This window comes from Trachemys scripta, chromosome 21, assembly GCF_013100865.1.
Source record: "Trachemys scripta elegans isolate TJP31775 chromosome 21, CAS_Tse_1.0, whole genome shotgun sequence".
Taxonomy (NCBI): Eukaryota; Metazoa; Chordata; order Testudines; family Emydidae; genus Trachemys; species Trachemys scripta.
In genome coordinates, this window is record NC_048318.1 from 6,707,683 (window position 1) to 6,778,934 (window position 71,252).

Here is a 71,252-nt window from a genome sequence, read left to right on the forward strand (position 1 = left end):
GATAGCTGACATCTGACAGGGTCACGCAGAGAGTCAATGAATAGAACCCAGGCGTCCTGACTGACTCCTTTTCTTTAAGGATAGTTGACGAGAAGGATGGCCTCTCACTGCCCTAGGATACATCCATATAATGTGCATAGAAACAAACGTGACTAGGGTTTGGTAGAAGGGAATTTGGGGATAACAGGATATAAATTATGACCCCCAGCAAGCTTGACTATGGCAGTAACATCTACACAAGGCACGGCGGGACACATCTTTCCAATAGGATGCAGCTCATTTCTTATCCATGCTTTTGACCTATGAGGACACATTTATATCTTAGATTTTAGGCAGCCCTGGCCTGGTTTTCATTAGTGGTTTTGTCTGCAAACAGTAGCTCGTAGTTTCTTGTAGCTGATACAAGTCTCTCCGGACTTGTTAAAGTGAGTTCAAAGGAGTGCTTTGGGATAACAGAACCAAACCTGGTTTTCACCTCCGGCTTCAGGCATTGTCCTTTCACCGATCTGAGGAGCAGATGAAAAAAAACCCCACTGACTTCTCTGGAGTATTTGTTTCTTGTTGTAACCCTTTCAGATCCACTTTACAAACCACCAACGGAGGATAGGAGTTTATGGTTCAATGCCAGTCTTACTGAAGTCAGTGGCAAAGCTCCCTTTGATTTCAATGGGACCTTGATTTCAATGAGAGGGGCTGAGCATATAAAAGCATCTAATTAATAATCAATGTGAGTTTAAAGCCCCTTTGATCAAATTGTTTGCAAACTCTTTCCCCTCCCCGTCTCCAAACACCTGAATCTATCACTGCACTGAGCCAGGAGACTAAGCAACAGAAACCTCAGGGAAGCCACCACTATTCAAAACGCAGAACCCCAATTCTAAGACGCTGACTTCTGTGGCAGTTTTGTTTCCAGGATCGGGCCCATTGCACACGCTCCCATGATTCCTTAGCAATCAAAAGCCTCCAGTATCTACTGATCACTTTCACCTGTCACCTGTGATACATTGTCTTGGGTCACCTGCCTGATTTGGAAGTTTACTTCATTTTTGCAGCACTGACCCTGGTTAATTTGCACTCACTCCTCTGCCTTCCCTGTGCTGTCTAGTGACAACATCTTAGATAAAGTACATACAGTCCTACCACTCCAAAAACAACCGCTAGATGTCAGTGCTGTTTTATCCTCTCTTGCTAGTGTAGATAATGAACTCCCAAGCAAGGGGAATAGTCAGTGTCTTATAGAATGTGTTCTCACCTCACACAGACTGTTATAAAGAGGATTGGAGGGGGGTAGTGTTTAGTCAACTGAATTCAGGATCTATCTATCCATTCATCCAGTGTTAGACATAGATCAGCTGCTTGCAATCCAGGTTAAATTACCTTCACACAGTGAATATCACTGTGTGATATGACTAACTCTTGGAAGAGTGTTCTCTACTGAATTCGCAGCTGGCCCCCAATATTCCACCCGTGTGACTGTGTCAGTTTCGATGAAAGAACTAGCAACAATCGGCCCCAGGAGACAACTTTTCCCATATGGGAGAACAATTTGAACAGACCTTACACTGCAAATATTGGCTCAAGATGCAGCAAGGCATCCGGACTCATAGGATGTTGAATCTGAGGTTTTCATTCAGGCCTGTAGCTGACAGTGAAGTGTGCAAATGAAAAAAAAAAAAAAGACAGTGAATTATTGGTGTACACAGGGCCTGACTCTGAGTTCACATGCATGGTGTGAACCCAGAGGAACTCAACTGAAACTATCAGTGTAAATTCAGAGTAACTGAGAACAGAATTTGGCCCAGCCTATGTAAATACTGCATCTCCTGAGGTTGAAATAATACATTTGATTAGTTTTCCTTTTAAACAAAACCCAGTGGGTAGGAACACATCTCTTTAGGAAAAGATCCATGGACAGGATTTGTTTCTTGCCAGATTATATTCTAGTATATACTCAGTGAAAACATCTTGGTCATAAAGACGTGAAACTACAGTTCAGACATGTTGACAGCTTAGCATTTTCTTTAGCTAACTTGTGAAAAAGAATTGTGGCCCTGATTAGCACCTGTACTGCTCAAGGTCAGGCCCTAATAAGTGGGCGAGTGTATCAAACACCAATATATATATCATTGTATGATATCAAGATACAATAAGTGTATTAAATACTCAATCATGTAAATTTGGCCACCAGAGGTCACCCTTGATTTGTAGGTGCTGTTAATTTAGACTATAAATACATAAACCCCTGCAATATTATGCAAAGAATCATTCAGATTTCTCCTCACTATAATGAGTTACTCCATTTATATATGTCAGTTCAGGGCCTTGAAATTTTTGTTTCAGTTAGTTTTTAGAAATACATTTATATTGAATTACAGAACTAAGGATGATATTATCTGCCTCCAGAGGGCAGTCTTGACTGACTGTGGTTTCAAATGATTTTCCACACTGACGGTCCAGTCAGTCGTACCCTTATACACAGGTATATGTGTGCGCTTTAAGAAGAACAGGTTTAAAACTTTCCAAAAACCCCTAAACAATAGTCCCATCATTCCAACTCTATTAGTCACTTACAAGGAAACATGCTAAGAAAATGTATGAGGACGATCTTGCGGTTTAGGCACTGCCTGATGCCTCAGGAAACATGGGTTCAGGTCTCACCTCTGCGACCTTTGGCAAGTCAGTTTAATTGCTCCGTGCCTCAGTTTCCCCTATGTGAAATGGGGATAATGTTTCCTTTCTGCCTCTTGTTGTCTGGCTTGCCTATTTAGACATAATGAAATGAGGTTATTTGTATTATGGCCGTGCCTAAGGACCCCAGCTGAGATCAGGGCCCCATTGTGCTAGGCGCTGTATAGAATAAGAGATAGAACGTAAACTCTTCAGGGAGGAACTATGATGTGTCTGGTACAATGGGACCTCACTCTTGGTGCCATCTTCATGCCTATAAATAACAATGATACATTTCTGGACACAGCTAAAGTACGACCTGCATTTACCCTCACAGCACTCCCGGAGTGAGGGACGTGCCAAGACCCCCATTTTTCCAGTGTGGAACTTGCTGAAAGCCTATAGCAGAGCTGGGACCTGTACCAAGGTTTCCTAAATCCTTAGCTAGATCCCTAGCTCCAGGAAACACTTCCCACTCCCATAAGAATACTTCTTAGCTCTTTTCATCAGCAGAGCTCCAAGTGTGATACAAAGGAGGGCAGTATTATTAGCCCCGTTTTACAGATGGGGAAACCGAGGCCCAGGGCGGTGAAGAGATTTGCCCAAGGTCACCCAGGCCAGTGTCAGGCATAGACCCCTAGATGTCCTGAGTACCGCTCTAGTGCTCTAGCCACCAGATGCACATACCCGGTTTATTTCCACATTGTATTTCATACTTTCTCTCTCTGACTTTTATTCTCCTTTTACACTACGATGGAAAGAGTCACATCTCTTCCTCCCTTGTTTCTCCCTTTCCCCTGCTCAGTATTTCTTTCAGTGAATTTAGCCCTGGAATGACACCGAACCCCTCTCTTCTCCATGGTAACAGGCCTGGAGATGGGTGAGAGAGGATTGCACTTTCCATGGGCTTCTTGGTGCTTTTGCTGTCTCTGCTGAGGTGGACAAAACACCTTGGTGATTTTGGGGATGTGCATTAGGCACCAGGTGGAGACGTGGCAACTCGTTCCATACAGGTCTTCACACACTCCTCACACGGCAGTGCCTTTTGGCCACTACAGAACCGTTCTTGATTTGACTAGGTCCCTTAGCCATGACAGATTTCCTAGCCCACTCTCAGTCCTCCAGGCCACCCAGTCCCCCCGGCGTATATTTCCTATGGCTCCTGAGACACATAAGCTCTGCCTTGTTTATCCTCATCAGCTGCCAGGCAAGCAATGGACTGACAAGTTTGTGAGCCTTCTCTCTCTGCTGGGGGACTCCAACAGAGCATGTGAGATGGAGGGGCGAGTCACGTGACATGAGTGGCTCCTGGCTGGACTATTTCAGTGATGGATCCATGGGCAAGTGGGGCTAGCCCAAGCCTGGCTTTGCAGCCACAGGGCAAGTAGTCTGCCTCCCACAGTGTGGTGGCACCTGCACCACGATGCTGTATTGCCAAGGTCTCCTCCCCTGGGCCCTGAGTTCCTCTCCACCATCCCAAAGCCGCAGGCAGAAGGAGAAGGCCAGGCTGTAGGGCAGTAGCAGAAACCAGACTCCAGCATGAACTTCCCCAGCTGGGATAGATTCCTGTGTGGGGCTTTCACCCAGCCGCTGGGGCCGGGAGGTGCTGCTCTCAGGCATGCAAGTTTTAAATGGTACAACAGGGGCATCACTGGGTGAAACCCTGCAGAGCTGGATGAGGGAAGAGGAAGGGCAAATCCTACTCGCTAGTGAAACCCAGGGGCTGATGTAACCACTCAGGGCAGGAGAGGCTACTCACCCCACAGCAGCAGCTAGACCCCAGCAGCAATGTCCCCTGTCCCCACTCTGCAGCTCCAGGGGGAGACAGACTAAACCTAAGGACACAGCCACGGAGCATCCATCTGCTAGCGGACAGGGCAGGTGGCCCTCACATGCTTTCCTTCCCTCCCCACTTTCTCTTTCCCCTCCCCTAGTCTCCTTTATTTCCCCTCTTCATGGGGCAGGAACCCTCCTCTGTTTACTCCCCTGGGGCAGATTCTTCTCACCCTGCCCCATTTCACCTCCGAGCATCTTTCTCCCCCACCTCTCCTCTCTCTTGCGTCTCCCACTGTTCTTCCCTTCACCTCCTGGCCTCTCTGCAGCAGTTCAAGTAGGTGCAAACAGGAGGGGGCTTTCTGCTTCTTTCCCTTCTGTGTGATCCTGCCCCACAGTCCCCTTCCTCATGCTCTGGGAGCACAGCACACCTCCGGCTAGCTCCTCTGCCTCAGTCCCTCTGACCCGTCCACACAGCTTGAACCTGGGGGCCAGGAGCAGAGAGGTGAGCCCCCCAGATAGAGGAGATGGGGAGTCCCCCCCCCCCAAAATACATCATACAAGATAAGACAGATCAGTCAGGGAGCAGCTGAAATGTGACTCTGCCTTCAGTTTTAACACTGAGCTGGGGCCACAGATCTACCCATGTCTGGGAATCCCGCCCGTTGGCAAATATCCTACAGTCCTGGGTCAGACTCTTACAAGGGGCACGGTTTGGGATTGTGGGACAGGCTCCCGCCTACCTCAGAGGGAGAGAGGTGTGTGGGAGACTCCCCCTGCTGGCAGCCCCAACATCAAAGGGCCCCCATTTAAGTCAAGCTCTGCTCCTGCCAGCAGAGCCGTGTTTGAGGGTTGTACTTATTTCCCCTTCCGCGGGGCCAGACTAGGCCACAGCAAGTCTGAGAGCTCAGCGGATGCTGGTGGACTGCAGAGCGGAGGTTGTCATGGCGCAAGGCCTCCCCAGGGAGAAAGGTATAGGGCTCCCCCCATCCTGTTCCTCACAGGCCTACCAGGCCCTAGGTTTGGTTCTGAACCTTGGGGAAAGGGGGCTGGAGAGCGAGATTCTGACTAGCAGCCTCCACCCCAGGCCAGGCCAGCCTTACACAGTGCACACAATGTACTGGCTGGTGCCTATGGGTTCCACTGCCCCTGAAGGACTATTGGAGATAAAAATCAGTGCAGCTACCCCTGACAGCTAAGGAGGATTCTCCCACAGAGGAGGTGTAAAGGCTTGTGGGTTTATCTGCACTACCCCATCTTTGATCTTAGGCTGACACAGGTACCCAGTTCAGTGCATGGATCCATTACAGGGTGGCACCCAGCTGTGGAATCCACCTTGTTTCAGGATGAGTGTTGCCTGGTTTGGAGCATGTGTGCACGCACCAACGACCCCTGCTGCAAGCCCACAGAAGGTAAAAGTGCTGTGCTGGGTGGCAGATCTTACTTGGCCTCACACGTCAGGCCACAGTGGAGCCAAAAGGCTGATGCTCTGTTTCCTAGGCAGGATGTGAAGCTGGTAGCAGAAGAGCTGAAACATTTTTTTTGCAGACTTTTCCCTCCACTCACTTGGCTGAAATGTCCAATGTCTAGAACTGGAAAGAAAGTTTTGCTACAACACAGGCAGCACAGATCTGCACGGGACAGATCTCTTTCAGACCAGAGTTGGCTGGTTTTAGGCCATCTGATTACCAAACCTTGCCGGGGGCTGCAGAATACTGGTGGGTCACCTGGTTTTGTCTCCTCTTTAGTCCCAGCAGCTAGATCCCTGATGTAGCGGGAGGAAGCAGGTGGCCTAGTGGTTGGGAGCTTGAGTTTCAAGTCTCGGCTCTCCTACAGTGGGGAAAGTCAGTCGATCTGTAAATTGCACTGCCTTACCTCACTGGGGTGAGGAGGATAAATTCATGAAAGATTTGGAGGGGCTCAACTATTGCACCGACAGCAGCCAAATAAGTATCAGTGATAGATTAAAGTCAGCTACCAATATGTCCAATACTTCCCCAGGGTTATTTTCCACATAGGTAGTTGCTGCAGGGATCTTACGTGTTTATGGAGGGGAAAGAGGTGAGCTGTGCAAAGCCAGATGGGAGGGGAGGAATCGCCGACACAATCATTTTACTGAGAGAGAAAGGGTGGTATGCTTAAGGTGCTGGATTAAGTCTCATGAGCCGTGGGCTCACTCCTGGCTTTGCCACAGACTCTCTGTATGATCTCGAGCAAGTCCCTTAAAGACACAGTTGCTCAGTTCCCCTTGGTTAGGGCCGGGAGCGTATGCTGGTTAGCACCCTATGGAAAAGCGTGAGAATCCCTGCTCTGACGTTGCTGGGTTATAGGCTGACAAGAAAACAAATCACTGTAGAACAGCTTGCTCAGTCCACATGTGTCTTGGGAGTGTGAATCCCCCTTACACCAGGTTTATTCCAGAAGCATAAACTTCAGCCAACCTTTCGGACTTCCCCAGCTCAGGGGCGTTGCAATTTCATGACCATTTTTGGTTTTGTTTTGAACCTGAGCTACACTTTGCTTCCAGCTGGGACATCCTGCGGGAGGTTTATTAATCTGGAATGAACCCTGTATAAAACAGGTGCGTGCACTATCATGGCTTGTAAATCTCAGCGTTGCATATTAGGGCTCTAGTACCAAGTCCACCCTGTGGATACATTTTACATTAAATACCTGCATGATGTTTTGCTGCTGCCGCTGCATTGGGAGGCATTTTACAGACAGGGAATTGAGGCACAGAGATTATGTGACTCTACCAAGGTTTCCCAGGACGTTGGTGACAGAACAGAGGTCTCTGGAGGCCCAGGCTAGCGCACTAACCCCTGGGCAACCCTGCCTCTCATGCAAGGGTTTGATCAGAGGGGCCACTACAGAAAAGCACCAATTTGGAAGGACAGTTCACCTACCCATTGCTCATCCCAGGGCCAACAGCACTGGCCCACTGGGCCCGAAGGAGGGTTGAACCTTAGAAAGGTTTGGGGTTCCCGAAAAGAGCAGTTAGATGCTTTGCTGAAGCTCAGTTGAACTACATGCAGCCCTCAGGCCTGCCAAGCTGGGCTGGAGGTGTGGTAAGAACTGACTTGCTTGTGGTATTTAGGTATTTCCAGACTGAGTACCAGCCAAGGCAGGCGTGACAGAAGAGTTCCTCTAAGCAGTGCTGGAGCTGTGTCAGTCCCAGGATACTAGAGACAATGTGGGGGAGGTAATAGCTTTTATTGGACCAACTTCTGTTGGTGAGAGAGAGAAAGAGGGAGAGAGAGAGAAGTATGAGCTACACACAGGGCCGTCCCTAGTGGGGTACAGGGCTTGGGGTGGAAGTGACGAATCAGTCACTTCCAGGACCGACCCATCACTTCCAAGATTGACCACAGGGCCCGGAGCAGTCGCCCCGCTTCGTTGTACCCAAGGGACGGCTCTGGCTACACAGAGCTCTTCAGATCTGGGAAATGTACTGAGTGTCACAGCTCAATACAAGGTGGAGCAGATTGTTTAGCATCAGTACGTTTAAGGGCCCATTCAAGGTGAAGTGGCCCATACCTGGACATTCTCAGAGCTCTGCAGAAATGAGACTTCCTGCCTGTCGGGAACTAGAGCATGGGGGCAGGGAATGCCACTTGAAAAATAAACTGGTTTGCTCATCCCTAGCCTCCACATAGAGGGGACCCAGAAGGGCAGAGACCTATGGAGCAATAGAAGAAATTCCTATTTCTTCCTCAAAACAGTTGCTTAGCAGGGTGGCCCACTCGAGGGGAATTGGTTGTCTTAAGGACTTCGGTACACCAGGGAATTCTGGCATCGCTGTAGTTTCACTAGTGCAACCCCCTAATTGTAGATGTGCGACACGATGTACAAAAGTGACTTGCATTAGTGAAGTTTACCCCACTTTTTACACCAGCATGATGCATTTACACTAGAGGTTTGCACGAATGCACTACAAGTGTGCAAAACACCCCAGCATAGATGGGACACACCATTTGGGGCCTAAGTTTAAGCGATTCCTGTGTAAGAATTACTTTTCAACTAGGAATCAGGTGATTCATGTAGGCTTGTCCTTTGGGAACATGTTCAGTAGAGGACGAAGCCCTGTATATTTTCACTCTACTCTGGCTCCAAATCGGTTGGCATTGATTTGTTTAGACAAATGTGTAACTCTCCCAGGCCAACTCCGTGTATATCTGCAGCTTTCGCATACATAAAATAGACAGATGGGCATCAGTGTATTTATATGGCCCCCCCCGTCACTATGGTATCCGAGCGCCTTACAATCGTTAGTGTATTTAGACACCCACAAGAGCAGAGCAGCGCTATTACTGCCATTGCACAGAGAGACTAAGTGAGCAAGAATTGCTTCCAAGTTTCCCCATTACTTAAGCTCCACACCACTGTTATTTGGCGAATACCATGGGCCAGATTGATCCCTGCTGCAAATCCTCTGACTGCTTGGAATTACAATGGGGATGGGTTTGGCCCTAGGTGTATAACGGCCTCCAAACAGCTCAGTTTGATTCATCCTCTCTCCCTGGAGACAGGATACTTCTTCCTGACCAGGTGGTCAGGACAGAGCTCCCGGCTTAGGCAGCGGGGAGAGCTCAGTTTGTCCTATTGGGCTGCAATCCAGTTTCTGACGCAGCCAACATGACAAGTGGGGTAATAAAGCCAGAATTTCCTCCGCTAGAACCTTTCCACTCTATCTTTGGCTTCAAGCGCTCTACCAGGCTATTTTAAACTACTTCTCTTTTTGGACTGCAGCTTATGGGAGATACTTGGGGTTTTCCACCTCCCCACCCTCATCATTTGACTTTGCAAAGTGGCTTCAGAATGTAACAAAAAACAAAACAAAACCCCAAAACCTCTGCCTTTGGCAACACACCAATGGGAGCAGAGAGAGTTGGGAGAAGGGCTGAGGAGGAAGCATTTGGATCCAGACTAGATTTAAACTTCCACATTAGGTTGGGATTTTGAGTTTAAAATGAAGGCAAGGGTTCATGTTTGGATCCAGTGCTGCCCAGATCTCACCAGCTATTCTTGGGAGAGTTTAGCATCACCTGAACCAGATCTGGAAAAACCAGCTCCTTCTGTGTCCGGATACTATCTATTTTAGATCGCACCACTCCCACCACAATTCAGGGCTGACTCCCATCAAAGAGAATGGAATTACTGGAGTGTAAAGCAGCAAAATCCAGACCCCCAAGTGCCTTGAAAGAGACTTACAGTGCAATCCAATCAGTGCATCTTTCTCCCGTTTCTTGTCTTAGTTGATTCACAGATGCACATACAAAGGGCATCATGGTGTTTGCAGTTTACATAACAGCCAAGAGATCCCATTCAGATTTCTCTTTACTGCACCTTTAAAGGTACTAGAGCCCCTCTGCCAGCAGCAGGTGAGACACCAGGGACCATTCTGTGTTATTGTTCAGATGCAGAATGGTACAAAGAGACTCACTGCATGTTCTCTCTTTGACTTGAGGAGAAAGAAGAAAGAAAGAACAAAGAATCTGAAATAAAAATTCCACCCATGACACTATGAGCCCCTCAGTGCCAACTGCCCACTGTTCTGTAATTCCATGAGGCCTGACACTCATTACACCCAACACATTTCTGTCATAGTTATCTGTAAAGAGCATCAGGTGAAGTAGCAAATAAGAGCTGGTGATGCCCCAGTCATCTGGAGTACTGTGTCCAGTTTGGGTCCCACACTACAAGGAGAATATGGAAAAATTGGAAAGAGTCCAGCAGAGGGCAACAAAAATGATTAGGGGGCTGGAGCACATGACTTATGAGGAGAAGCTGAGGGAACTGGGATTGTTTAGTCTGCAGAACAGAAGAATGAGGGGGTATTTGATAGCTGCTTTCAACTATCTGAAAGGGGGTTCCACAGAGGATGGATCTAGCCTGTTCTCAGTGGCAGTAGAGGACAGAATAAGGAGCAATGGTCTCAAGTTGCAGTGGAAGAGGTTTAGGTTGGATATTACGAAAAACTTTTTCACTAGGAGGGTGGTGAAGCACTGGAATGGGTTACCTAGGGAGGTGGTGGAATCTCCTTCCTTAGAGGTTTTTAAAGCCCTGCTCAACAAAGCCCTGGCTGGGATGATTTAGTTGGGGATTGGTCCTGCTTAGAGCAGGGGCTTGGACTAGATGATCTCCTGAGGTCCCTTCCAACCCTGATATTCTATGAATGTTGTTGCATAATGTATGTACCAATGGGGGATAAAAGGTTGTGTATGTGTCCTGGAAAAATGGTCCTGAAATATTATTTTGGGGCAGGCTTGATAAACAAGTTTGTTCTAGACAAAAGGATGTTGATTTGCCTGTGCCTATAATATAAACTGAGCATGGGGACACCAGAGACAATGGGCAGTTCATTTGCATCTGAGATAAACCCCAGTTATGAGGAGAATGAGGAAACAGCATTGTGTTAGGACACTAGAGGACACCCCGTAGTCTGAACCCCAGGGGTCATCCTGACACTTGAGAAAAGACAATGAACGCCAGGGACTATAAGGAGAAGCAAAAGAGCTTCTTAACCATCACTGAGTGATCAGCGCTCTTTGCATCTATGGATGGCCTCTCCTACCACAGGAGAGGCACGTGTTCCCTTCAGAGCAAAATACCTTAAAATAGACAGCGGCAGAGATTTGGAAATCTGTGTGGTCAAGGGGACTGGGTTGGGAATCAGAAAAGCTGGGTTCTACTCCCAGCTGTTCTACTGCCTGTGACATATGGGTAAATCATTTCATGTCCCCATGCCTCAGTTTTCCCCCCACCCCATGTAACATAGGTATAGTACTGCTGCCCCTCCTTTATAAGGCACTTAAAGAGCTGTTATTATGTATACTCCAGTAGCCCCTAGAAGGCCCAACCAAGACTGAGGGCCCCAAATCTGTGGATGAAATACCCTACATGAGAGCTAGGTGTTAGCTCCCCGAGGAGTCCTCCTCCTCCATCAGTGCCCAATATCTGAGGCATCAGAAGCAGGCAAATAAGTGATTTGACTGACTGTGCAATGCTTGACCCTGTGTGCTATCCCTTTTCACCTCCTTGAGGAATTCTTATAGGAACAGACTGAGCTATCCCAAGGAAACAGACACACATGTAGGCGATCTCCCCTGCTTACACATAAGCTACTCTCTTCAGTAGTGAAGCCATCCGGGGACAATGTTAACTGCAGATACATGAGATGCAGGGCATGAATCTTCTCTCTAGCTGTCTCTCAAGAGAAAGGTCATTACAAAGAAAACTGTGTCTTCCTTATGTTTTTCAAGAGCATCCCAGCAGCAACAAGACACCTGCAAGTGGTCATCAGCATCAGGCCGAGAGATGCTGTGGTGCGGGATGCATAGGGCAGTCTGCAGTCCCGAGGTATTAGGAGAAGGTTCTGGACCTCTTCCCTTCTTTTGCCTTCCAACAGGACTGTCGAGAGTTTAATCCACAGGCTATTTCATTCCCCTCCTCTGTCCGACTCAAAGGACAGCAGTCACCCTCCCCCCCTTGTATATTAATGGATGTCAAGGCTATTGTACAAGGCACTGGTAAAACCTCAGCTGGAATACTGTGTTCAGCTCTGGTCACCCATGCTGTTCTTTGTATTACTGCAGCACCTAGGAGCCCCGCTCATGGACCCGGGCCCCTCCGTGCTAGGTGCTGTACAAACATATACTAAAAAGATAGTACACATCCAAGAAAGGCAAATTCAAACAGGCACAGGTGCAGAAGAGAGCTACTGGATGATCAGCACCGATCTCACAAGGAGCAGATAAGAGCACTTCGCCTTCATTTTCCTAGGCTGAACAAGCCAAGCGGAGATCTGATTGCTCTCTGAAAATACATCAGGTGAAGGTTACAGAGAATGTGTACCCTCCTGCAGCACAGGCCCAGCTCACCTCAGTTGCCCCTTTATCTGCCCATTCAGAGGAAAAGCATCTCTTTCAGTGGCAAATTCAAGCCCTTCTATTCTTAGGGATGTGCCAGAGGCTGCAGACCCCTCAGGGCAAACACAGCTCCTCCCAACCCCCCAGAGTAAAACAAGGTTACACCACAGCAGGTCTTCAGTCCCATTTGAAGACCACCATTCCCAGCACAGCCACCCCACAGTCATAAGCCCTCTGTCCCACTTCCTTTAACTCCTGTTCCAGGGCTCCACCCCCTCAGGCCTCCTACCAGTGAGGTGCCAAGACCCACTTCTTTCCCAGGAGTCTTCTCCTTGGACCCCAAGTCAGGACTCCTGCAAGATGGCTCCCCACAGCATTTCACTCCCCAACCCCCTCACCTGGGATGTCTACCTCCACTCCTGGGGACCACCACCCCTAAACCAACCCCTTGCTTCTAGGCCTGGCTTGCACAGACTATGCTGGTTCTTCCCCTCACTCCTCAGCAGAAGCCTCCCCACAACTTAGCAGGGTCCCCAGCTCTAGCCAGTCCTCCAAACAACTATCCACAGCACTCATCACCAGCTGCTTACAGGTACCGCTCTCCTTCAAGTTTCCTGCAGCTTTTCCCCTCTAGCAACTCTCTGCTGCTCCATCCAGTTCTCCTCCATTCTCAGGAAGCTCTCACCTGAACTCTTCCTCACTTCAACTCTAGCTCAGCCGCAGGCCTTTTATATAGCCCCAGTGCCTTCTCTGAAGCCCAGTTGGGAGGCAGCTGACCAGTCACAGGTACACTGGACAGCACTCTCTCTTAAAGGGCCAGTTGTGCCATTGGGGCCAACTGGCAAAGGGCTCATTGTTTTTCACAAGCAACTCTTGTCTCAGACCTGACAAACTCGCTACACCTAATACACCACTTTCATGGTATTTATCCATGAAGGGTAGCATGTGACGGCTTTCCTGAAAGCTTGTAATTTATGAATACTCCTAATCACTGTGAGATGAGTGTAGGGGTAATATTTAGGGAATAATGTAACTATGCCTTGTGGTCTTGGAGTAAAAGCTAGTCACCAGGGAATCATGTGTCTTGGGGAGGGCCCATTCCAGTGGGAGGGAGTTGTCACCCCTCCTCTGGTGATGTAATGCAAGGCTCAATTGTCTACCCTTGCCCCATCACAGAACAGTGAATGGAAAACCGTCAAAGACAACTGCAAACAATCAAACCCACTTGGAGGTAAAAAGGAACATTACAATAGAGAGGGATGGCCCTGCCTGTGAATAAAGACAAAAGATGGATTTGGTATATCGCAGGGTGGAGAAAGACACCCTGCATCCATTCACTGAGGAGGTATCTTGCTGCGTTTTGCGTGAAAGATTGGGTCCTGGCTCCGTGGGGCTAGCAAGCACTGCAAAAGACGTAACTTTGGGGTGAGGATCTACTTTGCTGGGTATGAAGGGTGACGATTAGGAAGTGTAGGCCCTAGTTTGAGTTATCTGATTTTGTTTTGAGTATATCTATATGTTTGCAGCATGCACATTTGTTTCAGCTGGAGTCTCTGTTTTTTCTTAAACAAAATTTCCTCTTGTTTCACTAGAACGGAACGCGCCTGCTGTGTGTGGGATAGGAGCAGTGGGCTGAGGGGGTACACTGCTCCTTTGGGAACAGGGGATCTGGGATGTCTGTGGGTGTCCAGTGGTCAGGGGCTAGATACCACAGGGGGACACTTTGAAGGGACTCGGCGGCTGGGCAGGATCAGAGGTGGGTGCTTAAGCAGTTGACAGGTTGGCTGTATTAGGGAGCTGACACCCACCTGGCATAGACAAGACCATTGGACTGGAGGAGGTGGCAACTCGATGACTCCCAGCCCTGGGTGCTCTGAGAAGCGTCGCACCAGTCACCCTATGACAGGTGGTAAACCCTGGGAGGGAGTGGGGGGAAGCAGGGGGAAAGGAGAGGTATTTAAACTAAAGGACAATGTTGGCATAAGAACAAACAAATGGGGTAAACTGGCCAGGAAGAAACTGAGACTGGAAATCAGAAGCAGGTTTCTAACCATCAGAGGGAGGCTCTGGCACAGCCTCCCAATGGAAGTAGTCAGAGTAAACAATCGAACTAGCTTTAAATTGGAGCTTGCTAAGTTTATGAGCAGGCTTCCATGATAGGGTTGCCTGTGATAGCAGGGGATGGGCATCTGTGACCAAATAGGTCCCTCCCAGTCCGATATTCAAGCCCCCATTCAAGCCTATTGGGATGCTATGGCCAGAAACCAGTGCCTGACACTTGGAGGAGAGGAAGGTGATCAGGAACAGTCAACATGGATTCACCAAGGGCAAGTCATGCCTAAGCAACCTGATTGCCTTCTATGATGAGATAACTGGCTCTGTGGATATGGGGAAAGCAGTGGATGTGATATACCTTGACTTCAGCAACGCTTTTGATATGGTATCCCACAGTATTCTTGCCAGCCAGTTAAAGAAGTATGGATTGGATGAATGGACTATAAGGTGGATAGAAAGCTGGCTAGATCATCGGGCTCAATGGGTAGTGATCAACGGCTTGATGTCTAGTTGGCAGCCGGTATCAAGCGGAGTGCCCCAGGGGTCAGTCCTGGGGCTGGTTTTGTTCAACATCTTCATTAATGATCTGGAGGATGGGATGAATTGCACCTTCAGCAAGTTCGCGGATGACACTAAGCTGGGGGGAGAGGTAGATACGCTGGAGGGTAGGGATAGGGTTCAGAAGGACCTAGACAAATTGGAGGATTGGGCCAAAAGAAATCTGATGAGGTTCAACAAGGCCAAGTGCAGAGTCCTGCACTTAGGACGGAAGAATCCCATGCACTGCTTCAGGCCGGGGACCAATTGGCTAAGCAGCAGTTCTACAGAAAGGGACCTGGGGATTACAGTGGACGAGAAGCTGGATATGAGTCAACAGTGTGTCCTTGTTGCCAAGAAGGCTAACCGCATATTGGGCTGCATTAGTAGGAGCATTGCCAGCAGATTGAGGGAAGTGATTATTCCCCTCTATTCGGCACTGGTGAGGCCACATCTGGAGTATTGTGTCCAGTTTTGGGCCCCCCACTACAGAAAGGATGTGGACAAATTGGAGAGAGTCCAGCGGAGAGCAATGAAAATGATTATGTGGCTGGGGCACACAGGGGCGGCTCTATGTTTTTTGCCGCCCCAAGCACGCCAATCAGGCGGCCTTCGGTGGCGCGCCTGCGGGTGGTCCGCTGGTCATGAGGATTCGGCGGCGTATCTGCGGGTGATCTTTTGGTCCCGCGCCTTTGGCGTACCTGCCACCGAATTGCCACCGAAACCGTGGGACCGGTGGACCTCCCACAGGCATGCCGCCAAACGCTGCCGGACTGCTGCCCTCACAGCAACCAGCACGCTGCCCCCCGTGGCTTGCCGCCCCAGGCACGCGCTTGCTGCGCTGGTGCCTGGAGCCGCCCCTGGGGGCACATGACTGATGAGGAGAGGCTGAGGGAACTGGGCTTATTTAAGTGCAGAAGAGAAGGTGAGGGGGGATTTGATAGCAGCCTTCAACTATCTGAAGGGTAGAAAAAGGATGGAGCTAAGCTGTTCTCAGTGGTGGCAGATGACAGAACAAGGAGCAGTGGTCTTAAGTTGCAGTGGGGGAGGTGTAGGTTGGATATTAGGAAACACTATTTCACTAGGCGGGTGGTGAAGCACTGGAATGGGTTATCTAGGGAGGTGGTGGAATCTCCATCCTTAGAGGTTTTTAAGGTCAGGCTTGACAAAGCCCTGGCTTGGATGATTTAGTTGGGGATTGGTCCTGCTTTGAGCAGGAGGTTGGACTAGATGACCTCCTGAGGTCCTTTCCAACCCTGAGATTCTATGATTCTATGACACTAGCCCGGTCCATCCCAAGTTTGACGCACAGGGGAAAAAACAGGAGTTGAGTTGCATGTTAAAATAACAGGGGTTTGTTTTCTTTAGACATGTGGTCACTTAGAATAAACAGAGTGGGAGGGTTAGATTAGAGCAAAAAAACGTCAAGTTCAAAATGCCCATGTGCTCTGCTTGGGAGCTTTGAGTCATGGATTCCGCTGGGCTTTCTGATCTGTGAGGATCCCCAGCAGCTGAGCCATGGCGAGAGAGAACTGGGTTATGAGTTGCCCCTCCATTCCTACTGCCAGAGGAAGGGATCAGGTAGTGGGATAATTCCCTGTATGTCAAAGGGATGAAGAAAGGGAAGAGCTGAAAAGGCTGATTTTTAAAGGGTGGCATCCCCTAGGCTTCTGTTCCCTGCCCGTATGGCTGAATCACCCTGTATCATTCTTCACTGAGCAAAGGCCTCAGAATCCAGCTTACGTAGGACTTAACTTGTACCTTGTCCTGGCCCTCTGCACCAGTGCGAATTTCACCCACGGTGCATTCTGCATCCAAATGGGATGTGTGACATTAGTCTCCAGAGAAGGGACATCCCTTCAGATACCAGGGGACCAGCCAATGATGTGGAGAGTTGTCCACCACTCCCATGCAGTGTCGGTGTCAGATTGGGAGGTCTGACCTGAATGGAGTAGCCAGGTCAGCTCAGTGGAGCTGATTACTATTTATATTGCAGTCATGCCTACAGGAGTCAGGTCAGGGCTCCATGGTGCCAGGTGCTGTACAGTACTGAGCTGCAAAGTTCAGCTCTGGAGTTCAACCCCTCCCGACAGGGGTGTCCCGTTCCCAAAGGTTTATTTCGGTCCATTGTAGCGCGAGGGGCCCAGTGCCACATTCAGATCTGAATTCAGATTCTGAGCATCCCTGGACTTTGAGAGTGTTTGGATGCAGGAGTTTGGTTCAGGCTCATCTCTCCAGCATTGGGACCTCAGAAGCCAGGTCCCCTGTCGCGTCTTGAGTTGCTCATACTTAAACCTGGCCTTTTCCTCTTGCACATTCATTAACTGTGCTTCTGAGTCCATCTCAAAACTCGTCCACATCAGGGCACCCAGATGTGTTATCAGGTGCAGTGTGAGATTCTCTGAGGGGTTCCCTCCTCCGCTCATTACTTTCTGACTGCAGCATGCAAAAGAGAAACCTTGGATAAGAACCCAAGTTTACCAGGCTATCAGTATGCAGGCAGGACTCTGTTTATCTGGGTTAAATGTGAAAGGTCTGACATGAAACATTAAGTATGAATTCCCAGCTGAACCCAAGTTACTGCTGAGTTTTGGCTGGTGTACAAACGGAGTTTGATTCATTAAAGTCACTGAGTTCATTAGCTAAAATTATGGGTTCATTAAGTCTGATTTTTGGGTCACAAGTTCAGCTGGAAGGTAGTTTATGGGGTGACCTGATGGTGAATCCAGTCAGTGGTGAGATCCTGGTGCTAGGACAGGCAGGACTGCAGGCCATGAAGCTCACACTCTCCCTTAGGCAGCACTGTTGGTTTATATTTTGGAAATGCATAAAATTCTTCTGCTACCATCACTTCCATGCCAAATCCTTTAAATCACATCAAAACCACCATGTCTACAAGACCAGCTTAATTTACCATTAAATCAACTTGGTGGTGTAAAAACAAGGCTTTGCTTTGAATACGTGACTTATGTATAAGCAGCTAACTGTAGAGCATTATTTAAATGCATGTGTCTAATTCAAGCATAAAACCATTTAGCATGGAATGAGAGAAGCCAAAGATGGAAAAAACCTATTTGGTCACCTTGTGCACCCCTCCCGATCAGTACGGGATTGTTCCATGCAATATGATCGCCAGTGCTTTGGCAGCTGGCAAAGACACTATAGGCCCAGATTCTCAAAGGATCAGTGGAAATTAGGAGCTTAAATACATTTGAGGCTCTTACACTCCCGCAGACACCATTCCATACATCTATTGACACTACTCTAGTTCAGCAAGGCACAGGAGCAAGTACACGATTTTAAGCATCATTAAAGTCAAGGAGACTCCTTGTGTGCTTAAGCACTTTGCTGAATCAAAGCCAATGTGCTCATTGCTGTAATAGCTTCATTATTATTATTACTCCCAAAGACTCCAATCAGGATCAGGGCCCCATTGTGTTGGATGCTGTTCCGCAGAGAGTAAGAAACAGGTCTTGTTCCAAAGAGACTGCAGTTTAATGCAAGTCAAGAAGCAATAAACATGTAATTAACAATAGGAGGGAAGTGGGGAATGAGGTACTGGAATTACAAACCAGACAAATAGCCCAAGGATTGTATTGTGTCCCTTGCATTGGGATATGCCCAGAAGTATGTGTGCTGAAGGTTTTGTTTGGGGCAGTTATCGTCAAAGGCACCTAGGCTGAGATTTGCAAGACAGTGCAGGGGATTTAGCCGCAAATCTCCTCTAACATTAAACCCTGTTCTGAAGATCCCAGGTGTCTTTACCATGGGCCAAATTCTGCCACCTTGGTTCACTGGGCTAAATTGTGACTTGCACAGCACATCAATGCAGCAGAGGAGGAGAGAATAAGAGCCCTTATGCCCCAGGGCAACCCTGACCTTGAGCCTGAGTGTATGAAAGTAAACAGGGCTAAGTGCTCAGATGGGGTAAGATTTTCAAGCACTACGCATCCAATGTGCCAGGCTGCTTTGAAAATCCAGCTACGTATTTTGGTGCCTAAATGAGAGCAGAGCTCTTCTGAAAATTCCAGACTTTTCCCATCAAAGCAGGTGTGGGGGGAGGGGCATGGGTGGAGACTTAACCCCACCCTCTCCATTCATTGGTTGGTGCAGCTAAAAGTGTGTGTATTAACTGACTGTTGGTATAGGCCAGTTGCAAATTACTAACCCCCAGGAGGCTGGTGGGGAGCAGAAGGGAATTGTGATGGGGGAGCAGAAAGGAAATTGTTTTCCCCTCCTGTGAGAATTTTCCAAATTAAAAAAGAAATTTCCTTGTCCAGAATTGGGTCAAAAATCAAAATCTTGAAAAATTTCATGAACCAACAAATTATTATTATTATTTTTTGTTTGGGCCAATTGAAATGTTTCCCTTTGATCATTTTGAAAGGTCTCATTTTGATTTTGCCCTTTTGTTCATTCTTAACTTTGTTTTTAGTAGAAATTAAGTGAAATTTCAAAAAAAGACAAAAGTTGGTTTGAACTGTAAAACCCAAAGTTTTTCCATTTGAAAAAGTCGAACTAGGACCTTGTTACAATTTCAAAACTTAATTTTTTTTCAACGCTTTTTCAAGTCAGGAACTTTCTCCAAACCAAACTGGATGACAGGGGATGGATCACTTAAGAATATAAGAACATAAGAATGGCCATACTGGGTCATACCAAAGGTCCATCTAGCCCAGTAGCCTGTCTTTCGACAGTGGCCAATGCCAGGTGCCCCAGAGGGAATGAACAGAACAGGTCATCACCAAGTGATCCATCCCTTTTTTCCCATTCCCAGTTTGTGGCAAACAGAGGCTAGGGACACCATCCCTGTCCATCCTGCCTAATAGTCATTGATATCCTCCATGAACTTATCTAGTTCTTTTTTGAACCCTGTTCTAGACTTGGCCTTCGCAACATCCTCTAGCAAGGAGTTCCACAGGTTGACCCTGCGTTGTGTGAAAAAATACTTCCTTTTGTTTGTTTTAAACCTGCTGTCTATTAATTTCATTTGGTGACCTCTAGTTCTTGTGTTATGGGGTCACCAAATGAAACTAATAGGCAGCAAGTTTAAAACAAACAAAAGGATTACCTGTTCTGTTCATTCCCTCTGAAGCACCTGGCCACAATTGGAAGACAGGATACTGGGCTAGATGGACCTTTGGTCTGATGCAGTATGGCCGCTCTTATGTTCTCATGTTCTTTCCCTTTCCCCACCCGCAGTCTCGGATTCGAGAAATTGGTATTTTGGGGTGAAAAAAAAATTTTGTGGCAAAAATTCCAGCCAGTTCCAACTGCGATTCTAGAAGCCAATATTCCTTCCTTGGGACATTCTTGGGGTGACACCATTATATGCTGTGTCCTTGTGAGGAAAGCCAGCCCACTGATTTCAGTAGGATCAAAGGCATTATTCAGCGAGTGCCGGGGAGGCAAGCTCAGGCTGTGGTTCTGAGGGGAAGAACTCGGTATAACACTAATTTTAAATCAAATCTCCAAACTGCCAGGGCAATGACAGAAAGCTTTCTTGTTTTAAAGAACCTTTTTTTGCAACCAGTGGTCAGCAGTGAAGATTAATCGCTTCTCAGCAGGATAAAGCCAGCGCTAATTAGGAGAAGGGAGACACAATGCAGCCTTTTTTGGACCCTCTAGTGCATTTCCTAGCGAGCCCTTTTACATAACATGCCCTTGGCACTTCTTCTTGAGCTGTCAACACTTTGGGAGGGTCAGAACACTAAGATCTCCTCTCAAAGCAGCCACAAACAAACACAATAATAAAGAAGGACAACAGACCCAAGGAAGGCAGGACTTTAATCAAAAACAACCCCCCTCCCCAAACAAATAAAAAGACCCCAAAGCTGCCAAAACAACCCCAAAGTGGAACAAAGTGCAAACCAGCTGCAGGGGAGGAGAAGGGGAGCAAAGGCCAAGAATAACACGAGCACACCAGCAACTCTAGCAGTTTGGTAACAAGCGGCTCTGCCTCTTTAAAAACTTGCAGCCCTGTGCAGTGATAATAGTATTTGGAGAGCTACAAGTGGCTGAGGGCAGGTCCAATAAGCGCCCTCAGCACCTCCCTCCCCACCCCCCCAGAACTCTGGTTACAAATCCTCGCTCTTTTGCCCATGACAGAAATGTATATAAACCCCCAGAAAAGCAGATGCACTTGAAAAGACAGGTACGGGGGGCAGGGGCTGGGTAGCCCCTCCATGGGCGCTGGAGTTGGCGAGGCTGGTGCTGACAAGAGCGCGCTCCTGGGGTCCCTGGCAGCTGGATTACCGGTGCGAGCGGGCTTAGGTGCAGGCTTTGATTGTTTCTTTCCCCCTCGCATGCCTGGATCAAGCGGCTGCGGCTGCTGATCTGAAACTGCCCCCTCGCCTCGCCATCCCCTTGGGCAGCGCCTGGGATCATGCTGCTGCTGCTGGGCATCTCTGGGCTGTGCCTAGCGGTCCTGCCCTCGCTCTGCTCCCCCCTGGAGAGCGAGATCGTGACCCCGCTCCGCTTAGACCCGGACATCAATGGCCGGCAATATTTCAAAAGGGGCCCGGAGGAGCCCAGCCCCCAGGGGGTGATTTTCCAGATCACCGCTTTCCAGGAGGATTTCTACTTGAACCTGACTCCAGACGCGCAGTTCATTGCGCCCGCCTTCTCCATCCACTACCTGGGCGCATCCCCCAGCGCGGCCAGGGAGCGCCCCGACCTCAGGCGCTGCTTCTACTCCGGAGATGTCAACTCCGACCGGGAATCCTTCGCAGCCCTGAGCCTCTGCGGGGGGCTCCGGGGGGCTTTCGGGTACCGAGGGGCTGAATATCTCATCAGCCCGCTCCGGAATGACACCGGGAACGGGGCGCTGCGGAACAGCCAGGGGGAGCACCTCTTGCAGCGCAGGAGCGCGCCTATCCAAGCCGGAGACCCCACCTCCAGGTGCGGCGTGGGCTCCAGCTTGAACCCGGCCATCCTGCAAGCTCTGGAGAAATACAAAGGCTCCCAGCAGCAGCGGAAGAAGCAGCTGAACGAGACCAGGCTGCCCAGGAAGAGCGGCCGCTCCAAGCGCTTCGTCTCCATCCCCAGGTACGTGGAGACGCTGGTGGTGGCGGACGAGTCCATGGTGAAGTTCCACGGGGCTGACTTGAAGCACTATCTGCTCACCCTCATGGCCACGGCGGCCAGGCTCTACAAGCACCCCAGCATCCTCAACCCCATCAACATCGCGGTGGTCAAGTTCCTGGTCATCGGCCAGGATGACAAGGGGCCCAAGGTCACCGGGAACGCGGCGCTCACCTTGCGGAACTTCTGCGCCTGGCAGAAGAAGTGGAACAAAGTGAGCGACAAGCACCCCGAGTACTGGGACACCGCCATCCTCTTCACCAAGCAGGTGGGTCGGGGGCCGCGCGTAGGGAGGGGAGGGGTCGCAGGAGTGGGGAGAAGCGGGTCAGGCTTTCCTTCCCTGGCACTGGCTGAGACACGGCCCTTGGCCAAACGCAGCACTGCGCCCTTTCTGCAAAGTTGCCCCTTGCCCCCTCCTGCCAAAGCTCAATTCGCTCCGGCGCGGATGGCGCAAAGCAAGCCCCGTTCCGCTGTCAACCCTGCTGCGGCTCAGGTGAGAGCTAGATTGTCCTAGCAAAGGCAGGCCGGGTTGAGGCATGCGCAAAAGCGCAGGCTGGATTTTGCAATGTCACTTAACTTACAGTATGTCTATTCTGGTTGCTGTTGCCAATACGGTCCGGTCTCCCCCAGCTCCAACCTCCCAGAAAGCGCTGAGTGATAGGAAGCACTAGCGTGGATTTAGCATTGAATCGGCGGGTGCGCCCCAGGGCCAGTAGGAGGCGCTCTAATGATGAAATGTAAGGCAGCTGAAGCTCTTCCAGCAGAACTGTGCGTGTGCATCTGGGTCATGAGCTTGATTCACACTTCCAAAGGCAGGGGGAACGCTGAATAACAACCCTCCTCCCACACAGCCAGTTACAGATTTCTTCAAGGGCCCGAACTCGGGCTGGGAGGGCAAAGATGATGGTGAGGGCGGAGGGTCGAATTAGAAGGAGAGGGCAGCCCAGGGCGTCTGCTGGATGCCTGGCATGCGTGGAATGCTTTCTGAACAACAGCCCAGAAAAATCACTGTCACAGGCTGAGTGCCGCCAGCAAACCGTTCATGGTCACTAATTTCTCCGTGGTGCATTTTCACCAGCCACCAGTTTGCAGGTATTTTATATCTGACAGGAAGGAGACCCCCCACGCCCAGCACTAGTATCTATCACAGCTCCTGAGTCTCTGATACAAAACAGCAGAGGTGGGGTCACACTGGGGCTCCCGACAGGGCACAGGAACTTGCTTCTCTTTGCAACCCGCTCAAGTCCATCTGAGGACAGCCTCAGAAGCAGAGCACGCATCCGGCCCTGGTTTCCGAGCCTTCCTCCTCAGTTGGGAGTAGCTGGAAAGCTCAGGCCTGGAGCCGGTGCCGTGCATTGCACCTGCCAAAGAGAGAGCCTCTCCCAGCTTCACACTTCCTCTGACTCATTCGCTTGAAGAGCCCCATGAGAACCTGGAACTCGCTCTCCTCCATTGGTCCTGAGTGAATTTAGTGCTGGTGAAAGGTGTCAGATCCCTGCAGGCTGGAGTCCTCTCTCTGTCCACAGAACAAGTACGGCACAGGCAGCAGTGGAGATGGCTTCCCCACAGCCCCTGCTCCTGTGGTCTGGAGGGAGACCCTCTGAGGCTCTGCTGAGAGATGGAAGCATTAGACTTGATGTGTTTCTTTCTCTTTGCCTCATTCAGTCCTTGGACTCAGCTGATGCCGCCAGCAATGGTGCCAACGTCAATGCTGTTTGGGATGATTATTTTGCCGCATGGTTAACTGTGCAATGGGAACAAGACGGAGAGCGGCAGCTCACTTGGCATGGGCCCCTAAGCAGCCAGCAGATGGGAACGAGTGACTTTCAGTCACCGCCCGCTCGGACTGGATGCAAACAGATGACATGCTTGAAACTTCCTTGGAGAAACTCTGCCACACTCAGACAGCCTCTGGGCTCCTGACTGCCTTCAATCCCTGGGAGGAATCCCACTTCTCCCCATGGGAAATGCTTGCACACATCAAGTTTGATATTTGCCCCTTAAAATACTCAGAATACTTCACCCCAACTCGTTAAAGCACTCTGGGCTTTGCACTCCCTTTCCCATGGCTGCTGTTTGCTGAATCACATCACATTGCTGCTCGGATGCTTATGTGTATATTGAAGCTTTCTCCTTTCTGCTACAGTGATGAGTGCTATTGACAGACTTAACTAATCACCTCCAATTACCTACCTGGGCCTTCAGATGGACATAGGCTAGATTGTACTCTCAGCTACCCCTCTGCAGTGCCTACACAGTGTGTAAACCAGGACAGAATCTGGCTCAGTGGACCAAATCCTCATCCTGTTTGTTGAAAGCAATGGGAACTTTGCCACTGGCTTCAGTGGGACCCGGATTTAGGTCAGTGACCATGATACCGTGTGGCTATAGATATTAATGGGGTGAGATGTTACTTGCTGAATTTGGAAATCACCGATGGAAGATGTCAGGCAGGAGAAAGAGGCTAGTTGGAAAGAGAGGAAGTGTCTACGAATACACGATATCATGGCAATCAGCTAGGGTGGGTTGGACAATAGGGAAAAAGCGCATAGAATAGTGACAGTGATTCTTCAATTCTCTTTTCTCTACCAACCTGCTCTCTTTATTCTGGGGAATTAGATTCTGGAGCGGAAGCTGTGGGGGCATTTCCGTAACTTGTGTCCTAGTAAGGCACTCATGGAAGGAAAGGCTATCGATCACCACAAGACTTAATGATCAACATGATATGAGCACCACAGACCGGTGACAACAACTAGCGACCTCTGATCTACCCTGGAATGGTAGCAACACAACCAGTGACAATTTCAGCGATGGAAATTCATCTCCTCAGCCCACGTCCTTTAGCTGGGCATGAATCTCTTTAAATGGGAACAAAGGCAGACGGCCTGATCCAAAGCCTGCTGAAGCCAAGCGCTTCAATTGGGCTTTGCTTCAGGCCCTGCCTGGTTTACGATTGTTGCAAGAACAGGCACCATGTTGACACTGTCCCCTAATGGGCCAGATTCACCCCGGCATAAACCTGTTGAGGTCACTGGAGTTACACCAGGGATGAGTTTGGCCTTAAACATGCACGTGCTGCCAGATTGGCTTCATTTTTTACGCATGACAAAACCGTCCATTCCTGAAACCACAATGCAAGGGCACATGATCAACACAGACATCTGCCTTCCCTGAACTCGTCCATCTGTGGTCTCCTGGTACCCAAGAGTTTATCTCCCTGCCAAAAGGCTGTTACATAAACCCTTAACTTTTATTTCGTTTAAAGGCCAATTGATAGGCAGTTTCCAGTTGTAGTCAGCAAGTCGCTGATAGATGGAGTTGTCCTTTCTCAATCTGGCATCAGGCGCTCCCGCTCAGCCTTGTTTTCTATGATGTCAGTTGCTCTGGATTGCGGATATGTCCTTGGTGGACTCATTCTGTGCATCTGGCCAATTCAGGTCTGCCAAGCAAGTGTGAGCAAGAGATCTCGATCTTCCCACTTTAGCTGGTGCTTGAATAAGGGGCCATTGGAGCATACGGCGTTAAGATGCACAGCTGTCCCTTGTGACTGCACCTACAGAATGGAGAATGGGTCTGCAAGCGGCGTCCCGTAACTTGGCTGCATTTCCAACCATCTGGAAACGGATGCTCTGCAGCTTTGTCCGGCTTGACATCTGCCAACGATGACCATGGAAGTTCTTAAAATATCTACTGTCGTTAAATGGCTGGCTTTGCCAAACAGCTGTTCCCTTTACTGCTGTGCACCAGAGGCAGGAGAGGGTATAGAATTCCATTACCCATGGACTGAAGGGTGGGGAGCTTAGAAAACATGCAGCGGAGGAGGGAGGAAGTTCCATCCTCTGAGTGTTTGACACAACTGCTGCAAGGTTCCCTGCAGCCAACCGGCAAAGCATCTGGAAAGACACGGATTATGAATCACTGGGGAGGCGGCCAAGCCTGGAAGGAGAAATCCAATGGGGCAGCAGTGAGTGGTTGCATAATCCTGAGTTGCTTTAGTGGGGATAAGGAGAAAACTGAGTATCATATGGGATTATGGACCCCACGAGAGATGGGACCACAGTCGCCATGCTTGGCTGGTGAGAGGCAACTGCTCGGGCCCTATGTGGAGATGGTGGCATCTCTGTCGAGCCTGCCAAGTTGCGGCAGTGACAGTTTGTGAAGGCTGTTCTCCAACACCTACACAATGGAGGGGGCTAGGAAAGTCTAGGAAGGGACGGAGAAGAAATACCCCTCCTTAGAAAGTGAACACCCTTATGCACAGAGCTATCTACCTTAGAAAGGAGGAGGAGAGGGGGAATTCTTATTCTATACTCCATTAGCTCAGGAGCTATTGGATTCAGATGGCGGAACACCTCTGCTGCCCAGTTCATCATCTCACGGTGGTGGGCAAATCAAAAAGAAGCATGTAGACCCCCTGGCGACCCTCCGTGATGTTTGAGAAAGGAGTGTGGGCAGCACACTGGCTGTGTCTGTTTCATCTCCCATGAGCGCAGCTTGGTGGGGCAGAGAACGGTCTAGCTGGGGAGGATAGGTTCTCTTGCCTTGCTCTGCCATTGACTCTGTGTCACCCCGGACGAGTTACTTCATCTCTCTGTGCGCCAGTTTCCCTATTTGTGAAGCAGCTGGAAATACAGGGTTATGGTGAGGCTCGGGGCCTCGGAATGAGAGGGCTGTTGGAGCAAAGTATTATCACCTTGTAAAGGACCAGTGGGCAGAGCCAGACCAGGAGAGCTGCGTCTGGATCAGGCAGGGCGCTGGCGTGACAGGCAAGGCCTTAGTTTACTGTAAAATCCCATTCTTGGACCGGTACTAGTATCATTTTCAGCATAGCCAAGACAAAGTGAAATAATGACCATGACTTATCTGTGAACATTCTGCAAATCCCATTGGACGTAGCAGCTGTAACTGGGCTGTTTCCACCTTCCACCCTTTCCCATCATAGCCAGAGCTGAGGGGATTTTAAATGGGTGACACTTGCGTATGCGGTTAGCATTTTCCTGGCTTCCAGTGGGATGGGAAAGCTCTCCCTAATCCAGGCTCGGATGCTTTCAGCCCCCTCTCGAGTTCTGGTGGAATCATGTTACATTGCTTGATGCTGGAATCTCTGGGGAAATTCTCTGGCATGTGCTATGCAGAAGATCAGATTAGATGAGCCTAAAGAATCCATTAGCCTCAAGATCTCTGAGGATTCAGGTAGGAAAGGAGACTGTTTTAGGGAAGGAATAGTTTGTTTTGGATTTGTTTGAATCTTCTTGCTTTGGATTCTTCCTGCTACCTCTTTCCAACATGTAGTCTGCCTATCTAGGGGTCTATAAATTGCCATCCCCGTAGTACATAGCTCCTGCCTCTTCCCCGTAGTCCCAATAACAATCTGCCCTTGTGCTGCTACTGCAAAATCTTCCTGCGTTTAGGAATATGCTTTGCCCAGCTGCACATTTTGGGCTTGGTCCTCTCCTGTCTTGCACCTGAGCAAGGTGGGTGCAAAACGCTGCGAGGCCAGAAGTCTCCACCTGCTTGCACCAGTGGTGCAATTTCACACCTGCTCATTGCACAAGTGCCAATGCTGACACGAGGCCGTGGAGGGTCAGGCTCTTCGCATTGCAAACTCACACTCTCTTTTCTCTTTTGTTCTTCCCATTTACTCCCCCTATTTCCTTCCCTTCCCCACGACCTGTAACCCCGTCTCCTCCTAATTGCCCCTCTCTCTTTTCTCCCTCTCTCTTCTGTTCTTTGTCCCCATCTGCTCTCTGTAGAGTCTCTCCCCGTACAGAGGAGATGCTATCCCATTGTTACTCTGGGAGCCCCCAGACACATCCCCAATCCCATGTTTTGGAATCTCTTACTCTGCCGACTCCTCTTTGAAACTCCCCTCACTCTGTGGCCCTTCGCTGACCTTTCCGAGCCAGGTTTGGGAGCTGGCTGGACCTCCAGCGTGGCTGGAGGAGGGATTCTCGGTGGGGGTGAGGGGCACGGCAGGTGGGTGTGGCGCTGCCATCTGGCATTTCAAAGGGGAATGGCACCAGGAGGCTGAGGTTCAGATTTGAACCCAGGCCCAGAGGTTAAAGGAGGGCCGGGTAAGAGCTGCTTGTTAATCTATCCCTGCAGTCAGCGGACAAGGTTCGCAGCAGTAAGTGGGTCAGTGTGTCAGTGCAGGTGTTCGGCAGGGAGCCAAGAGCGCTCTCAGCCAGCAAGGAAACAGGAACTCTTAAAAGAGCAATGAGACTCCGAAGGCTGGGTTCTTCCCGGTGTGTCCCCACGGCGCCCTCGCCCCTTTTAACCAAGGCCACTTGCCCTCAGTGGCTCTGCCTGTGGCAGATACTCAAGCAGACTTACCTAAACTGCAGCCAAGGGCTGCTTTGCTACTCGGTTCCAGGAGGGAGCAGATGAGCCTAGAACCGGGAATAAATGGTTGCTCTGGAAACACGAGGCCATCTTCAGCTCAGCACTGGCTCCTTCACAGAAGGGGCCCAGCATTCGGCTTTGTCTGGCCAGTTTGAGGCATCAGCCCTTACTTGTACTGCTAATACTACAACTCTGCCTTGCCTAGTAGTTTCCTGGCGTACAGCTCCAGGCACTTTACAAAGGGAAGGTCAGTATACGTACCCCTTTGTACAGATGAGGAGGTTAAGCCGCAGAGAGGGGAAGTGAACGGAAAAGGGTCCCACGGTACGTCTGTGTCTCCTGACTCCCCATCTAGTGCCTCATACATTGGATGCTGCTGCTGCAGCCTTCGCAAACATGCGTATTTCCCCTATATTTATCTAAGGCATTTATCTGGCCCCTGCTAGCATGGTACCTGAGCGCCTCATACCCTCTAACGAATTTATCCTCGGAACACTCCTATGCGGTAGGGAAGTGCTTTTATTCCCGTTTTTACAGATGGGGAAACTGAGTCACAGAACAGTTAAGTGACTCACAAGACGTCGGAGGCAGAGCAGGGACTTTAACCTAGGTCTCTGGCTAGCATCCTAACCACTGGACCAGGGGTGCCGTTCAGAAGCAATGCAATAATGAACAGACTCATACCTCCTTCAGGCTGTGAACACCCAGACCTGCAGCCCTCAATGCTCCCTGGAAATGGCGATGGGGCTTTCCCTCCCTCTCCCAACAGAATCCAGGCCTTGACACTTTGGATTTCAGAGGGTCTGGTTCTGGTCTCGCTTACCTTAGTTCTAGACAGGTGTGGCTCTGTTCATTTCAGCGGGGTTACTCCTGGTTTGCACCAGCATGAGTGAAAGCAGTCAGGCTCCGTGGTCCTCATGCTGCTCACTGTTTCCCTTGGACAAGATTTAACAAAAAATGCAAAAACAGAACGAGTGAGATGGAAAGTTAAAGGGCATAAAATAGGAGCGAGATCACAGAGATCCGACTTGCTTGGCAACAGACAATCCTACTTTATCGAAACCAGATTACATGAGACTAAGCTAAGTACCCTCTGTCCCTCGTGGGAAAGCCAGGTCAGCAGCAGTGCTGTCTAGCAGTTAGTAGATCAGACCAGGGCTCCCCCTCTGCTGGAGATGAACCACTCACCTCTCAAGGCTGGGGGGGGGGGGGAGCAGGCTAAGACTTGCAGGGGGCAAGCTAGGACTCCTGGCTTCTATTTCTAGCTGTGCCACTGACTAAAGTAGGTCACTTACCCTATCTGGGCTCCAGTGTAAAGTGAGGCTCCTAATACCAGGGGGTATGAAGATTAGTTCCCTGGTGGTTTGTTAAAGTGCTTTGAGAGCATCAGCCGTGAACGTCCAAAGCACTGAATGATGGGAAGTGCCCGGGTGTTCCTACGCATTGCCGTGACGCCCACTTGGCACATAGGCAAGTCATGTTGCTGATCTTCTGGAGCCATGGACAGCCGCAAGGGCAGCGTAGAGCCAGTCTGTCTGAGGAGTTGAGATCGATGTCCATCCCTGGCGGGCAGGATACAGGGGCCTGGCCATCCTGGCAGAGGCATGGGCACGACTGCCTCTGAAGTCAGTGGTCAGGAGTTCATGCAATGGTGGTGCTGCCCACACATGACGGAGAGACTGTTGGCCTTAGGCCTGTGGAATCCAACAGGGCCCCATCGCCAAGAACTGACTCACCACAGCACTACAGGCCACTGCAACAGGTGGGGAGGAAACTGGGTAGTTTCCTTGTGTCTCGCTGCACATAGGCCCCCACAACCTAGGGCTGCCCCTTGGAGAACAACAGAGACAGAGCGGTTAAGCCAGCTCTCCTGAATTCCTCAGCAGCCATCAGGGCTATCTCGGTGATGGATTTGCTGAGTGCCCTCTTGTAACCTGCCTGTCAGAGAAAGAGAGATTTCCCTCAAGACATATGAGCTACAGCCCTCAGCAGTCACGGGAAGAAAGCTATAGGAGCCTCCTGCCTGGGCCAGGCCCTGGAGATAAGCCGCCAGTTTGCTCCCTGCCCAATTGTGGCTTTAAGCTTCAAAGATCAAATAAACCAGATCAGGCTTCCACTCCCCCAGCTCTGTCCATGCACCTCCTTCCTGGGATTCCCACTCAGCTCTGCCAATGCCCCTCAACCCTAATCTGCAGCAACCCCTCCTAATCCTTCCCTGGGCTCCCAGAGCAGCTCTGCCAGCTTATCTCTGATATCCGAGTTGTAGTCCTCTCCTTGTCACCAGTTGTGTCAAAGTGCGTGATGGCTTTGTGATGCTGATATGTTCTCACGAGGGACCAAGGTGAGCCCATCGCGTTCATTTCACACGCGGACAAGTGCCGGTTTGTCCATCCAGTTCTTCAGTCATGAGAGGCTTGCTTCTTTACTATGCAAAGGCCAGCCCTTTCCCCACAGGTTATTACCCTGATGTTTTCAAAGTATTTCATGAATTCTCAGCCATGTGCTTGCTACTAAAGCCAGCGGGGCAGGGTCAGAACCCTCTGAAGTTGCTGACGTTGGTATTTATCGATGGACGAACCTTGAATAAGCCCCCAACGGTTTGGATTCTTATAGGAACTTCAGTTTGGAGACCACCTCAGCCTCTCTTGTGCAATTACACAGCATAAGAATGGCCATGCTGGGTCAGACCAATGGTCCAGCTAGCCCAGTATCCTGTCTTCCGACAGAGGCCAATGCCAGGTGCCCCAGAGGGAATGAACAGAACAGGGCAATTATTAAGTGATCCCTCCCCTGTTGTTCAGTCCCAGCATCTGGCAGTCATCACCGGACTGTGTCCCTGACCATCTTGGCTAATAGCCATTGATGGACCTGTCCTCCATGAACTTATTAAATATTTTTTTGCTGTTGGCCTGGACAGGAACGTATCATGAATCACTCTCATTTATCCTGTGGTAGCACTCCAAAAGCCCACCTATTGTAGCTTGATCCCATCCACATTTAAGGTGGGAGAGATTCCCTGCCCCTTCCCGCAGCCTGTCCTGCGAGCACATCCTCTCCTGGATTCCTGCCTCTCCCACCTTGATCTCAGAAGATGATAAAGGGGTGAAAAATGATGCTCGGCTCTTCACAAACAAATGAAATGTCAGCGTGTAAATTCCAGGCAGTTACTTCTCTTGCCAGACTCTCCCCTGTGGGGGCACTTCAAAGGAGAGTCCGGGCTGCCTAGAAGGGAAAAACTTTGTGGAGCTGTCAAGTGGAATCCGATACGAGAGTCCTGGAGTGAGGCCGGCATTGGGGATCGGTCACCTTCAGTAGGTCTCCTTAACTCCCTCTCTCCCTTGAGCTCTGGAGAAAGAGAAGAGTGTGAGGAAAAGGAGGAAGGACATTTTGTGCTTATGCAGCACTAATACTGTGTATTTGAACAGTGACTTATCTGACCATATGATTTGTATTACAGTAGCACTTATTGGCCTCAAGAGAGATCTAGGCTCTGTTGTTGCTGGGCCCTCTTTAGACATAAAGCGAGGTACAATCCCCTGGCCTTCCTTCAAAGAGCTCATCATTGAAATAGACAGAACAGACAAAGGCTGGGAGAAAGGAAATGTGGTTATCCCTATTTAACAGATGAGAAACTGAGCTAGAAAGACGCTAAGTGACTTGCCCAAGGTTACCCAGAGAGTCTGTGGCAGAGCCAAGAATTGACCCTAGATCTTTCACTCAAGGAATGTGATGGTCCAAGCACTGTACAGGGATTCTGGCCCCAATCCTGCCCCCTTTGCAGACAATAGCAAAACTCCCACAGATTTTAATAATGCAGGAGCTGACCCTAATGAATGCATTCTCATCACTCGCTCCATACCAGGTGTGTAAGGGTCACCACCTGCCTTTTACAGATGGGGAAATTGAGGCACTGAGAGGTTAAAGACCCAAACATTCAAACTGCCGTACCAAAATCCATATTTTGACATCCAGATAATTGGTCTGGTTTCACCAGAGGCGCTGAGCCCCGGCAGTTCCCATTGACCTCAGCAGGAGTTGTGGGTGCTCAGCACTTCTGAAAGAGGGGTTACACCTCTTGTAACCTGGCTCCTTCCACACCCACCCCTCCTCTGGAATTTAGATTGGATGCTCCTTGGGGCAGGGCCCGTGCTTATCATGTCTCCTGTGAAATGTCGAGCATGCTTGGGGGTGCTCTAAGATAATCAATACTGTGTCTGACTTTAGGCACCTGAGGGTGAAGATTCTGGTTTAAGTGATTCGTCAGTGGCAGAGGTGTGAGAAGAACCCAGGAGTCCTGACTCCAAGTGCCCTGCTTGGATTGCAGTTCTTTCAGAGGGGAAATTTCCCTTCTCCCCGTGGCTGTGCATCCCCAACGTCTCTGTTATCTCTGTTATGTAGTAGACTATTAACATGACTGCATGTGTTCTGGTTTAAGGGAATTCCAGGCCCTGATGTAGTGAGCCAATCTGGTTCTCTTCGCCTGTGAACTACAAAATAAGGAAGCAATTTATATCTGGCAATGGCACTGCCCAGCTGAAGTCTATATACCAGCCTCTGTCTCCATAAGCAACATCTGGTAGACATGGTCAGTCCTGGCTCCGAACAACTCCAGCAGAGTGAATGGCATGACCCCTGCTTGGGGCTTCTGCTTTCAGTGGCTGTCACTATTGTCTTCTTCAGCATTGTCTATGTGGTCACATGGGAACTAGGGGGAAAAGTAGGGTCAGACCTAAACCTCCCAGCCTGGGAAAGAAGGGGAATGGGTTACAAGGAGAGCAACTAGTTGCCTTCAGGGTTTCCAGCTGGGAGATAAAACTTACCTCTCTCTGGTGTTAACTGGGAGGCTGCAGATTTCCCCAGCTGCAAAGACCCTTTCGGCAGCACCTCATCAGAGCAGGAGAAGCTTCCTCTATGAAAGGCTGTTCTGGGTTTGACAGAGAAACCCCCATGTTCCTCTCTTTGGGGCTGGGGGTAATCTCCCCACCTACCTGCTTCCGTAAGTCTATCTGCCTCAGGTGTTTAGAAAGCCCCCATCTCATAGGGGTGTGTCAGAAATAGGAATCAAACCCCACTCTCCTGAGCCCCAGATTAGCATTTTAACCACTGGACCACCCTTCCTAGTAGGTACAGTCTCACAACTGCATCCTTCATCTCCAGCACGGCTCCCCCATCCGTTTCTCTTCCTCCGCCACTTCCATGCTCATTCCTTCTGAAAGGTTCCCCTTTGGTGTGGCACAGAGACAGCACCAGCTGGGGGCGAGAGCATGGGTATAGGTCTTCTATTTCCGGCGCTGTTACTTCCCTACTCTATGCCTCAGTCCCCACATCTGTAAAATGGGAAGAGTGAGACTTACCCTCTTGGAAATGCGCTCTGAGATCTTAGGATGAGTGGTGCAAAGTATGATTATCATTATCAGGGTTCAATCCATTGGTTAAAAAGGCAGCCCATTCCCTGCAAGCTTCACAGAGTGCCATCTCCTCCTCCGGAGAATGAATCATGCCATTCACTGGCTTGTGTGAGCTATCTGTGTCTGGGGCGCACAGATAAACTGCAATGACCTGTGAGGGCTGAGAGCTGCAAATAGCTTGTTTAGGGTAGGGGAGTTTAAGCAAATGTTAGGGGAAACTGGTGCACTGTTTGCATATTTGAAGGAGGAGGGCTGGTCTGGTGGTTAAGGTGCTAGCCAGGGAGACAGAAAGCCTAACTTCAACTCCTGGGCTGTAGGACAGGCTTCCTGTAGGGCCTGGGGCAAGTCACTTCATCTCTCCAGTCAAGATTTACTTACGACTTTGGATATCTCAGTTCTTGTGGACCCAATCTGAGACACCTTAAAGGGACCTGATATTCAGAGAGCAGATGCCCAGCGCTTTCTGAAAAAATCACATCTTGTTTAAGGTGTCTTGAGTTGGGCACTCAAAATCGCCAGTCGCTTTTGAAAATCTTGGTGTTTGTGTCAATTTCCCCAGCTGTCCCAAGCTCCCCATCCTTTGGCAGTCTGGAGCATTTCGACTCTAAACTCTTTGAGGCAGGAGCTATGTCTGGCTCTATGTTGATACAGTGTCTAGCCCTCTGGGGTCTTGATCTCAGCTGGGGCCTCTAGGCGCTTTAGTAATACACATAATCAATAACCAAAATGAATATGCCTGTGTATGCACTGTGCCTATAACAATAAGCATGGGTGCAGAATATTTTGATGATATTTCCCTATGCTTAAAAAATATCCCCATTGTGCAGAAGCCCATTGTGAGAGCGGACAGACACTCTACGACAGAGGGCATCCTCAGGCTATCCTCTGGCAGGGACTAGTCCTGCTTTGGTTTCATTCAGACAGACTAGCGCTGGACAAATCTCAGGCAGTTCACAGCTTTGGTTCAGATAATCCCTCTGCAGCCTGGCTCCTCTGAACCTCTGGGATTCGCAGAATCAGGCTGGGAATCTGGCGATCAGGTGCTTCTTTGTGTCATTTCTGCTATGCCCTGGAAATACTCTCCTACGAGTTCACAGTTCTCCTATGCTTCTGGACCCATCCAGAACTCAGACAGTCTGCAGCCACTATGAAACTGAAAGGGGAGAGGGGAAGGAATGGAATAATCTTCTGGCCCTTAAAAGGTCAATTTCCGTTTGAATTGCGGGCGAAGGTGGGGCCAGTTCTTGTTTAACTCAGACTGCCTGCCTGCTCCCAGTGCAGCGCTGGCATGGGGCCTGAGCCAAAGCCCACGGAAGTCAATGGGAGCCTTTCCAATGAATTCAACAGACTTTGGAACTGACCCATCAACCTCTCACAGCCAAGCAGAGGTGAGAAACTGACCTGTCTCCTTCCTTTGGGTCTGATCCAAAGCCAGGAGCCCTCCCATTGACTTCAGGGGGCTTTGGGTCAGGCCCTTTGTCAAAACAAAAAGAAGTCAAGCTTTCTCCCCTGGTGTTTAGGCTGGGCCCCTTCCCTGTCTATAGGGGCCTTAGAAGTCAGGAATCTGTGTCACTGAAGACTCAGGAAGATGTTATATATATGGTATCGCTGATGCCAGGGTTAATTCCAAACGTGTCATTTCATCGCACTGGACAGCCCAAGGTTGTGTGTATTTTAGGTCAGTGAGCCACAAAGGTTTCCTGGCTCCTACTCACTGTAAACAGGGATGTATGGTTCCTATCCTGTTGTCTCCTATCATTCTTGTTTTCTAGGGGTTAGTTAGTGCAATAATAAAAGCCACGCGCTGGCATCTCAGAGGGATCCTCTGGTGCTGGCGTCTCAGGGTCTGTAGCATCAGTGCAATCCTTGCCCGCTGCTAACTGGTCCAATTTGTCCTCTCCCCATGTTCTCTGCAGGATCTGTGTGGTGCCACCACCTGCGACACCCTGGGGATGGCCGACGTTGGCACCATGTGTGACCCCAAGCGCAGCTGCTCGGTCATCGAGGACGACGGGCTGCCATCCGCCTTCACCACGGCTCACGAGCTGGGTAAGGGGCTGAAGTTCAGGGCAGCGCCTGCCCGTCCCCTTTCGGGGCTGCTCCCTCGTTTGTTTGCGGCGCGGCTTTTGTGGGAACAGAATTTGGCTTTCTGGACCCACCCCTGTGCCTCAACTTCACAGGTCTCAAAGCGCGTGGCACCCAGTGGGAATCAGAAGTGCAGGAGAGCGAAGTGACATGCCCCAGGTCACACAGGAAGGCTGTTGCAGAGTCAGGATAGAACTCAGAGTCCTGATTCCAAGCCCACTGGAATATGCTGCCCCGCTGATAACAGCATGACTGCGTTTTCTTGTACAGTCTGCTGACTCTCTGTTCCCCTTGCTGTACAATGCTAGCATCACCGGGGGTGTGCTTCCATGGCCCGCATGAGTGTCTGATCTCCCGGGCAAGCCATTCATTCCCTGTGTTCTCATGCCTCTGCCTCGCACGTTGTCCCTCAAACAGTTGCCAGACCATTTCTGGTTTTAATAGCGAACGCCTCCATCCATCATTCTGTGGCTTAGAAAGCTGCCACTTTAACCAAACCCACAGCAGAGACGTGGAGCCCCAGGCTGCGGTTGCCACCTGGGGGGAAAAAAAAAAACCCAACCCATATCCCAAACCTGCTAATGTTTATGGCTCCATAATTAGGAGGGAAGGGGGAGGGAGGAAAGCCTGAGATGTTTAAAATAACCCTGAATTGCAGCCTCAGGAAGTTTAGACAATAGCCAAGTGTCCGGAACAGCTTTCTGGGGAAACTCCACCTCGGGGTGAGAAAGTGAGACGCACCGGCTTTCTTCCCAGCGCTTCTGGGAGGCGAGAGAGGAACTGTTGGAAAACAGCTGCTAGGAAAGCGAGTGGGGCCAGTGCGGGCGGGTCAGGCGTCCCAGCTATATTTTGTTGTTGTTATTGCCACTTTTGTTCAGTTTCCAGGATTCGGGTGTCCTGAAATAACACACCAAGGCTGGGATGCATTAGGCACGCACCTAAATCCAGAGACACTTGCAGTCCCTGGGCGGGTTGAGCAATGAAATCGCTCTCTCTCTTCAATGTTCTTTCTTTCTTCCTTTCCTTCTTTTCTCGCTGAATAACCCGCATCCATACATGAAGCAGATGGTGTGCGTTTTGGCCAGCAAAGTGCCGGCTCAGAGACCCCACTGGCAGTCTTATAACTTGTCCGTCTTAAGGGCGATCTGATTTAAACACAAGGAACAGAGCTTGTGGAGCCCGGGGTCAGGGGGACAGAACACCCAGACCATTAACCAACGGGCTGCAGGTATTTCAGAGCTGTTAGTCCCACAAGCAAAAGGATTTCGTCTGGCTTAGCCAGAGTGGCCAAGATTTGGGGTGATGTGACTCATTAGCATACGGGAAGATCACACAGGGGCAGAGGGGAGAGACATCAGCTACTGAGGCAATGGTGGTTTGGCTGTTACAGCAGGGCTCATATAGGTGTGGTGGGTCATCAAAGCAAATGAGGGCTTCGCGGCATTAGCTAGAGCAGGGTCCGTGCCAGTGGTCTGTGGCGCAGCTTGCCGGATCCTAGGGGACTAGCCAGATACGTATATAAACGGAGACTAAGCGCACTACCCACGTATAGGAGACTTGGTCAGATCAGAGCCTCCTGCTAGAGAAGGAGAAGTGGCCTTGTGACGAAAGGATGGCCTTGTGGCTCAGACATGGGCCTCCGGGCTTCTTCTCCTGGCTCTGCCCTAGGCTTCTCAGACAAGTCACTTGGCTTCTCAGAACCCCAGGTTTCTCAGCTGTAAAATGGGGATCATGGGACTGACGTTGTGAATTGCTGCGCGACGGCTCGGGACGACTAACGGCCCCTCTTGCTCTTCCAGGGCACGTGTTCAACATGCCCCACGACAACGTGAAGGTCTGTGAGGAAGTCTTCGGCAGGCTGAAGACCAACCACATGATGTCACCCACCCTCATACAGATCGATCGCGCCAACCCCTGGTCGGCCTGTAGCGCCGCCATAATCACCGACTTCCTGGACAGCGGGCACGGTGAGCTGGGCGCGCTGGGAAGGGGGACTTGGCTGCCGTTGCTGACGGTGGCTCGTCGTTATCGATGTCTAAGGTGCCGTGAAGGCGTGCAGCACTTAATAAAACAGATGGAGGGGCCAAATCCCTGCCCAGAGAGGCCATCCAGCTGGCAGGGGTTCAGTCACAAAGTGTGGAGACACTGCAGGGAGGAGAAGTGGGTAAGCAGTGAGGGCAGGCGTTGGGAGCCTGTAGCTACCTACTCCGGTGACGGGACCCATGCTTGCTCTGTGGTGAGATCCGCTCCATCCCAGTGCTCTGGGTCAGTGCAGCCCGGGCTTTTATCTCGCCTTCTCCCAGCTGTGGGTCACCAGTCCCATTTCGCCCGCAGGGACCTGGTTTAAAACTGGCCCTGCAGTTCAGGAGCTTGAAGTGTGAAGAACAGAGCCTTTCCCTCTCATGGGGATGTGGGGGTGGGGAGGGAAGAAGCATCTGTGCTCCTCACACCAGATGTCTGCAGCCTTGAAGCCCTCACACAGCTGAGCTGGGACGTCCCTCGGCTCCGCCGACTCCAGCACAGTTTTCCCTTTTTAAACAGTTTACTTTTGGCAAGCAGTAAATCATATAAGCTGCGTTCATGCAGGGAGTCAATAGCGGCCGAGGGCAGATCAGCTTGGGCCGTGGCTAACTCGGACTCAGTGGTTTCTTGGTTTCAACCTGGCTAAACCAAAGCCAGGTCAGGCTAGAGGCCTCCTGCCTCTGCCCACCGACATCCCCTCCCCCTGCATGCACTATCTCTATTGTGCTCAATGCTGTGGGGTCTACATGACGTAAGGGCTAGATACACAACTCCTGCAGCCCTCTCCTGGGACGCGCCTCTGAACAACTCATGGCCAACATGCTTATGTCTTGTGACCCGGAGGGGTTGGCTGAGATTTTCAAGGGCATTCAGCTTTAATGGGGGACGTGTGCCTAAATCCCCTAGACCGATCTCAAAAGCTCAATAGTTACTTCTAAGAGTGAGGGGAGGCTGGTCACTGGCCAGTCTGATGGAGCTGCTAGTCAGTGCCAGTTACATTGGTAGGTTTTGTGTAATGGACCCCTGTACCTGTAGGAACTGGATGGAAACCACGGAAACTACAAATGCTGTTGATTAGAAAAATCACACAGGCCTTGTTAAGAGAGAAGAAAATCTAGCTGTAGCTTTACTTGCTGGCCTCCTGCTGCAGTGAGTTCCACAAGTTATATGGTGCCAAGTAACGGGTCTGCCAGAACCAGCCATGAACGTCTGCTTTGCATGCTCTCCAAGGGTTGGGTGCAGCAACACCATGTATTGAATGCCTGGTCAGTTGAATGGTATCTCCCATTTCATATTTCTCTCACTGCCCCGCAGGGGACTGCCTGCTGGATCAGCCCATCAAGCCCATCTCGCTGCCGGAGGACCTCCCTGGGGCCAGCTACAACCTCAACCAGCAGTGCGAGCTGGCCTTCGGCCTCGGCTCCAAACCCTGCCCCTACATGCAATACTGCACCAAGCTCTGGTGCACGGGGAAAGCCCGGGGTCAGATTGTTTGCCAGACGCGCCACTTCCCCTGGGCTGACGGCACCAGCTGCGGGGAGGGGAGGTTCTGCCTGAAGGGCACGTGTGTCGAGAGGCATAACATCAGTAAGTACAGGGTGAGTACCTAACCGCTCCGTGCTGGGGGATGTGAGTGGGGAGGGCAGGGGGTATATAAGGTGAAGCTCAGCAAGGCAGCTTGGGCTGACGCTGAGAACATGTAGCTCAGAGTTCTTTGTGCACTGAAACCAGGCGACGTAGTGCCAATGCTCTCCCAGGGGCTGGCCACGGGAGGGGCATGGCTGAAAGCCACTGGGCTGTACCCCGCTGCAGGGAGGAAAGCAGCCAGAAGTTGAAGGGGTTTGTCCATTCCCCACTTGCACAGGTGTGCTAGTCATCATCGTCCTTGAACCCAGCCATCGTGACCGATTCCCCAGGGCGCTGGGCCTGGCTGCAGTTATCCAGGGCTCCTCCAGACCGGATAGCCGCAGCGTACTCCTCATGAAGCGGCCTCACCACGGAGCGAGCACTTGGAGGGCTCAGAGTGGAGTTCATCTCCACGGCCGCCATCCAAGACGCTGGCTGTGATGGGGTGTGTTGCTTGAACTTGTTGCAAACAGGCCAGCCAATTCCAAGCACTGTGGAAAGTCGGCAAGCTAGATTGGAAAGGCCCCCACTTCCCATCTGTAACCCGGGAGGCCAAACTGGGTCCCCAGCAGGTGTATAAACAGCAAATGCGATTGTGGGGATGGAGAAGAGGAGGAAACAAATGATTTTCTTTTGCAAAGGACTTGCGGCCCTGGTTGCTCAGGCTGAGGCCCCCCTCGACTTAGCTCTTGCCCCAGGACAGAGCTACGCCCAAAATGTCGCTCTGAAGCAGCTCTGCTCTCCTCTTGGTGCCTGGCAAGTGTTTTCTCCTGGCACCAGGTGTGAATGGCTTATGCTGGGTGTGGCAGCTATAGAGGGTAGAGTTCCTTCTGCTTAATGCTGGGTACCCCCATCTGAGTCTGATTCCCTCCATAGGGGACCCAAATATTGCACGCCGGGCTGCTTTTGAAGAGGCATGGCTGTAGGGCAAAGGGGTTTTCCTCTTAACACCCTGTCTCCCGCAGGTGGAGGGCAGCTGGGGGAAGTGGACCCCATACGGGCAGTGCTCTCGGACCTGCGGTGGGGGAGTCCAGCTAGCCAAGCGCGAATGCAACAGCCCAGCGCCTGCCAATGGAGGGAAGTACTGCGAAGGTGTCCGAGTCAAATACCGCTCCTGTAACCTCGACCTTTGTTCTGAGTCAGGTGAGGCTTCCCCAAGGGATGGGGCCAGCCGGGAGGGCAGAGACCTGCCCTGGCACTAGTTTCTAATGGGCACAGTTGGGCCTTGCAAAGAGCTGTACATGTTCAAGCAAACCACCAATCCCAAACAGCTACCTGCTATCCCGCTCAGTCCCATTGCTGTTGGTTCTCCGTTGCGCTAATGGTGCTGTTAGGTGTCACTGAAGTTAGTGGCGGATGAGGGTTTTGGAGGTGTGAGCCTCAGGAGGTTTGGGTCAGGTGACCCCAAAAGTTTGGCAGCTTTTCTGCAGGTGACACAGATCTCTCTGGTCTGCAAATCGAGTTAGAGATCTCAGTAGGTACCAGAGGAAGGCAGTTCAGTGGTTAGAGTACCTAGAGACAGACTCGGTGTGTGGCCTCGGGCAAGTAACTTAGCTTCTCTGGGCCTCAGTGCCCCGTCAGTGAAATGGGGACAACAGCACTGCCTACCTCGCAGGGGAGTCGTGAGAATAAAAACACGAAAGACTGTGAGACACTCAGACACTGTGATGGGATGGAGAAACGTTCCACAGGTTGAGTGTGTGGTCAGTACGGATACAAAAACAACAGAGCGGTGTCTCAACCTCTTGAGACTGCAAAACTGAGCAGGCGAATGAGGGAAAACAGACGGTCAGAAGGGATTTTCATGCCAGAAGCGAAGAAAACAGCTCTAAATATCAGTTTACAATGGGTCTGGGGAGATCTAAAGTAGGTAACAGTTTAATGGGTGCTTGTATCTTTTAGTAGAACCCACTTTGGCTCATTCCTTCTCTGCTCTATTTCCACTCAATCCAGCTGAGCTGGAAATACCATAAAAATCCCAGTTCTCATGGTATTTCTGCCCTGGCCAACATTCAAAGGCCCACGAAACCTGGTTGATGGGGCAGAAAGGGAAAGTTAACCACACCTGAAAATAGCTGGTTTGGGTTTTTAATTTGCCCACGTTGATTAGGAGGTGGTATTTGCAGCTGGTAACGTCTGACCTAACTCCACCTGTAGTATAAGGCAAACAATACATCATCAGAGACTAAAGCTCGGACAGATGTCTGCAACTGTTGTTTCATCTGTGCACAGCAGAACTAAAGTTAGAGTATGTGAAAAATAGGCAGAATGTTTTTGCGCGCACGCAAAGTAACTGTAATCAAAAATCCAATTTTCTGGAACATTCTGAGCACTTTAAGCTGGCAAAAAATAAGCAAGAACATTTTGGAAAAAATGTCAAACATTTTCGACGAGCTGTAGCTAGCATCGCCATAGCAACCACTGCCCGGTTTGAAAGTTTAGGGACAATTTCACTAGAGACAGTGAGCCCAATTCTCCTTGGCCTTGCTGCTGTGTGCAGTTATTTATAGCAGCCTATTTTATTGAAGCCAACAGAGCATCGCCAGCTTACCCAACCAGAGAACCAGGCCTGGCCATGGTACTACAGTAGAATATTACGCACTGGATAGGTGGAAGTGACTTCACAGCTTGCAGGGCAGGGGAATATAGTGCTAGTGCATGTGTGTGAGAGAGAGATTATACACTCCGAAGTCACTACGTATGATGGTCCCTAGGCAGGGCCGGTGCAACCATTTAGGCGACCGGGCGCTAGGATTTGGGCGGTGCCGTTTTCTTCGGCAGCGACCGCGGCGGCCGGATCTTCGGCCGCCCCGGTCGCCGCTGGCATTTAGGCAGAGGGAGCTGAGGCAGTGGAGCGCGGGGAGGGACGCCTGCAGCAAGGGGGGAGGGGCGGCATGCAGGGGAACTCCCCGCCCCAGCTCACCCCTGCCCCACCTCCTCCCCGAGCACGCGTCTCCCAGACTTGCGGCGCCTAAGCCGATTGGCGCCGCAAGCCTGGGAGGCGGAAGAAGTGAAGCAGCCACAGCATGTTCGGGGAGGAGGCGGAGCAGGGGTGACCTGCTTCACTTCTCCTGCCTCCCAGGCTTGCGGTGCCAATCAGCTTAGGCACCGCAAGCCTGGGAGGTGGGAGAAGTGAAGCAGCAAAGGTGTGCTTGGGGAGGAGGCGGGGCAGGGGTGAGCTGGGGCGGGGGGGGGCCTTCCGGGCGGAAGGGGGGAGCTGCCGCGGGGGGGCGGGGCTCAGGGTGGTGGCTCAGGGACGGGAGGGGGGTCGCAAGGTGGAAGTTTCACCTAGGGCGTGAAACATCCTTCCACCAGCCCTGTCCCTATGCACCACCACAACAGCTGTGCTCTTCTGGGGGCTATGCAGATCACTAAGCCCACAACAAAGCCACTGAGAGCTGGGTACAGAGCACTGTCAGCTGAGGGGTTCTGGCTAGGGAACAGTCTTTCAGGGGAGGTCAGGCACATCCAGTGTCTGAGTATCGTTAGAAAACGCTGCACAACTTTGAGAAAGGCAGATCCCATCAGTGACACTGATGATACAAACCCTGCTTTCTATTTCCAACCCCCGAAACACCATCCCCCAAGCAGAATTTTGACCCCAAAAAGAGAGAGTTGCCAAAGATGCCATGAAACCCTCTTGGAGCTTTGCTACTCTTACTGATCATGTGCGGAAGCCGCCCAGATACCATGGCGATGGGCAGCAGTCTAAAACCTTTCAGCTAGATATCTAACAACCCCCTAACATCCCTCCACAGTGTGAGACCAATACCCCAAGCTCTGGAAGGTCTTCTGAGCGTGGCCTTCTCACAGAATTATTCAGAAGGTCTGGAGAGTAACCAAGATTTGTGCAGCTCAAGCGTGGATCCATTTGGAAAGGCCTGTTCAGTTAACTTTTCCTCCTCCTTCCCACCAGCAGGACCCAACTCCTAATGCCAGCTGCTCCAGCTTTCTCCCCGCACATGCCTCTTGTAATGTGCTGGGGGGAATTACCTAACTCTTCACAGCTGGGCTCAGGCATAGTCATGGACAGGAGCCACAATCTCTGCACTGACGGGCTGCAGCTATGTGCTGTAGTTTCCTCTGCTCAGGAGAGAGGGTTAACTCTTTCCTTGCCATCTCCTGGATAGGGTCTCTTTGTGTCTCTTCTAATAATATAACTGTCAGATGTCTTCTTCAGGTTTTACTGCACACTGCTCAGAGGCCTTGCAAGGAGTGCCAAATACACCAATAAAATAAACAAACATAGTTTGGAATGTCCATGGTATGCTCACACGTTGAATACTGTGTGCAGTGCTGGTGGCCCCATCTCAAAAAAGAGATATTAGAATTGGAAAAGGTACCAAGAAGGGCAACCAAAATGATCAGAGGCATGGAACAGCTTCCCTGTGAGGACAGATTCCAAAGACTGGGACTCCTTAGCTTAGAGAAGAGACAACTGTGGGGGGAGGGGTAGAGGGGAGATAGGCTAGAGGTCTATAAAATCATGAATTGTGTGCAGAAAAAGTATTATTTACCCCTTCACATAACACAAGTACCAGGGGTCACCCAATGAAATTAATAGGCAGCAGGTTTAAAACAAACAAAAGGAAGTATTTATCCACACACCTCACAGTCAACCTGTGGAACTCATTGCCAAGGGATGATGTGAAGGCCAAAAATATAACTGGGCTCAAAAAAGAATTAGATAAATTCACAGAGGATAGGTCCATCCATATCTATTAGCCAAGATGGTCAGGGATCCAACCCCATGCTCTGGGTGTCCCTAAACCTCTGACTGCCTGAAGCTGGGGCTGGATGACAGGGGATGGAGCACTGAAGAATTGCCCTGTTCTGTCCATTCCCTCTGAAGCATCTGGCACTGACGACTGTCAGCAGACCCAGTATGGCCATTCTTATATTCTTACTGTGTTGCTTTGAGCAAGTCACTGCCCAACTCTGTGTCTCACTGCTTCCCTATCTGTAAAATGGGGATAATACTATTTACTCTCCTTTGAGACCCTTGGGTGAAGAGCTGCATTATCTTTTATTACACATCTTGTTCCCATTTCTGAAAGACTGCAATAACATCAAGTGTCCACCCCGCCCCCCCTTTACTAGATATGGCCTGCAATATGAGGCAGTGATTGCCAAGACGTGAGCCATGCACGCAGACTTACAGTCTTGCCGGTTTCATTTCTCCCTGGAGTAAAAAGGTGGCAGTTGTTTCGAGCAATGGTTGTGGGATGTTACCCCTGGAACTGACACTGGCTTAGCTGTGAGTGTGGCTTGAAGTGGCTTTCTGTACCCTCCACCATTGGTGATACCGTCCCACTGTTATTGTACCCCCACAAACCACTCTCCCTTGTATCATCTCTTCATTGGGGGTGCCCTGACTATACAAAGAGTCAAACAAGTTTCCTCTGAGTCTAGGACATAACATGTCTCACGAATCACAACACCAAAGCTTCATTTGCTTCAGTAAACCCAGAAAGCCAGATAGTCTGGCAGACACCTACAATCCTTAATAGTCCAGTTGGGGACCAACTCAGACCAGCCATACATTTGGAACCAGAGCCTAGCCACACTCGTGTAAATCAGGAGTGACTCCACTTAAGTCAGTCGAGCAGAACTGGAGTAAAACCAGTTGCAGGGAGAGAAGAATCTGACCCTGGGCATCCCCAGATTCCATGGTGTGATACTGTATGGCTGAGGATGTCCTCTCCAGTGAAATGCCCACGCGTGCTTTGTATCCTTCCAGGGCTAGGAAAGAGTTTCCGAGAGGAGCAGTGCGAGGCTTTCAACGGCTACAATCACAGCACCAACCGGCTCACCGCCACCGTCTCTTGGGTCCCGAAGTACTCGGGAGTCTCGCCTCGGGACAAATGCAAGCTCATCTGCAGAGCTAATGGCACCGGTTACTTCTACGTGTTGGCTCCTAAGGTGAGCAGGAGAACAAACAGTGTGAACCGGGGACCATGGGGGAAGGGGGGCCTCTGTCAACGAAATCGGGTAAGGGGCTATAGGGAAACACAAGGGCACCTGGAAATGAATGAACAGAAGGATTTTTTTTTGACCCAGCGGGTGACGTTTAGAATTCACTGCCCCGGAGGCTGGGATTCAAGAAAAATTAGCCTGTTCTTTGGCTATCGGTGTTATCATGGGGCATAAAGGGGATTAGATGAGAGGTCATGTGCCAGATCAGCTGGTGTAAATCAATGGAGCCGTGCTAATTTACACCGGCTGTGGATCTGGTCCCATGCCTGGACCTGTGTTTGTAAAGCATCCCAGCTTGCATGCCTATGGCACTAGAACAGGAATAAAGGATAACAACTAGACACTTCCCCCCGGGGATTCTGGCTCACACGCACAGGGCGGGGCCGGCTGTCAGATTTGGGACTGGGAATGTGGTGTGCACATGACACCGTCAAAGAGTTAATCAACTCTCCAAAGCGGCTAGTTTGTAGGGTGCTGCCCTCAGGATTCAATGTGAGGAAAAAGAGAGAGAGAGATGTGTTTATAGACGTGGCAGTCAGCAGTCAAAGAGCACCTCTCCAGTGCCTCTCGAAGGCACAGCCCGGAACGGAGGCAAAGGCGGTTTTATGTCCTCCAACATAACACCTCCTCCATACTGGGCTGCTCAGGCAACTTAGCTTAGAGCAGCTGCCGGCTCACTGGCACGTAGGCTATGATAGTCCCGGATGGGCACCCAAAAGTTCTTTCTTGGAATGCCGGCGGAACACGCACAGGTGGGGTAAATATCTTCACCGGAGCACAAAGTGACTTGATGGCTTGTGCTTTCTCTCTGCCTACGGGTAAACTTCAGGTTGTGGATGGCACTCCCTGCGCGCCCGAATCCACCTCGGTCTGCGTCCAGGGCAAATGCATCAAAGCGGGATGCGACGGCAAGCTGGGCTCCAAGAAGAAGTTTGACAAGTGCAGCGTGTGTGGAGGAGACAACAAGAGCTGCAAGAAGGTCTCGGGCTTGTTCACCAAACCCATGTGAGTGCCAGAGGATCCTGCTGCTTTCCCTGTGTGCCCTATAAAATAGACCTCAGAAAACATAGGGCTCATGGAAGGGAGGGACCAATGGTACTGTTTCCAGGGCTGGGAGCTCTGCCTTTAGCTTCATCGGTAGGCCCTGATTCTTTGGAGGAGAAGGTTCCAAGTTTTAGGCTACTCTCAGGGGTTTCAATCTGGTCTCTTGCGCTGGGGGTGAACTGTCTACAGTTGAACCTCGAATGGGTATGCTAGATCAGTGGCTCTCCACCAGGGGTATGTGTACCCCTGGGGGTACACAGAGATCATCTAGGGGGTACATCAATGCATCTAGATATTTGCCTAGTTTTACAACAAGCTACATAAAAAGCACTAGCAAAGTCAGTCCAAACTAAAATTTCATACAGTGACTGGTTTATACTGCTCTAAATACTAAACACAGAGATAGAGGTATTTATATTCCAATTGATTTTTTATTTTTATATGGCAAAAATGAGAAGGAAGCAAGTTTTCAGTAAGAGGGTGCTGTGACACTTTTGTATGGTTTTGTAAGCAAGTAGTTTTTAAGTGAGGTGAACTTTGGGGTTACACAAGACAAATCAGGCTCTTGAAAGGGGTACAGTCGTCTGGAAAGGTTGAGAGCCACTGGACTAGATGACTCAGGGGCTGATCCTGGACCAGTGACCCTTTCAGCTGTAGGTTTCTGAATCAGACCCAGCCCAGGTTGGGAGTGAGTGGATGGTTTTACGGTGGCTTTCTAGTGGACTGTGAAAAATGAATGATTGCTCTCAGCCTGGTTCCGAGTGCTCAGGTGTCTACATCAGAAAGACTCAGCACCACAATTGCCTCCCTTGGTAGCCATCTCAGCAGAGGGACCAAGGAAACCCATGGAGACTGAACTCCTCTCTCATCACTTCAGGTCAGGGTTGAGGCCCATTGGGGGGACAGGGAAGCCTACCCTGAAGCTGTCTGTCCAGCACCTCTTGTGGGGATTTTTCAGGTCTGGGAAAGTCTCAAGGACAGAGCTATAGAGCTGCTGTAGGGCTGCAGAGCACTGGCGTGGCTGGACTTGGGTACGGTGGGTCAGGACTGAGGCACTTTGGCAGAGCTGTGGGGTCCCTCTATTGGTCTAGCAGAGGAGGGTTCAGGCAAGGGGAGGGGCCCTGGCAGAGCTAGGAGGGAGAAGTTTGGGAAGCACCAGCCCTAGAGAGGACAAGTCTCACCTCTAAGAGCAACAGCTTATGAATGAAAGGCCCATGCCCAGTGATGTCGGTGGTGCTAACACCACCTCCTGGGTGGCTTGTCTGCTGTTCTCTTACAGGCACGGCTACAACTTTGTGGTGACCATCCCAGCAGGAGCCTCCAGCATTGACATCAGGCAGCGGGGCTACAAGGGCCTCATCAGCGACGATAACTACCTAGCTCTGAAGAACGGCCAAGGCAAGTATCTGCTGAACGGGCACTTCATTGTCTCGGCTGTGGAGAGGGACCTGATGGTGAAGGGCAGCGTGCTGCGGTACAGTGGGACGGGCACGGCGGTGGAAAGCCTCCAGGCCTTCAAGCCCATCCAGGAGCCGCTGACCGTGGAGGTGCTGTCAGTGGGGAAGATGACTCCACCACGTGTGCGCTACTCCTTCTACCTGCCCAAGGAGAGCAAAGACGACAAGTCCTCTTACCGGAAAGATGGGAAAAGCCCGCCTGTGCTCAACAACCACGTCCTGAGCCTGTCCAACCGCTTGGATCCGGGCAGGCCGAATTACAAACGTGTGTCCTACAAGTGGGCGGCCAGTGGTTGGGAGGCCTGTTCCGTCTCCTGCGGCAACGGGCTGCAGAAGCGCTCCGTACACTGTCGCGACTCCTATGGCCAACTGGCCTCCGTGTGCGATGCTGCCCAGCGGCCCATCGATGTCAGGATATGCGGCGACCCCTGCCCCATGTGGGAGGTGAGCCCCTGGTCCCCCTGCTCCAAAACCTGCGGCCGGGGCTTCAAGAGGCGCATGTTGAAATGCACGGCGCGGGCCGGCCAACTCTTGCCTCGGGATCGCTGCAACCTCAGGAAGAAGCCTCAGGAGCTGGACTTCTGCACTCTGAGGCCATGCTGACCCCGCGGGCACTGCTTCCAAAGAAGGCCTGGTGTCTCTCTGGCTGGAGATAAATGGCTGAAGGCTGAACAGCAGCTGGGGGGAGGGTGAGGGGGAGCTGTCTGAGGTGAGGGGTCTGTTACATAGGGCATATCAGCGGACAAAGGACTTGTACGCAGGGCGAGAGCGTGCACATGTGAGAGGGGCCCAGTGTGGTGTTATAGAACAGGTTGCTCAGAGATGGAGTAAAATAAACATCTACCTCGAAGCTGCCAAACGGTCCCGGCTCCCTCCCCATCCAGAGGATGCTATGGGCGTGAGGGGGAAGGACAGGAACGAGGGCAGGATTGGTCTCTGGGGACTGCTCTCCGGGATCCACCAAAACACCAAGGACAACAAGAGTGTGTTTCTATATCGCCATGGCCAGCCTCCCTCTAGGCTTCAAAGGGTCATGCCCCAACCTCCGAAACACTAGTGCTAGATGGGACCAAAAGGAATTACCATTGCAAGGACGACAAACTATACTGCTTAACGACCGGTGCAATAAAGTGCTGGGGTCTATTAAGAACTGATGCCTTCAGGGCTTGCTAGCAATGACTCTGCAGCCGATGTGTTGCTGCTCTCCACACTTGGGCAGCAGCGTTGTCATGCAGGGCTGTATGCGGGTCATTGATCGGTGGCTTTTGCTTTTCATGTGTATGGACCGAACAACGTAGATTCTTATGGTGCTTAATATCTGTATTTTTATTCTCCTTCCTCGTGGTTGACGCAAACCCTGCGTACCTGGGGTCATTTTGTCATTTTTCCATTGGATCCTCTCAGAAGACTATGCCTCTTTATGGTGCTTTGAGAAGGGTGTGTGAAGGGGCAGTGTGTCGCTAATACAAGGTGGGTATGTGTTTTAAAGAAACCTCTTTAGATCAAATACCATTTACACGTAGGTCCCTTTTTGCTCTGTTAATAATGTAAAGGTGCCTTAAAATGAGCACAACTTGCATTCCCACGACCCTTTACACGGCTGAAGCTTAAAGGGATCTCGGTGTACGTGAGAATATGGCTTTAATTCTAGGAGGTATTGCACAATGGTGCCCCACCACAGTGCTTCCTGTTGGAAGAATGAGAAACGCTGCCAAGAGTATTGTATGCGTGACTACCACGGGTGGCAAATACCGAGTCTTTTTTTGAAACGGTGCTCCGTGTATGTCACTAACTGTCACGTCGTACCCAGTACTCGCACTCTCCTAACATCTTTGTTCAGGGTTATTTCTCAAAAACACATAGAGATCTTCGGTGCTGAAGTATAAAAGAAATGGGGACTAACTCTCCTCCCAGAAGATGATGGCGTGGGCCTTTCTGGCCTTAAGATCTATGCTACGTACCCTGCTTAAGACCATCTCTAATTTTATGGGTGTGTCTATCCTGCAATTGTGGAGCGTGATTACATCTTGTGCAGACACACCTGAGCTAGCTTTAATCTAGCAAGCTCGGGTCCCGGAGCAGTGACGCTGCAGTAATGAATGCTTCAGCCCAGGCTAGCATCAGCAGGGGTCCAAGAAGGCTTGGACAACCTGTGCTGAAGCACAAACCAGCACAGTTTCATTTCTCCAGGACTCAGATTAGCTAGACGGAGGGTAGTTTGGGTAGGTCAACTCAAGCTATAATCACACTCTGCGATTGCAGGATTCCACCAGATCGGCGGGCTGCGATCGATCCAGCAGGGATCGATTTATCGTGTCTAGTCTAGATGCAATAAATCGACCCCTGAGCGCTCTCCCGTCGCCTCCTGTACTCCAGCTCGGCGAGAGGCACAGGTGAAGTCGATGGGAGAGCGTCAGCTGTCGACTTACTGCAGTGAAGACACCGCGGTAAGGAGATCTAAGTACGTCGACATATTCACATAGCTGAAGTTGCGTAACTTAGATCGCTATCTCCCCCCCCCCAGTGTAGACCAGGGCTAAGTCTGCAAGTGTTCCCACTGGCATCAAGGGGACAACTCACCGGTTTAAAGTGAGGCATATGCCTTGCTGAATTGGGGCCCCTGGGGCCTGATTTCCCCACCTGTTCAATGGGGATCACGATACTTGCTCATTTTTTGCAAAGCTTTTTGAGATCTTAGCATGGAAGATACCAGAACAGGGGAAAGTATTTTTTATTATTGGCCCTTGGCTGGGTTGTAACTCAGGCATTGAACCGAAGACCAACCGCCTTCCAGTGCCAGAGAACGGCAGCTAGCTGTAGACCCCCCCGCACTCTGAAGTGCATGAACAACTCATATTCAAATGTTGCTTGGCAATGGGCTAATTGTCAATTCCTGCCCCTCTACTGGGCTCCCCATGGCTCCATCATACCCTTTCTTACCAACATGCCCCCTTCCAGCCAGCCCACTGGATATACTTTGATAGGACACTCTTCTAGAGCGAGCTTGCCCTCACAAGCCCACCTCCCAAGTTTGGGCCCAGAACAGAGCATCCAAATCTCTTGTTTGAGCATACAACTATGTACTGAAGGGCACAAAGTCTGTCTCACAGGCAAAGTGCTGCACTGAGCATCTGCATGCCGATGATGAATGGTCTGTTCAAGCCTTGCCCATGGATCATTTTCCAGCCCCCAAGCCCTATATTATCCAGAGGATTCCCTCTGATGTTGGGATGCGAGCAACAGTAGTTAGGGAATGTCTTGTGAGGCAGCCTCTCCACTCTATGGGGAAGAGGATTCTTCCTTGTCCCACTGAAGCAAGTAGGAATTCTGGCATCGACTTGCGTGGGATGGGACTGGGCCCAAAGATCTCTGGGCTTCAAAATAACTCCACCTGGAAATTCAACAGATTTTTTATTACAAAGGGCGTTAACCACACCTAATGCTGGATTTCAGATCAAGGAACTATAGCACTGGGATTATAGACAGTTCTTCGATGGCAAAACCCCTTTCTGATGGATAGATTTAGGGCTTCTGGGCTGGATCCTCCTCTGGTGTAAATCAGCATAGGTCTGCTGCCTTAATTACGCCATTGACTTTGATAGAGCTACACCAAATTACACCAACTCTCTCTCCCCACTGTCCTTCACCGATGCTGTGCAGAATGGATGATGGGGCTTGTTGTTACCTAACTCCAGCTGTGATTCAGCACTGCATCTTATCCTATTTAAAGGCCCTGGTTAACATAAGCCGATATCTCCTTAAAAATGCGCCCAGTCTCCAGAACAAATCGGCTCTTGAGTGTTCACTTCACTTTTCTTCCCAGTGTTTAATGATCAATGAGCATTGATAAGATAGTGTCAACTCTCAGCATTCCCATAATCTCTCATGATATAAAATTAGTATCAGCATAGGGGAGAGAGAACTTGGACTGGTTGGTTACTGGTTACAGAAGAGAAATAATATGTTTTAGTGGGATAGGATCAAGAGAAAGGAAACGAAATCCCATTGGGCAAGCGGTCACCAGAGTTGTCAAAGAGTTCTGCACTAGGCCAGACTGGACCAGGCCCTAGACCAATCAGTGTCTGTATGTAACACTTCTACTTTACCTCTTTCCCTGTCTTAGAGTCCACCCCTCATCCTTAGGAATATACATTATGTTTATTGGTGGGTTTGCTGTGTCTAGCACAGCTGACCCCCTACCAGTTCCAGTTGTGTAGCTGGTCCTGAAGGGCTGCCCTTTGTGTCTTTCCATCGAAAAGAATTGGTTCCCAACACCATCAAGAATTGTCACAGTTGTGGGGGGCGGGGGGTGGGGTGTTTTGTTTTTTTGTGGTTCTTTTGCAAGATGTATGGCAGAAGGACAGAAATGCCTATTGTACTGGCTGCTTTGTGTATACCATGTATACTGTACATCAGTCTTTGCTGTTTGTGCATTGATAGCAAACCTGAAATAAAGTGGTATTTAAAGTTCCATCCGATTATTTGGGGGTATGGGTCCGTGCATTCTGTCTATCTGGGAGCAGAATCTGGCCATGCTCTCAACCTAACCCTACTGGGGTTGGACTTTTATTCCATAAGGGTGTAGTCTTCATACACGTTAACTGGTCAAGGTACATCCTAAAAGAGCCTAAAGTTTACGGTGTGGAGAGAGCATGTACCTTGGCTTACCTCCATGGAGGCTGGAAGAATTAGATTTGTTTTTAAATATAATTTCAGATATATTGATGTTTAAAATAAAAAATATGGTTAAAACCAACCAATTTACGTGTCTACAGTTGTGTGAGGGGCGGGTCAGACAATTATTTGACAGTAAAGATTCAGAAAGTTAGCGCTTCATAACTGCTAAAACAGAGTTTACATTGGAGCACCTCTGAGGCCAGGCTGATGCTATAGACGTTCGTATCCCCCAGCACCTGCCAAAAAAGATGTGGAAAAGTTGTCAAGTGGCTGACTGGCTCACCAGTCCCCCTTCTTGATGCCACAAAACAGCGAAAACCTTTGGCCCTGGATAGAAGGACCTTCATCCTTGGCAATGTGGAGTGACTTGTTTCGATGCTCTGTTCAGTGGTTTTGGGTCAAATGCAGCTCTCAGCTGACCCGAAGGTTCTCTTACCCCTACAGGCCGGTGATCCATTCTGTGCTAGTTTCAACAAAAGTATCAATGTCTTTTCTTGGCAGGCTTGCCAATTCCTTCTTCAGCGACTCCATCAGGGCTAATGGAACTGTGTATTTTGGTAGCCTTATGGGCTGCACATGAGGTTTCCTCCCCTAACTTCAGCTTGCCCTCTAGGTGTGCATCTCCTGGAAGTAGGTCCTTATATTCTGTTACAATGCTGGACAGGGCCCAGGGTGACCGTTCTCCCTCTTCTCTCACATTGAGGATATTCCGGTATTGCTCTGTGATTAAATCTATGGCTTTCACTGCCTTGCTGCCCAGCAGCGGGTGGTACTTTTGTGGGCGAACATATTTGCTAAGTGATAATGTCTCTTATCTACAGCTTGCATTTTGCTAATTGGCCTAACAATGGTTTTATTGTACATCACTAGCACTTGGTCACATTTCTCCACTTGAACATTGCTGCTTATCACTGTTGCTAGGATTACATTGCAGCTGGCTCCACAATCTAGCTGGAATAAACTTTGTCATTGTTCCAAATATGGCAGTTGAATGGCAAGCAGCCTCCTCCTGCAGTGCATTGAGTCTTTGGATCTGCTAAAGTCATATTGCAGACATCTTCCTCTTCATTCTCTCTTTCCTCAAGCACCGCATGGACTGTTGCTTTTTTCTTCTCGGGGGCAGCTGTTGCATTGGGATATAAAATGGTTCCTCTTCCCCACGCTCCTTGTAGCTAGAGCCTGCGTTCTTGTTCTGATCCTGTCTCTGGACAGTTCAGATGCCTGCAAATAGCAAGGGTATTTCTCTAGGGTTAGAGCAGTTTCTCTCCACAATCCCTCTTGTAAGCTTGAATCACGTCACTCGCATGCCCCCCATCAAGGAATCTTAATGTCTCCAGAATTACATGTGGGTGCCAGAGATCTCAGTTCTGTAAATGTTATTATCCATTCTCTCGTCTGCTTTTGGTTTCCAGTAAAAAAAACAAAAACACTACCCTCTCTACAGTCTCTCTGCCTAGGGTCACAGTACTCAAACACACGTATTAGCTGTTCATGTTTTGGGCATTATTTCTGGCAACAGTGTCTCTCACTTATTCTCCTTTTCCCCAATGAGAAAGCTTTTTTAAATTGTATCTTCATTTTCTCATCTTTTGCCCCATGGTCAGCTTCCTATAAAGACTCATTTCTTGCTTCCATGCTTGTGCAAGGTAGATAGGAATCTAGCATTGCCTGTGGTCTCAGTTCCTCCATGCTGCTTGTTTGCTCTGTTTCTGGATGATGCTTTGTTTGTCTCATTCTTGCTACTGAGTCTCATTAGACTGACCGTTTCCACGCTGTTTCATGCCCTGTGAGCTGGGTAATGGCACGAGACGACTTCAGCTAGACTAGTTCTTCATTAAAATAACTATTTACAGAGATGCTACAATGGCAGCTAACATTCCAGCCATGTGCACGCAGACTGACTTCCTGGTGCCTCCTCCAAACATATTCCTCCCGCAACCTGTGCTCCTCCTCTGAAGTTCCATGCAGGTTGCTATAAGCTACATCTTCATCAGGCCCACTCTGTGCTTATGTTACTCCAATTACTCCTTCTCAACTTAGGTAACTCTGTGTGAGTCTGTTCATTTACATTGGTGTAATTCCCATGGACTGCAATAAGTGAGCTGTGAATCTGGCCCACTGAACATAACTGAATCTAATCTGGAGGAATTCCCATGCTGAGGAGTTAGAAGATGGTTGTTTTTATTGCTGAATGGAAGGTGTACATTAGAATAGCCGGCGCAATACTTTAACTGACCCTTGTTCACACCTCCTTGAGGCTCCTCTGGACCATCTTATGCACCAATGCTTGAGGGAGTCTAGGTATACCGAGTCTGCAGGAGTCATATTAAAGGGACGCTAAGTTATACCACTTTGCACATCACCTGTGAGATCTTCATGAATGCAACTCCAGATTTACATGGGTGCCAATGAGAGCAGTTTGGCTCATGAACAATGTTGCTAGGTGCTTAGAAAACATTAGCGATGCCTTCCGTTGCTTGCGGAACGATTCCCAGCACACCCTTGATGAGTCAGTTCCCGCTCCTTAAGTCATATCAGCGCCAACATGAGATAAGCCCCAATTCCTTCCTTGTAGCAGGACATGTCTGTACAGAGAGGACTAAAGTCACATCCAGCTCTCATCAGGGACAGTTTGTCCTTTTCTTTATTTTATCCCAAACAAAGGAGATGACAGCTTGATTGTCATATTGCAGTTGCTTGGCAAATTTTGAGGGCACCCCAAAGACTTCGGGGGTGAACTTCTTTTGCACAAGAAATTGCTACCACTCCTGCATCTAAATTATCTATTGAAAGTGATTGACAGTTTGTTCCTCTTTGCCCCCCCCAAAAGAAAAAAAAATTCTGTTCAAATATATGACAATATTGCAAAGGATCTAGTTCCAAACAGCCTTATCAAGATCACATGGCCAGATCCTCAGCTGGTGCACCTGGACCGAGATCCAGTGATTGCAATGGAGCTCTGCTCATGGACACCAGCTGAGGAGCTAGCCGGAATGTGTACATGGCATAAATATCTCCTGCTGCTGCAGAAGTGGGGCATAAGGGAGACGGAGATATTGACCCTGTCTGATTATGATTGCTGGATTTCTAAGATACCAGCAAACCAAATGGATGCATATGTAATAATCTAGTCTGGTAGATGCCGGTGTGGTAGTATGGGCATCTCTCACTGTTTTAGAGGGAAATTTAGAGTGAAATTCAGAGGACCCGCACAATTTAAGCCCCACTTTAGTACAAGATCTATGTGCCACTTAAGTCTCACTTAAGCACAGTGAGCTTTGTGCTAACCCTCTGCACAAGGGTGAACTTTACTCTTATCCCATACCTCTTCCTCTGAGTGCCCATGTGACGAGAGGCAGGAACTGAGTTCAAGTTAGCCCCTTGTTCACTGGGGACTAGATAGCACCACTGCATCTCATCAAATGCCCCTGGCGGGGAGGAGGGAGGAATCTATGCGGATGCAGAGAAACCATCTCCAGGCGAAAGACTAAAGGAAACAACCACCACTATTTGAAACCCCAGCTCAAAGTAAAGTGATTAGAGTCTGTGTTTGGTCAACTCCAAGTTTGTTTGCTCAGTGCCTTGTCTGGGAATATCGCCTAGGGAAAGCCACACAATTGCTTAATGTATCTGAGAAATATACTATTAAAGGGCATGACATAAGTGACGTACATGACATGGAACAGCCATATTAAACAAACTGTTCAGGAACAGCATATTGGCGAAGAACAAACATTAGAAAAAACAGAGAGCATAACTAGTGGCAGAGGAAAGAAGTTCTTACTGACAGGCAAAATCGCAACCAATTGCTTTATCTCAATCCCAAAATACGGGGTTGGAGGAAAAGAAGCACGTAACATTCCAACAAAGGGTTAGAAAATCAGTTTTGTGATGGGGGTGATCCATCAATGGTTATTAGCCATGATGGTCAGGGAGGCAATCACATGCTCTGGTGTCCCTAAACCTCTGACTGCCAGAAGCTGAGACTGGACAACAGGAGATGAATCACTCAATAATTACCATGTTCTGTTCATTCCCTCTGAAGCACCTGGCACTGGCCACTGTTGGAAGACAGGATACTGGGCTAGATGGACCATTGGTCTGTCCCAGTATGGCCATTCTTATGAGATGTGGTAAGACCAACATGGTCAGGTAGCCTCCTAAATCCATATTATGCCTATGGATTTAGGTGTGTAGCGGAAGGCACCCAAATTAGAACTTTTCCCCAAAGGGATCACTTCTGCAAGGTCCTGAATGCTGAAGGCCAGATCTGCAGCAGTTGTGATTCACAGAGCTCCATTGACTACAGTGGAGTTATGCTGATGGATACCAACTGAGGATCCGCCTCTGACAACCAAAATCATTGAGAGTTCAGAATGCTCAGCACACCTCGCAGGATTGAGCCTTATGGCTCTATGACTTTCTTCAGATCTGTTATCCCAGTGAGAGAAATCCCAGACAACCACACTGAATCTGACACTCGAGTACATGCACTAATGTAAATCTGTAGGTTTCCCTGGGGTCAGACTGGGTTTAAGGGACATCAGCTTCTGGGTTCCTGACATTGAGCTGTTTTCTTTCCTATTCATAGGGTCTCCCTAAGAATGTGGTTCAGTCTGTTTTTGTCTGCATCTGGAGAAAGGAAACATACACACAAATGTAATGCAGTTCAACTAATCCACTTTAAATTCAGACCTTTAGTTAATTTGGATTAACTTTCCTGAAGGTCCCCATGTACACAAGCCTTTACTGTCACCGGGTCCCCAGGAGACAAGTACTGATACACCACATCTAGGGTGACCAGATGTCCCTATTTTATAGGTATAGTCCCGATATTTGGGGCTTTTTCTTATATAGGCTCCTATTACCCCCCACCCGCTGTCCTGATTTTTCACACTTGCTGTCTGGTCACCCTAGCCACATCGCTTAGATAAACCCATTTGTAACCACAGCCAGTCCTCTCAATATTCCTACCCCTCCAAAATAGCCCAGGAGCCCCCACAATCTAGGAGAAAGGGAGCGGGAGATCACTTCAACTCAGCGTCCTTTATCCACCATCGTCTCAGCCTTTGGCTGGGTAAACTATAATCACCCAGGAGCCATCCCCAGGCAAGCCTTGCTCCAGGGAGGCAGCTGATGTATATACCCACACCATTTAGAGAAGAGCAGCTTACAATAGTTGTGAGTACTCTGCACAGCAGTGGAACCCGATGCTGGGTTGCCATTGCACCTCTCTCGAAGGATGGCTTCTCTTTAAGGGGAAGCAAGGTTCAGGAAGAGATATGGAACCTCTCCCGCTTCCCAATGGACATGGGCCAGCATGAGATGTGGCATCTCCATTTCAGTGGACTGTCCCTCACCCTACAGAGGGAGGAGAGCTAATTGCTCCAACAAAGGAGGACTGTTTATTACTGTTGGTCTGATGGCAGCCCCTCAAGGGCCCAACGGAAATCATGGTTCTTGGCACTGCACAGACACAGAGTAATGGACAGGCCCTGGGCTGCTGACAAACAACTTAACAGCTTGGAGGGGAAGCAGAAGCACAGAGCGGTGAAGTGACTTGCACAAGGTCAGACAACAGGTCTTGGGGCTGAGCTAGGAATAGATCCAGGTCTCCTGAGCTCAGTGCTTGATCCAATCGTGCTGACGTCCCCTCACAGAGAGTTATGGCAAATCCAGTGCATTCTGGACAGAGTCCCCACTCAGCTAATGGCATTAGGCTATAGCTAGGGGACAAGCCTGTCCAAACGAAACCAAGTTGCTCCAGCCACTCGCTGTGGGAACCCCTCAGGTGTGTAAGTCATGGCAATTTGACAGTAACTGCTACAGTATATGACAGTCACGGGGATGCAGCAAAGCTTGGGAAACCCAAGGCGTTCACAGGCAATATTGAATTCGAGGGGAAATGATGGCTCTTAGGAACCGTTTTAAGACCAAGAACCATAAGAAAAAGGAAAAGGTATTTGTTCAGTGTCTGACTCAGCTGCCTGTGGTCTCCCTCAGCCACGCCCAGTGCTCCGGGTCCCTGGATACACCCGTGGACTGAGAGAGGCTATTCCAGGAAGGCTTCACATTTTAGGGATGGGTGAGCTTGTAACTGCAAGGCCATTTCCTCTGGGTGGGCAGTTTCCAAGCTCTCTGCTGGCCACCCTGGGTGACAGAGTGCCCCAGGCATTAGTCACCGACCTGCCAGCATTGTGCCTCCGGATCTCCTCTGCACTCAGGCCCAGAGCGCTATTTATAGTGTTGCAGAGGAATGTTCGCTCTGAGAGGGGAGGGAGCGAATTCAAGATACAAGGGTGTAGCTTTGCCTCGCCGCGTGGCCTGCAGCCACACCCACCTGGGCCTGTGCACTCCTGCCATCTCACCAGCCAGGCAGTGCTCAGAGGGGGAACCTGCAGTGAAACCCCAGCGTACAGCGGCGTTGGTGGCACTTTCCCTTCTGGGCCACTCCTGAACCAATGCCTCAGGGCAGTGCTGTGCCGCTGGAGGTGTCTCCTTTCACAGGCATCAGAAATCTGGGGTTCAACTACTTTATGAGGATGTAAAAAGCTCCTGAAGAAAGACAGCCTAGTGGTGAAAACACTGGAGTGGGATTCATGAGACCTGGGTTCTGTTCCTGACTCTAACTGAGATTTCCAGGACAGGTTGCTTAATCCATCCATGTGGCAGCTCCTTGTCTGTGACACTCCCCTACCTCACAGGGGCATCGAGAGACTGGACTGATTCACATCTGTGACTTGAGGTGCTTAGGTAGTACAGTGAATGGAACCATAAAACTATGGTATTTAGTTGGCCCTCAGTTACTGTAGTATCTGAACACCACACAATCTTTAGCATATTTCCCCTCACAACATCTCTGTGATGTACAGAAATGCTATTATCCCCGTTTTACAGATGGGTAACTGAGTCACAGAGAGGCTATGTGATTTGCCCAAGGTCACACAGGAAGCTTGTAGAACAGCCAGGACATAAGTGGAGCAATTGACAAGAACAGAGATGTAGGCATGGCCCAGCTCAGTTAGGGTAATGACTACATTTTACCAGGCCTAAATCTCCCGCCTGTTACAACTGCATGCAGTATTGTTCTTTGCTACTTGTATGGCTCTGCTAAGCAGCTCTGTGTAGCAGCCTAGAGAACACTGGAATAAGTGACTCTTAACTAACTAGAAATCATGGTTACTAACCTTTCAGGATGAAAGGAGCTGTACAAATATAATCTCCTTATCAAAAAGGAACTGTAGAAACTCTTGTTCCTTACCAAGGTCACCTTGTGGTGTTGTTCGCTATTCGAACTGGGAACTGGCTATAAGGCACTTATAAACGTTTCCCTGCGGCCCACATTTAAATTAACATTTCTGGGTTTTAATTCCTCTTTGTTCTGTTAACACCCCAACACATGCCCGCAGCAGTGCCAAGATGTGCCAACAGCAGGTTGCTTTCAAACACTTGCCATTAATAAAAGCACAGTAGCACCTTATAAATCACATCGGGCCATGTTTTGCTTTTAGAGGGAAGTCATTTAATAAAAAGGTCCATTCACCTCGATGGAGCCACCAAACAGAAATTATTGCTGCACTAATACAAGCCCCCCGTCCCCTCTTTCTCTGAACTTTATGAAGGTGTTTGGTTCTCTGCTGAATGCATGGTTTTAGGGACATCCCAGTGGTCTCCTGGAGATGGGCTCGCAGGAGTCTCTTTGAAAACCCCAGCCCAGGAATTTCCTGAAACTCTCATTTATAAAGTTTGTAGTAGGGGCAGACAGGGAGAGGGGCTAGTATGACCAAGGGGTGAGGGAAAGAGTCAGGTAGAAGGAAGTGTAGATGTCCCTGTTGTCAGCCAGTTGGAGGTTCAGGTAAGTGGTTTTGGGTAGACAGGAGAGGACTTAATACAGGATTTAGCAGAAGTAGCCCTAGCATCAAGCAGACAGGGGACTTCCACTGTCTGTTGAACATTATAGGAGAATCATCATGCATGCTTTTCCCAGCTGCATTTATCCCAGAGCATTCTGGAGGAGTGCACCTCCTCTTCTACCCTCAGAATGGCTCTGAATTTGCCCTGATGTAATATGCTCCCCTTCAGCCCAGGGCGGTGCCTTTGATGCATTCATTCGTGGTGGTCAGCACTTAACACTGGGAATCTAGCAGTGACTAGAGCTTCTCAGAATGTTTCAAGCATTTTTCTCCCACGGCTTTGGTCTTCTCCCAGGGAAATTGCAGGGGGGGGTAGTTGTAGGCAATTTCTCCACTTACACTCGGGCACGATGGTAGGGCTCCATCCTCACTCCTTTTGCACACGCACAAGAGGCTGTTAGGGGCACGTCTACACAGCCTGCAGCAGCTCTGAAGCCTGCACCCTTCCCCTGGCTTCAGAGCTTGAGCTCCAGCCCAAGCCACACTGTCTACACAGATATTTGTAAGTGCGGTAGCGCAAGTCGCACAAGCCCTAGTCTATTGACCCAGGCTTGCTGCGTAAACATACCTCAGCCCCACCCAGGCCGCCTCACTAACGTTCCCCTAGAGTATCTTCAGTATGTGGAGACACCTAGTTTTAGGTCTGTCTCTTCTGGCACTGCAGCTGAGGGCTGGATGAGACTGGGGACAGGGATGATTTAGAAGCCTTCAACTACCTGAAGCCTTGATAGCAGCCTTCAACTACCTGAAGGGGGGTTCCAAAGAGAATGGATCTAGACTGTTCTCAGTGGTGGCAGATGACAGAACAAAGTCGCAGTGGGGGAGGTTTAGGTTGGATATCAGGAAACACTGTTTCACTAGGAGGGTGGTGAAGCAATGGAATGAGTTCCCTAGGGAGGTGGTGGAATCTCCATCCTTAAAGGTCTTTAAGGCCTGGCTTGACAAAGCCCTGGCTGGGATGATTTAGCGGGTGTTGGTCCTGCTTTGAGCAGGGGGTTGGACTAGATGACCTCCTGAGGTCTCTTCCAACCCTGATATTCTATGATTCTAGAAAGCCCTAAATAAACTTGGGACCTGCCTGCTTTCCCGAGCGACCCCTCATGTCATTCTGCCACAGCCGTGCTCGAAGGAGCTGCAGGTCCCCTTGGTAAAAAAGGGCGGGAACAGCCAGCTTGGCACATCCTTTGAGAAACTAGCTGCTCTACTGAAATAGCGCCACTCTTTAGGGCACACCTACAAGACTCATCACCTCAGAGCACCCCATCACGGCAAGGCCTAGCATGGTGCCGCTCTGCCACCAAAGTGGGTCCCTACAGCCTGCTGTTCTCCACTCCAGCCAGTCCTCAACTGCTGGGCTTCCTCCTTTTAAACCCCAGACCCTGCACAGGTATTGCGCTGTAGCAGGACTAAATGAACAGAGCTGACCGGCTCCAGTCCTCTTGGCCCTTAAAGTAGCAGGCCGCCCTGTTACAGCACGCTACAAAGTTCTGGGGACTGTTCAGAGTCTGGGTGGTTTTTTCTTTGCTGTTTACATGAGTGGCAGGTTCATTTACTCTAGTTGTGTTGTGGAGGGGCCTGTTACCCTGCTGGGTGGTTACTGCTGTATTACATGACTGTTAGGGCCCCTAGAACTGGAGAAGGCTCTCTTTATTGGCCTTTAAATCAAAACAAATCCCCACATTCTTAAAATAAAATGATGGCCCAAAGAGATAAGAACTGAGCTACACAGTCTTCTCAATGAGCCCCAGCCATGACACAGAGTCACCTTATCTAGCGCCCCATTGCCATAATATCTGAGCTCTCCCAAATCATTAGCATATTTATTCTCATGACACCCCTGTAATGCAAGGCAGGGCTAGTGTCCCCTTTTTACAGATGGGAAACTGAGGCACAGAGAGAGTAAGTGACTTACACAAATCACACAGGAGTCTGTGGCAGAGCAGGGAATTGAACCCAGATTTCCCCTGAATCCTACCCTTGTGCTCTAACCAGCAGATCATCCTTTCTCTTTGGTCTTGCAACATATGTGACACAGAAGAGGTGCCATATGGTATGGGTGGGATTTTGACACATGTCCAACCCTCTAGGCATCTTTGAAAAAAAAAATTTAAAAGCCACCACTCTGTGTGCAGACATCCCGCTTAAACACTGGGTCCAAAAACTGGGGCTCACACCTATCTCCAGTCAAGCCAGTTAGTGTAGGGGAACTGGATGGCCTAGGCTATTAGTAATTGGGGTTCTGGTGCCTTTGACCTAATTGGTAGCCAGCCCAGGTCAGCAGTCAAGGAAAGGTCAGCTCTGTGAAGGGAGCTCCCGGGGGAGGGGTGTCTGCATTGCAAAGCTATTGACTCCAAATACCTACCCCCCATGACTGTGGAACCTGAACTTTCCTATCCAGAGTGGGATGAGGCAGTATTGTTGTGTACTTTGTGGATAAACAGATCTTTAGGCTTTTGGATGTAATGTAATGCAAATCAGTGTAATGCAAATCGTGAGCAATAACTTTGCTAAGTGATTTAATATGCCGAGCGGTTGGTGCCAGGGAGGAAGTCATACGTTGCTTTCTGTCCAAATCAACTAATTTTTCGCTCCCAATTCATTCCTTATGTATCTCCATTTAAGTCAATGGAAGGAAGATGGCTTGATCTGCGCATACTGAATACTTTTCAAAATTAGATTCTGATCCGGGGTCTGGGACTGAACGGGATTTTGCTTGTTTTCCTTTGTTCTAAACGGAAATAAAAGGAACTGAGGGTGGGGAAGAGAACAGTATTAAATGTATGTTGAGGGAGAGAAACCTTCCTAAGCAATGTTAAAAGGCCTCCTGGTATTTCTTTTTGGTCAGAGGATTTAGTTCTGATTGAGATGTGGCTTCAGATCAACTTGTTGAGCCTGGGTTCCTGTTTTTTTTTTTTTTGGCCAAGAGACTAAAACAAACAGACGTAGATTGAATTAATGGGCCTAATTCATAACATGTGGAGTGAAATGCTGCTCCCGAGTGTAACCAAGCTGTGCGGGATGACTTGGGGCTCTTAGTAAGTCATGCCTAGCATCAGAAACATAAAATATAGGCGGTGACGTGGGGTCGGCAAAGTCAAACAAAAATGGCAGCATGCACTAGAGGATGATACCAAGAACAAGAAACACGTTGGTCTGTGATGTGGTAAACTCATTTCCCACTCAGATGATTGAAGACAGCTGATTCGCTCGATGCCCCTTAGTTTATTCTGCTGTAATCACCGTTTACTGCATGACTCCTGCCAGCTGACCACTGAATTAGCTTGCTGGCTCCATCACTGGATTGTTATACCGTCTATTTTTTTTTAAAATTGTAACCACTTTTGCAGACAAAGCAACTGAAATTAAGTCTCCAGCTCTTCAGAAGGTAAAGAGTGAGGAGCAAATCGGTGACAATTCTTTCCGCTTAGTAAGGGTGATGTGCCTTTAAGGGAGGTGGAACTCTCTTGCTCCACTCAGTGGGAGGAGATAAGTCCTGGGCACCCCAGCTGGTGCAGAAGAGGCAGTTGCATGATATCTGTTGAGTGGGCGAGTCATCGGAGGGCACTGGGTACATGCAGCCTCAAACTTTGAGCAGGTTTGAGGAAGCTCATGGCACAGTTGGGGCCTGCCTGCGTGAAGCGAGGCTGAAAATCCTGTACAGGATGGACTGGCGGGGAGGCTGGTGGACAGACCTTTCGGGGGGTCCACAAAGATTCAATGGATCAGCATCAAATTTAGTCCCAATCCACTTACAATGCAGAGTGGATGGGATGCCCAATAAATCTACCGACAACATCTACAACAGAATCCCTGCCTGACACCTCCTTCTGTTGTTTTAGGCCAGGGGTCGGCAACCTTTCAGAAGTGGTGTGCCGAGTCTTCATTTATTCACTCTGATTTAAGGTTTCGCGTGCCAGTCATACATTTTAACGTTTTTAGAAGGTCTCTTTCTATAAGTCTATAATATATAACTAAACGTTGTTGTATGTAAAGTAAATAAGGTTTTTAAAACGTTTAAGAAGTTTCATTTAAAATTAAATTAAAATGCAGAGCCCCCCTGGACCGGTGGCCAGGACCCGGGCAGTGTGAGTGCCACTGAAAATCAGCTCGTGTGCCGCCTTGGCACGCCTGCCATAGGTTGCCTACCCCTGTTTTAGGCTGCTATTAGTCCTTTTGAGCCAAAGAGTGAGTGTTTGTTCAACGCCAGATTGGAATGGCACAGCCAGGGGTGGCTCCAGGCACCAGTGTTCCAAGCATGTGTCTGGGGCGGCAAGCCGCGGAGGGCGGCCTGCCGGTCCCTGCGAGGGAGGCAGTCAGGCAGCCTTTGGCGGCATGCCTGCGGGAGGTCCGCCGGTCCCGTGGATTCAGCAGCAATTCAGCGGTGGGTACGTCGAAGCGGCGGGACCGGCAGACCTCCCACAGGCATGCCGCCGAATCCATGGGACCGGGGACCTCCCACAGGCATGCCACTGAATCCATGGGACCGGGGACCTCCCGCAGGCATGCCACTGAATCCATGGGACCGGGGACCTCCCGCAGGCATGCCGCTGAAGGCAGCCTGCCTGTCGTGCTTGGGGCAGCAAAAAAGCTAGAGCCATCCCTGGGCACAGCAATTAGCAGACAGGACCTCCCTAGCTCGGACATAACACTTGCATCCATAGCTCTTAAAGTGTTTTACAAAAGCAGTAGGCTTCATAAGCCCCCATTTTAAAAACTGAAGCATGGAAAAGTGATGGGATTGCCCAAGGTCACCCAGCAGGTCAGAGGAAGAACCAAGTACCAATCCAGCATACTACGCACTGAGCCACGCTACCTCCCATAGGCAAAAAGCATGGAGGATGGACGATGATCAACAGGAAAATGCCTTTTACTCACAGGTGGCGAAATCCTGAAGTCCTTCCTCAGTCAAGACTCCCACTGATGTCGGAGGGAGCTTTGCAATGGCAGAGTTGATTGGATGATTTAGTTGGGAATTGGTCCTGCTTTGAGCAGGGGGTTGGACTAGATGACCTCCTGAGGTCCCTTCCAACCCTGATATTCTATGATTCTATGAGTTGTGGCCATGGTGATTAGGTCTCAGCTTGAACGTGTCAGAGCAGAGAACAGCGAGGCACTGGGAGGAAGAGAGAATTGCCCCCATCCCAAGAGAAGGCACGAATTAAGTGTCTCTTTCCTCTAATGTTGTCACATGGAAATGCCCCAGTGTGTCCCAACAGCGTTCAGATATTGACAAGTTACCTTGCACCCAATTTGTTTTTCAGTAGAGCTGACCTCAAACTGCAAAACCAAGATCTGAAACAGAATTTCAAACTCCCAACGCCCACAGTAGGTCAGATCTGGGAACCTGTCTCAAGTCCCTCTCCAATTTTTGTGTGTGACTGGGACACTTGAACAGTTTCCTTTGGCTGACTGCAGGCTTTGCTAACCTTCATAGCCTTCTTGCCACAATGTGTGCTCTCCAGAGGCATCTCTGCCCAAGATTTGAGTCTAGCCAAGAGAGGTTCTCCATGCAGGAAAGTCTTTTTTTCACCCCAAGCCAGCTTTGACGGACACTGATAATGGCCCCGGACATGTGCCTGCAGGAAGTCTGGACCAGTGCCAGATAAGCATCAGATCTAGATGAAGAAAGGAAGGACCTAATGGCATGTTTTACATTACTAGGAGGTGGGTAGGGAATAGCTTTAAAAACCTCTACGTGCTGCTGATCTTCAAAAGTGAGAGAGTGGGGGAGATACTGATCAGGTATGGGGTGATGCCCACTGGCCTTCCTAAAGAATCAGACTCCCTAGCCAAGAAGCTGATGTTAGAGCTGCCCAGTTATGCAACATGAAGATGGTCAGATTTGTCCAGCAATTCTAACCTGGAGAGTGGCCCTAAGCAGATTTGTGGCAAATAGGCTTTCAGCTCCTTGCTGATAGTGTCGACTGTACCAGAGCTGTATGCTGGAAAGTGCTGGAGCTCCATGCTGAGGTCTCCATCCCAGACTTTGCTTTTATGAAAAAGGCTTAATCCTCAAAGAAGTGGCATCAGAAGGGGGAAGATTATACTCCTCTTCTGAGATCCATGTCAGCATCTCTAATGAAGGGTGGAAAATGAGTTGAGTAAATCAGGCAGCTGTTAAAGATTATAACCTTTAACTCAGTAAATCCTTTGGAAATTGCAGCCACGGGGTGATCAGGGAGCACTTTCCATCCGAGTACCACAAAAGACACTGCTTTTGGATGTGGCGTAATTCACATCAGGTGCAACCAGGACACCAGCCGAGCCTGATGAAACCGTGGAGGGTAATTTAATTTAGCAGGATTATTTTTACATCTTTTTCTTGTAAATGAATTTAGCGCTGGTGAAAGGTGCCAGCTCAGCTTCCCTGGAAACTGAAGGTCTCTCTGGTGAAGTGTTTTGGAGTCTTCTACATGATAAGAATATCATTATAACAATAACAGCTAGTGATCATATGGGCAATTCTATGCTACAGAGCTACAACTCTTTCCTGTCTCTTGAAGTATGGATACTGACTAGTGATTGCAGAGATTAGCAAGAAGCATTTTCCTCACTCTTGGGACAGGATAACTAAAGTCCCCAGTTGCACTATTTCCATGTGGGTGTCCAGTGTATTAAGACCCATCAAATCTAAATTCTAATCCCAGCTCTGCCACAGATCTGCTATCTGATCTTGGGCAAATCCTTTGATCTCCCTCTGCCTCGGTTTATTTTTCTCTAAAGCGGAGGTAAAGCATCTCCCTTCATGGGCTGTTGTAAGGATAAACTCCATTTATGACTGTGGGGTGCTCAGAACGGTGGCGATGAGGGCCATAGCAGCTTGTCGAGTGGGATTTTCTGCACATAGATAGAGATCTCCTGAGCTCCAGTTCTCCAGTTTTTATGTTGCATTTACACATGCCAAGTCTCTGCATGCACGCTGAACAGGATTGCCTCCACGTGTAATCGTAGCAATGGAGAACAGCTGCGGGGGGTGGGGGTGAGAAATACAGCGGATGCTACGCCCAAACTTTTAACACATTGAATTGGAGTCCAAATGGACTCATCAAATGAGATGGCCAAAGCCAGCCTTCCATCACTGCAGACTGTCAGCTGCTCTCTGCCTGCCAGCCACCACGGCTCAACAGGGCGGGACCCATAATGGCGATAGACTTATTAACAAGTAGAGCACAGTCTTGACACAAGCGTTCGGCTAGAGCTGCACACGGTGCACTCTTTTCCTTTCTACACCAGCCCCTTTGATCTCCGGTACCGTGACCTCGCCTCTCAATGGACCAAATCGTCTTCAGCATTAATACCGCAACACGAGACTTCCGACAGCAATGGGTCCGGGTCTCCTTTACGCTATGGCCCCTTTATACCACTCTGGTAATGCAGAGGAGCCTTAAAGTGCAGGGGAGGGGGTGTGATTGAAGAGACCAAGAACAGAGCAGCTCAATCCTAATTAGTTTGGCAAGGGTAGGGGGCAAGTTAGAATGCCAGTTGGAAAATCAGCCATAAGTTTCTCTGTGCATTAACTCGCTGGTAAATCTAGCTCAGTTAGAAATGATGGGCTTGAGGCAGCAAATACTGGATGAAGTTCTCAAGCCTGTGTTATATAGATCATTATAATGGACCCTCCTGGTCCTAAAAGCGATTACATGTACCCCAGCGATAGTAGGTAAAAAACTCTTATCTACTGATATACGCTGTGTCCCTGAGTCAAAGCATTTAAGCACATTCTTAAATTCAGCCATATTAATTCAGCAAAATATTCAGTAATGGGACTTAAGCACACGCTTAAGGGTAAGGACAGGCTTGAGCGCTTTGCTGAATCAAGGCCTGCATGCATTTGTGCCTTAGAAATAAAATAGATATCATCTCCCTCTCTCCTTTGGTCACAGAACAGGGTCCTTTTATTGTTAATTTACTGCCTTGATCTTTCAGTTAACTAGATATTGTTCATAATATTTTTGAAGTCCAACACTTAATATCTGAAAAGCAGACAGGGGTGGCTCTATGTATTTTGCCGCCCCAAGCACGGCAGTCAGGCAGCCTTCGGTGGCATGCCTGCAGGAGGTCCGCTGGTAACGCGGATTCAGCGGCATGCCTGCGGGAGGTACGCAGGTCCCACACCTTTGGCGTACCCGCCGCTGAATTGCCGCTGAAGCTGCAGGACTGGTGGACGTCCCGAAGGCAGCCTGACTGCCGCCCTCACGGTGACTGGCAGGCTGCCCCCCGCGGCTTGCCGCCCCAGGTACGCTCTTGGTGCGCTGGTACCTGGAGCTGCCCCTGATAGCAGAAACATGTTATATCAGCTTATGGACAATATCAGCATGTTCTGAGATGACTCCCTACATTCCTGACAACATGGGTTATCCAGAACCAATCCCTTCTGCTTTATAAACACAGGCACCAGAGGTACAGACAGGGCATCTGGACAGGAAACATGAGGAAAAGAGGGACTGAAGGCAACATGGAAGGAGAGAGAGAGAAGGATCCAAAGGCCTTGTCTTCACTGCTGAAAAGATTAATTGTTTTACGTCAGGGTAGCTAACAGGCATGAGCTATCTTGAGCTAAAAAAAGCTCAGTTAAGACAAACTTGCTGAGGTCAGCCCCTGGAGGGGATACAGGGCTGGTTTCCTATAGGTAAAACTAGAGGGTTTGGTCTTCCCCTGTGGTTTTGACCTGGGGATAGCTCATGTGTGTTAGTTACCCTGTTGTAAAAAGATCACCCATGTTAGCAGTGAAGGCAAGGCCTAAGGTACGTATATGGCCCCTATTACCATAGGGTATGAACCCTTACACTCTTTAGTATCTTATCCTCCAAAATCCCTGAATGCTATCATCTCCACTTTACAGATCAACTAAGACACCAAGGCTATATCTATACGACAAGCTAGGGGTGTGATTCCCCTGCTCGTGCACACATACTCATGTTGGCTCTCACGCTAGTGCAAGTGTACATGGCAGTGATGCTGTGGCACAGCTGAGTGGTGCCAACTCACCAGTTTCACCTGGGTTCGTACTTTGCACGGGCTCTGCTGTCGCCACTAATGATTCTTTAGGCTGCACTGCTATTTAGATCTGGAGTCCAGGTTTGTCTTCTGATACCCAGCCCCAGGCCCTTCTCTTACACATCACACCACACTCATGAGCTAGGAAGCCGAATCCCTGAAATTCAGGGAGCAACCGAGCCTGTGTTCATTCGGGAGGTCAGTCTGGCCTTAAAAATCTGTGGATGAATATGCTGGATACCACCTTGGACATGCATTTGCCCCACTGCGACCCATTCATTGGGTCCATCCTCACCAAAATTCATTCAAATGGATGCACTGAACACTGGTTCCAGGGCACATGCAGCAGATCAGGGGCTGGTTAATGCCATTGGGGTAGCCCCAGTAATAATGATGGATTACAACGGGCTACTGTTATGGGCTCACAATCTCTTTGTCCATCTCCTACTCCTCCCATTCTATCTTTGCTCTTCCCTTTTCACTCCCTCTTGCTGTTGCAGATAACAGGACTAGCTGCCCATCTACTAGGGCACCTGACAAGTTGGCTTTCTATGCCATGCCAAAAAGAGAGGGCACAGGGAGCTCTTGAGCATTTGCCCCTCAAGCCCAGTAGCCCCAGGGCAGGGATCTCTCAAGGCAGTGGCTGAAACTTAATCTACAGCACGGAAAAGCCCCTGAAATGAGTTTGCTTCGGGACAAATAAATGAGCAACAATAGGAAGCAATTAACCCATACTCAGAAGTCTCCTGTAGGCCGAGGTGTCTGAAATGGGTGCACGCATGCGCTCTCGCTCTCTCTGGCTATGATTAATGCTTCACTATGTATTGCAGAGCTACCAGTAGTACCAACCCCAGCATTTAAAAAACAAAAACACACCAGGTATAAAATAAATAAGTAAAATACCCCATGCCTTCTAAGGTAACAGGAAAAGCCAAACAAAAACCTAGACTCCCAGGCCTTTTACCAGGTCTTCAGCCTCACCAGTCGCTCTCCCTTTATTCCCAAGGTTTACAGCTCCCCTCCCTGCAAAGGATGGCACAAGGACCCAGCCCCACCCTCCAGCAATACACAGCTAGGGTCTGGTTCTTACAATCCCTTGCTGATTCCCTGGACTGCTTCCTACCTTTGCAGGGATCTGCCACAGAGCTGCAATCTCCAGTCACCTCTCCCTGGAGTTTCCATTCTCCATGCAGCTTTTCCTGGCTCATTGCCGAGGCACCGTCTCAGGATAGTTTCTAGCCACTCTGGCAGCCACCCTCCTCGACCTCAGCTGAAACCTTTTATCGCAGCTGGGTTCATCAGCTGCAGCTGAAGAAGTAACTGACCCATCCATTAACCCCTTCCTGGCTGTCACAGTGTGATGGGGTGTACAGACCCCACACTGTGGCACGTGCCAAGACGGTGGGCCTGATTTGCTGCTGCCCTGCAATCTGGGTCATTTACCCCGGCGCAGAGTCAGCTCCAAGTGGGTATAAAACACTCACTGGGTAGCATTGTGCACCCTGGCTATACAGTGGACAATGAGAGCAAATGCCAGGCCCAATGGGACTATTCGCGTGAGTAAGTGGACCTTGGCATGGGAAAGAGGAGCAAAATTAGGCTCATCATAATCTAACATTAGCTCCCCTCCCCACCGGACAATGCTCCTAGCCCTCGCCCAAAGAGGCATTGTCAGCTGCTGGTTTTCGGATGCTTTCCCGGCTTGACTTGCCGATCGTTCTG

The 71,252-nt window shown here is 49.7% G+C and overlaps 1 protein-coding gene across 2 annotated transcripts; it reads left to right on the plus strand.

Annotated features, from left to right (window-relative positions):
• Window positions 1-20,983: 20,983 nt before the first annotated feature.
• Window positions 20,984-52,414, plus strand: ADAMTS15 (ADAM metallopeptidase with thrombospondin type 1 motif 15). 2 transcript variants are annotated; one of them, XR_004643662.1, is made up of 9 exons: window positions 20,984-22,251; window positions 35,650-35,782; window positions 37,618-37,785; window positions 39,155-39,438; window positions 40,432-40,609; window positions 45,207-45,388; window positions 46,272-46,447; window positions 47,766-49,413; window positions 52,067-52,414. XR_004643662.1 is itself a non-coding variant. In XM_034754650.1 (8 exons), the coding sequence occupies exons 1-8, from the start codon at window positions 21,286-21,288 to the stop codon at window positions 48,544-48,546; spliced, it is 2,868 nt and encodes a 955-aa protein (XP_034610541.1). In that variant the 5' UTR covers window positions 20,984-21,285; the 3' UTR covers window positions 48,547-50,302. The 2 variants fall into 2 exon arrangements, 1 of the variants encoding a protein (XP_034610541.1); XM_034754650.1 differs by lacking the exon at window positions 52,067-52,414 and having other exon boundaries at window positions 47,766-50,302.
• Window positions 52,415-71,252: the final 18,838 nt, after the last annotated feature.

Excerpts from the sequence above, each read along its gene's own strand:
- ADAMTS15 (XM_034754650.1), top strand. The coding sequence starts at position 21,286 with ATGCTGCTGCTGCTGGGCATCTCTGGGCTGTGCCTAGCGGTCCTGCCC. Across the intron at positions 35,783-37,617 it reads CACCACGGCTCACGAGCTGG|GGCACGTGTTCAACATGCCC; the intron begins GTAAGGGGCTGA and ends TTGCTCTTCCAG. Across the intron at positions 40,610-45,206 it reads CGACCTTTGTTCTGAGTCAG|GGCTAGGAAAGAGTTTCCGA; the intron begins GTGAGGCTTCCC and ends GTATCCTTCCAG.